Raw genomic sequence first — 72089 nt, forward strand, 5'->3', positions numbered from 1 at the left:
AACTATTTTTCCCTAACCAAAGCAACTCCATTTTCAGCTTCCCTAGGCAGCATTTGCCATAGTCTTTGTGTTCCCACAATGCTGTGAAAAACTCCTATATTCATTTGTTGCCCTTGTGAAACAGAAGGAAACCAGTTCTCTGACTGACCGTGTCACATGGTCATTTTTACTCTAATGCTATTCTCCCATAATGGCATGAGACAACTTGCTAAGAAATCTCTTTCAGATATTTAAGCAGGAAATAAGATATTCATCCCCCCCGCCTTTATCTTCCTCTTCAAAACTCATTGGGTTTCTGTGTTTTTATTCCCTGACATTTTGAACAAGGGTCAGAGAGTATAAAGCTGAAACTAGAACCGTGAAGACTGTATCTTCCGTCTCCTTTCCCATTTGTCTCTTCCCATCTCATGCTGAAAGGGGTTCTCTTTTGTGTCCAAAAGGAACTTCCTCTGCATCTAAACCTCCTTCCTTTCTACCCTTATTCTAGATGGTACCCTTTAACAGAAGCACTTAATGATAATAGACTTAGTGGAGGAAATGAAAACTCAATAGTTTTCAAAAAGCAGAATATCTTGGTATTTCATACGTGTGTGTGTGAGTATGTGTATTTATACATGCATACATACATATATGGAATATATATGAATTTAAATATCTTTATGAAATATAGATATATAGATATATTCTGATAGGTTTCAACTAACTATTCATGGTACTATTTCTCAATTGGCTGTTCTATTTATTATAAGGTAATGTTTATGTATTTTTGGCATAAGTTAAACTTTCTTTACTATACTACATGTATATCAATTCCCAACCCCAACATGTCCCTTTAAATGTGAAAGTATATGGTTCTTCTAAAAATTTACATATTAGTAGAATTCTATATATTTTTCCAGAATTTTTGTGCATATGAATATGTACGTGTGTGTACATCCATTTATTTGAGATTACCTGATATGTCCCATCTTATGAACCTGTAATTTCTCTTTAAAACGTTTTTAGCTTAGAGACACCTGGGTGGCTCAGTCAATTAAAGATCTGACTTGGGCTCAGGTCATGATCTCAGGGTCCTGTGATGGAACCCCACTTTGGGCTCCTTGATCAGCGGGAAGTTTGCTTGGGCCTCTCCCTCTACCCCTCCCCCCACGGGGGCTCTCTCTGTCTCTCTTTCAAATAAATAAAAAATCTTTAAAAAAAAATTTAAGCTCTGGGTGTGGAACTGGCTTTGATTCTTTCTCTCCCTTTCCTGTCTACCCTCCCCCTCCTTCTCTTTTAGTAAAAAGCCCCCCAAAACAAATAAAAAAAATTTAACTTATTTCCATATTACTGTTTTGTTGTAATTTTTTCTGTAATAATAATTACACTGTATTTTAAGTATATTGTAATGTATTCATCCCGTGCATTTTTGTTTTTAGCTTTCACCTTCATCAGCAATGGTATGAGCAAATGAAACACATTTGTAAATTTGCATGAGTACTTGTACAAGTGAATACATATTCATATTCATATTCAATATATAAAAATTTCCTTTATTATTTATTTTGTTACATATTTATTTCATCTGACATCTCATTGTTGCTTTAATTCCCTGATAAATATCTTTTACTGTTACCAGTAGCAGTAATAATTATTGTTCTTATTGTGAAAAAAATACAGTTCATAGCATTCATATAATGATCAGGATTGTCATAACTACTTTAGTATTCATTTGAGGAGCAGATACAGATTTTTCATCCATCTTAATGCTTTAACTAACATATATGCTAATAATTCTTCAATTTCTATCTCTGACAAAATCTTTCTCCTGCCTTCACACCAAGAAATTAAAATGGTTTGATGCCCCAAGATTACCTAAGTCATTATGTCCCAGAATGTCTGACGTTATGTGAAGGAAGGAGCCTCCTTTCTCTATCCTGCAGGTCCAGTATTTGTGGGATGCGGATCAAATATACTACTGGTAATAATAGCAATAGGCAACATTCTTTGAATTTCACTGTGTTATACACTGCTTTTACAAGTTTTGTGTAAATCATCTTATTTAATACTTTCAATAACCTTATAAAATATGCAATATTTCCTGCTCACTATAAAGATAAATATGTGGAAACCCAGAAAGGGTAAATACTCTTTACCAAAGCAAGACATCTGGAATTCAGAACTTGAACTCAGAGCTCAAATGCTCAACTACTAGATCACAATGCTAAACACATATTATTTTCTCTGAATTACAAAGGTAATATAGGAAAATGGAAAGAGAACCTGTTAAGTTGATTTGGAATTCTGTTTTATCCATTCTTTTTTAGGGTGTGGTTTGTGTTTTCCTATTTTTTACTTTTCTTATTTTTCTGTGTCAATATGAAATTGAAGATAGTGATTGAGTTAGTGTGCTTTAAGTCTGTTGTAACTAAACTCAAAATTTACAGAGTCTAAGGTGTCCCTGGTCTGATATTGTCCTGAAGAAAATCAGCAATAGAATAAATGAATAAGTAAATAAGTTTTTAATATGATCTCAAAAAACTATTATTGTCTTCTTGTAATGCTGGCATAATATAAGATGTCTGATATAATTTGAGGTACTCTACAATTGGTGGAGTTACATAGAAAAATGAAAAATTAAATTGTATAGTTGAAATCAGCATAATTTCTTGCTCACAGAAAAGATATGGATAAACTTCTCCTGAATTTGCTTAGTCTTAACTCCGTAAATAATTGGGTTGAGAGTGGGTGGTACCACCACATAAAGATTGGCAAGGAGGATATGTACATGAAGTGGTATATTGTGGCCCCCAAATCGGTAGAGCAAAGAATGAAAAAAAGGCCGGAGTATAGAACAGTAAGATAACACAGACATGGGAGCCACAAGTACCCAGAGCCTTGAGTCGGGCATCTTGGGAAGGAATTCTAAACACAGTACGGAGTATAAGAGCATAGGAAATGATGATAAACACCACATCCAGGCATGTAGAAAATAGCGCTACAATCACACCATAGTATATGTTGACTTTGATGCTATCACAGGCGAGCCTGGCAATGCCCATATGTTCACAGTATGAGTGATGAATAATATTCCTCCCACAATAAGTAAGCCGATAAACCAGAAAAACCAAGGGGAAGCAGATGAAGAAACTCCTAATCACAGATGCAATACCCATTTTTCCAATGACTGAGGGGGTTAGAATAGTAGTATATCTTAGTGGATAACAGATGGCTACATAGCGGTCGAATGCCATGGCCAGCAATATGGCAGACTCTGCCACAAAGATGAAGTGTAGAAAAAACATCTGGGATACACAACAACCAAAAGAAATACCCCCATCTTGGAGCCAGAAGATTGCTAACATCTTTGGCGTGGTGACTGTGGAGAGAAAGATATCTGCCAGGGCCAACATGGACAAGAAAAGGTACATGGGTTCATGAAGACTGCATTCAGTAAATATCAGGAATAATAAGAGGGTGTTGCCTATGACAGCAACTATGTACATGGAACAGATGGGAATGGAAATCCATATGTGTGCATCTTCTAGTCCTGGGAAACCAATCATAGTGTACCAAATATCTCTAAGGTTGCTGTGGTTTGAAGAGATTGCCATATTTTACTCAGTCTGCTGATACTGGACACTAGAAGAAGAGAAAGAAAGAGAGTGAAAATCCAGAGTTATTTTTATCAGGTTTGGGTACGAATCTTGGCATTGGAATAAAGTATTGCTTTAAAAAAGAATCAGTAATCAGTAATGATTCAAGGATGATCATTCAAGGATGATTCAGATCGGCTTCACTGATGTGAAAGTTACCATGACCGTATAGAGCTGATGCTATGGTAATGCTAATGGTTATAACTATAATAATAACAAAAATTATGGGTTTATAATTTGGTCTAGACACTATGGTTGATGCATTATACTTATTGACTTAGCATCATACATGAAGTCTCTTAAATACTCTTGCACATCATGGTTTTCCTTCTCATTTGACTGGTCTTTTCCAATGATAATTCTCAGTTTCTTTCTGGTTATTAATCACACACTCCAGAAATAAAGAGTTCAGAATACTAGTGTGGCATTTGGAGAGTTCAACCACTAAGTCAGTAACAACCATTATTTCTGTAATTCAATATAAAGTCTTTCATCACCAAGTGAAAAAAACTTGGAGAGAAAGAGAAAGATATATCGCAATAGCCCTTGCTTTGCATCCTGCTGTATTAACTTATCATGGTTCATATTGGAATCATATTCTCTCTTTCCGTAGTCCTAGTATGCACATGTTTCAGTTAAAACAATACTGTGCAAAGCAAGAGCTCCTATGACATCATTCTAACTCAGCAGATAGTATCCTTTTACACACATTACATCCTCCCTTCATTCTCTCTTGTCTACACTGCCTTTTTTCCTCCTATTTATTCCTTCCAGCTTGTGTTCAAATATGTGTCATTTCCTTCCCCCCCTTTTTTTCTTTTCTGGTCAAACTTGAATTTTTACCAGAGAAAAGAAAAGGGCAACTCATAGGTAAGGAAATAACAACAACGAAAAATGAGTTGCAAACTCATGCAAGAGTTGTAAGTTAAGGAATATTTCTTTAAGTTCATTCTGTGACTAATACTATGCTAAGGAAGGAATTGAATATAAACTACACATATCCTTTAAAATTTATATGGAATCAGAAGAGGCCCCGAATTGCTAAGGAAATGTTGAAAAAGAAAAACAAAACTGGCGGCATCACATTACCTGATTTCAAGCATTACTACAAAGCTGTGATCACCAAGACAGCATAGTACTGGCATAAAAACAGACACATAGACCAGTGGAACAGAGTAGAGAGCCCAGATATGGACCCTCAAGTCTATGGTCAAATAATCTTTGACAAATCAGGAAAAAATATATAGTGGAAAAAAGACAGTCTCCTCAATAAATCGTGCCGGGAAAATTACACATATCCTTTATTTCAAGGATCTCTTACCCTTGTGAGGATCATGGGACATAGACAAAAGTAACCTCCAAAGCAGATCAGGATAAGAATGATGGGAGACATGAAGTCACATGTATATAACACAGAAGAGACATTACCTTTTACTAGAGGGTGAGGCAAAGATTCACTGAAGTGTTGTCACTAGATCCATTTATCTGAAAACCTTTAGGCTTCCAAGAGACTACCATTAGAAAAAAGAACCAAGACAAATAAAAACCTAAAATGAGGAATGTCTTAAGTCATTGTAAAAATCAAGTCATGTAGTGTATCAAAGGCTTAAACACTTGAGAAATATGACTGGACAAGTAGATTGTGCCTTAAGGATTCATAGTTTTAAAAGTCAAGCTAACAGCTTTGGGTTTGTTTCTCTATACTAAGAATTGATTTCTTATTCAACAATATTTCCTGAATATCTAATATTTTACCATAGTCTTAAGGAGAACATAATGGGATCAAAATTTAAGATTTACCCTTTCAGAGAAGTTTTTGCTGATGGGTAATATGCTTATTTCTTATTCTCTACTTCCCAGTAGCACACCAGTATAATTCCTAGTGGCAAGTTTTGTAGTATTTTTCACCACTCTGTCTCAAGTTCCATGATAGCTATGAGTATATCTCCAAAATCTAATATATTTTTGTTGAGTAAACATGGTTTAAAAAACAAAAAGATGGATTGAAGAGATGAAGGATAACTACCTCAGTTAATGTACGAAGCTTTTGCAACAAATCAAGCAGAACTAAGAATTTGGTTTTAAGAGTAAAAAAGGGGGGATAGAGAAGAAATGTGTTTAAAAAAAATAAAATGGAGAATTCCAAGTGATAGGTTATATGAGGCAAAAATGAAAGGCAGAATAACATTTGAGACCTACTGTCTGGGAAAATGTGATGCTACTAACCAACATAGAGAATAAAGTAGGAGATGCAAGACTCAGAGAAAGTTAAAGCAATTGTTTTGAAGCTATTAACATATGATGTGCCTATGGAACCACTAAGGAAATAAATCTGGCACACTATCAAACCTGCATAGTGCAGTGGAAGAGAACTGGACTAGGCATGAGGCTCTATCTGAGCTGATGCCTCAGTTATCCCATGAACCAACTGGGACCTTGGGGGAGGCATTTCACCCTTCCAAATTCTTTGCCCATATAATTTGGAACAACTAGCTCATAGCTACTTCTAGGTACAAAAGACTAAAATCCAATCATGGAACTGGAGCTTAAAAATACATACATACATATCAGGCCATATGTTTCAGTTTAGTATAACTGTAAATCATTCTATTAGATTCAAAAAAGAAAGACTTAAGAAGAGAAGAGTTATGGTATTAAATCTCTACCCTAGCTGCATGTCCAGTATGTAGTCCATTTGATCACAATGACAGCCTTCAATCACCTGGGCTTTTAACCGAAAAAACATGTTGTACTCCCCATATTATATATACTGTTTAACTAATGTTTGAGTATTTACCATGAGTTATATCCTGTGTTAACTACTTTCTATAATTAAGTGTTCACAAAATGCCATTTAATTATAATAAGAACCCAACAGAATGGTTACTGGAATGGTTTCCACTTCACACTTTAGGAAACTATGACATAACTAGTTTGAATAATTTGTCCAACCTAGTATCTATCCAAGCAAAGTTTCAAACTCAAGTTCTCTTGCTTAAAAAAACCCATGCTTATTTTTTTTTAAAGATTTATTTATTTATCTATTTGACAGAGAGATAGAGATTGCAAGTAGGCAGAGAGGCAGGCAGAGAGAGAGGAAAGCAGGTTCCCTGCCGAACAAAGAGCCCGATGCGGGGCTTGAACCCAGGACCCTGAGATCATGACCTGAGCCAAAGGCAGAGGCTTAACCCACTGAGCCACCCAGGCGCCCCCCTCCATGCTTATTTTAATACACCGTTTCATTTGCCACTAGTGAGCACTCCCTTCTTCAAACTTTCCTCTTCTTCACTTGTCTTGACCCCATCGTATTCTTGTCTGCCTAACAATTTTCACAATTCTGATTTTTTTCCCAATATTATTTTTCTTATTCTTTCCAGTGGTGGTAGTGGTGATGATGATGATGATGATGGTTCATTGTCACTCCCCAATTGTTGTGTTGAGAGTAGGATGTGAAATAAAAATATTAGATATTCACTAGTTTCTAGTGAAAAATATTAGACTTTCATTAGTGGCTAGTACAATTTCAAAGAATTGGTGAAGGTAAAATCTTACAACTGATTGCAAGCTATTGGGTGTGTGAGAGATGAAAACAGCAGTGGTGAACAGCTCTTGAGAAGATTGGCACTGAAGGAAATGAAAACAGTAACTGGAAGGATCAAAAGGTACTGGAAAGTGTTCTTTTGAACAAGAGATGAACATGTCCATTGATGTCAGAGGAGTTTGTGAAGAAGAATTTGAAGCAAGAAAATGAACAAATTCTGGGATCAAGGCCCCCTGATGACAAAAGATAATTCAACCAGGTTATTATATGGGTGTTCTGCTTCTTCCATTGAAGCCAAAAGTGGTCAGAGAAGTATTAAGGGAGATATGAAAGATTTTCACAAGACTCACATTCAATCCAGATATTTATAATAAAATAAAAGATGATGATTATTATAGTTAATGCCAAGCTCATGTGGGGGAAAAAAAGAAATCTGGAAGAGAGGCTATTGAAAGAAGGGGTATAGAGCAGAAAATAATAATGAATAAACAATTGCCCAACAGTAGTGAAGGTTATTAAGGTAAGAAGAAAGAAAGATTTTGTAGGAGAGCTAAGGGTATCCTAGCAGAAAGAGAAATTACACATGGCCAGGGGGGCAACTGACTTCTCACCAGGAAAGTTCAACTTTCCAGGGTCAAGCACAGTCAGACAGAGAGAGGGGATCTAATCACAGGAAGAGAATCAATGTCCAGCATTTGAAGGAAATGTTGGGTGGAAGGACAAATGGCTTATAAAGACTGATGAGATGCCATGGATCCCCAAAAGAAAGATCAGGTTTGATCAGAGAGGGAATTGTTGCCTGCTTCAGCTGATGCTAGTCAATAAGAGATTCTGTTATTGGTCTTTCTAACTTCTTACTTCTTGGAATCCAGGTAGGCAGTGATCTTCTCCATTCATCTTTTTCTCTTGTGTGCACTCTACTCACTTTCCTTTCAGAAGTACTGAGGATACCACATTTTAAATGCACATGTTGTGATGAGCACTGGGAGTTATACACAACTAATGAAAAGTTGAACACTACATCAAAAACTAATGATGTACTATATGTTAGCTAACTGAATATATTAAATGAATATGCACTAATATATTAAAGTAAATCCCACAAAGCCACAGAAATGAGCTGATTTTGAAAACCAGCTTAGATAGCAACTCAACCACAGTTCCTGATAAGATGAGATGGCATAACCCTTATAGTCTGTGGTCAAGGCTCCCTTTCTCACAGTCAGTCATTTAATTCTGTTCTAGGAATCATCCAGAACCCCAGTATATAATTCTAATATAATTCACATATTTTCCCTTTCTCTCTAACACTGCGTACCTCGTTCAAAGCAACATTCTGCTGTAACTGCGGTAACACATGAACAAACTATGGCAGGAGAGGCCACAAACAATGAGCCAACTGATCTGAAAACCTGTTACCCTCTTATCAGAGATAGCCAAAACTTTGTCAGACACTTGCAGTCCAATAGAGCTCATGGATTATTTACTAAGAAGTAAGTTTCACTTAAATGCTCTCCTTTTTCTCCCTCTTTCTTCCCAACCATTTATATCTTTCTCATACCCTTGACCTCTGCATTATGTCCTATTTTATCATTTACATTTTATTTCCCACCGTAATTCTTCCCTGCCCCAAATATATAGATAAGCCTCTCCCCCCAAATAAAAAAAACAGCAAGTAAAAGCTTTCATAAACTGGCCACAACTTCTAGCCTTATGTCCCAACTCCTTTTCTGCTTTGGATGAAATGAGGTGAACCTCTTCTGCACTAAATTGTTCCCAAAGGGTTTTAACCAGCAAGTTGAAAGTAAATAAAGAAAACCAAACAGACAGATGTCTTCTGGAGAAGAACCTAAAATCATCATCATGATCATCATCATCATCTCAGGGATCTTTCTTCTCTTGTAAGAAATCTTATGCGACTGACTGTAGTCAGGCAACAAAGCCCCAGACACTTTTCTTCTGCTAAGCCCATTTTTTAATTAACCCAACTTTCACATTCTGAACTAATTCTTCCTCACAGAGATTGCCTGTGTCAAGAGCCATATACCATCTTTCAATTAACACTTCATTAACTTGAAAGAGTATGGTCTGTCCAGGTAGCCAGATATTCATCTTAATAACAAATATCATTTCACAGGCATTGGACATGCCTCCACCACTCCCATGGATCTGCTTAAGCCATGACCCTGGGAAGGCATATATACATAGGCATATATAGCAGGAAAACAAAACAAAACAAAACAAAAACAAAAAACACCATACAAATTCTTTCCTCTGTACCAGGAGTACGCCTAATCTAAAACCTGAGATTCAGGACACCTTCAGAACATAGCAGTCACTTACTGCCCAGTATGAAATACCAGGGGCTTATTACCTCCTTTGTTTAGCAACTGAACCAAGGCCCTGAAAGATAAGCTGGATGTTCTTGGTTGAGACATTGGCTCTGAGGCTGGTTTTATAGCTTTCTCTATCCCCGGAGACCTAAAACCCGGGAGAAATGGGGAATCTAATGAAGTGTCTATGGTCTTCTGAGCCCTTGATTTTTTAGTAAGGTCAAGAAAGAACCAATGATGGAGTAAGTAGATAGGCTTGTGGGAAGAGGGAATTAATGGCAGCCCTTTCAACAACAATAATCAACACTGAGAGTACTCTGATAGATATGAACAAATCACAGAAATATGGGATGTTGTTGAGGTTTCCACTTATTCAATGTATGAGTTTTTGGGAGAGTGTGATTTCAGAGAAGAGGGTCTATTTTTTAGTGTCAGGGAAATATGAGCCTAGAATCTACTACCTCCTGAAAAATAGCATAACATCCATGGGGAGAGATAGAGAAATTTATCATGAAATATTTTTCCTAAATTTTACTAAATCTGTGTCAAACACAAATATATAAACTAATATAAAACGCTCGAACCCAGCTCACTGACTAGCAGAGAAAGGGAGATATACATGTTGGGGAAAAATGTCCTTTAAGACCAACCACTACTGCCATAAAACTTACGAAGTTTAAAACATATTTTGGATGTAACAATTCTTTTAAAATCACCAAGTTTCCTGGTATTTTACCATTGGCTGGATGAGGATATTGAAGTACAAAAAGTCCAGTCACTTGGTTTACCTGCACATATAGTAAAAAATCAAGCTGAAAATCAAATGCAGGTTCTATTCTGCCAAATATCATGCTCTTCTTAGGCTACCCCTTATTATTAATAAAACTTTAGAGTAATCAAGTAAAAGAAGAAACGCTTCTCCATCAGAATTAAAACCATTCATTAGAAGCTAGGAAGTGTTCAGTGTAATTTACTTTTTGTATGTGAAATATTATGCAATAGTATATGACGGTATGGATTATAATTATACTATAGGGCAAGGATCCAATACCACATTATGGACCCACCTAATGAAGAATTGTAAGATTACAAAGAAGGACCCCATGTTTTAGGATTTTTTAAAAAGATTTTATTTATTTATTTGTTTGAGAGAGAGAGAGAGAAAGCACGAATGGGGGAGAGAAAGAGGGCCAAGCAGACTCCTTGCTGAGTGGCGAGCCTGATGTAGGGCTCAATCCCAAGACAGAAAAACCCCATTTTTAAAGGAGGATAAATCAATGTGACAATTGATCTATCTGTACACCTGTATAGATATATGACACTGTATAGCGTCAATCAGGTGTAATCAGACAAAGATTTTCTCTGCCCTGTACGATAACTCTACCCCATCCTTTCTGATGCCCTCATGCAGTTTGTTCAGGAATCAGTACACTCCAGCAGCACAGTGGATGCTGTACACTTCTTCTGTATAGTAAGGCCAAGTACACTGGTACAATATGCTTAGTTCATGCCCTACAGAAATGAGATAAGGGTGTTGAGAAGCCAGATTAAGGTCTGATTAGGGATAGAGAAAGCTCTGAATCTCTAATGTCTTACATTCTTGACAAATACATGTTTCCCCCTACTTAAAAGTGAAAGCATTCCAATGAAAACTTTTGGAAGCCAAGATGATGTAAAGTGAAAAAGCAATTAATTTTATATGAAAAAAATGTTAGCATTCCCAGATCCACAACATAATGCCTCTTAAGCTTTTCTGATTCCTTAGGACACATCTTGTTAAAGAATGCACAAAATAAATGAAGATAAAGAACAGATGCTCACAGACATGGCTCAGAGCCGTGAGGGCTTGATGTTGAGATGCTGAGTGTGGCTCCTGGAGAAGGATTGTGGTTCCTGGGGAAGAAGCCTGGTGGTGCACCACTCTGGCTGCTCAGGGTCTGAGCGGCCTCTGTAAGGACTTGGCTCCCTGCAGCACAAGCACAGAATGCTAGTTTCGAGTTTTGCCTTTTCAGACAGTGAAAGCTGTCTTAGGATTTCTTTTGTTTAGCAAAAACAGATACTAATAGAGGTCTTTCATAAATGCAAAGTACTGTTTAAACTTTTTAAACATTCATTGCTCTTCACAAGTGTGTCTTAATCCCCAGAAATATGGTGCCATGGTCTTCATAAAACTGCTTTCAGTGTTACAAAATCAGATGACTTGTATTATTTTCTTATTCTGTCCGCCCACCTAATCTCACCATTCTTAAAAATTTTTCTTTCAATGACTATTATTGATCTTTCTTTCTTTTTATTTCATCTAGATTTTCAAATTTATTGTCATTAAGCTATTGCTGATTTTTTTCTCTTCATTATGATTTTCTTTTTTTTTTAAATTCTTTTCAGTGTAACAGTATTCATTGTTTTTGCACACAACCAGTGCTCCATGCAATACGTGCCCTCCCTAATACCCACCACCTGGTTCCCCCAACCTCCCACCCCCCACCTCTTCAAAACCCTCAGGTTCTTTTTCAGAGTCCACAGTCTCTCATGGTTCACCTCCCCTTCCAATTTCCCTCAACTCCCTTCTCCTCTCCATCTCCCCATGTCCTCCATGTTATTTGTTATGCTCCACAAATAAGGGAAACCATATGATAATTGACTCTCTCTGCTTGACTTATTTCACTCAGCATAATCTCTTCCAGTCCCATCCATGTTGATACAAAAGTTGGCTATTCATCCTTTCTGATGGAGGCATAATTCTCCATAGTGTATATGGACCACATCTTCCTTATCCATTCATCTGTTGAAGGTCATCTTGGTTCTTTCCACAGTTTGGCGACTGTGGCCATTGCTGCTATAAACATTGGGGTACAGATGGCCCTTCTTTTCATTACATCTGTATCTTTGGGTTAAATACCCAGTAGTGCAATTGAAGGGTAATAGGGAAGCTCTAGTTTTAATTTCTTGAGGAATCTCCACACTGTTCTCCAAAGCGGCTGCACCAACTTGCATTCCCACCCACAGTGTAAGAGGGTTCCCCTTTCTCCACATCCTCTCAACACATGTTGTTTCCTGTCTTGCTAATTTTGGCCATTCTAAGTGGTGTAAGGTGGTATCTCAATGTAGTTTTAATTTGAATCTCCCTGATGGCTAGTGATGATGAACATTTTTTCATGTGTCTGATAGCCATTTGAATGTCTTCATTGGAGAAGTGTCTGTTCATATCTTCTGCCCATTTTTGATATGATTATCTGTTTTGTGTGTGTTGAGTTTGAGGAGTTCTTTAAAGATCCTGGATATCAACCTTTTGTTTGTACTGTCATTTGCAAATATCTTCTCCCATTCCGTGGGTTGCCTCTTTGTTTTGTTGACTTTTTCCTTTGCTGTGCAGAAGCTTTTGATCTTGATGAAGTCCCAAAAGTTCATTTTAGCTTTTGTTTCCTTTGCCTTTGGAGACATATCTTGAAAGAAGTTGCTGTGGCTGATATCAAAGAGGTTACTGCCTATGTTCTCCTCTAGGATTCTGATAGATTCCTGTCTCACATTGTGGTCTTTTATCCATTTCGAGTTTATCTTTGTGTACGGTGTAAGAGAATGGTCGCGTTTCATTCTTCTACATATAGCTGTCCAGTTTTCCCAGCACCATTTACTGAAGAGACTGTCTTTTTTCCACTGTATATTTTTCCCTATTTTGTCGAAGATTATTTGACCATAGAGTTGAGGTACATATCTGGGCTCTCTAATCTGTTCCACTGGTTTATGTGTCTGTTTTTATGCCAATACCATGCTGTCTTGGTGTTCACAGCTTTGTAGTAAAGCTTGAAATCAGGTAACGTGATGCTGCCAGTTTTATTTTTGTTTTTCAGCATTTCCTTAGCAATTTGGGGTCTCTTCTGATTCCATACAAATTTTAGGATTATTTGCTCCAGCTCTTTGAAGAATACCGGTAGGATTTTGATTGGAATGGCATTAAAAGTAAAGATTGCTCTAGGCAGTATAGACATTTTAACAATGTTTATTCTTCCGATCCAAAGGCATGGAATGGTCTTCCATCTTTTTGTGTCTTCTTCAAATTCTTTCATGAGTGTTCTATAGTTCTTCAAGTATAGATCCTTACCTGTTTGGTTAGGTTTATTCCCAGGTATCTTATGGTTCTTGGTGCTATAGTAAATGGAATCGATTCTCTAATTTCCCTTTCTGTATTTTCATTGTTAGTGTATAAGAAAGCAACTGATTTCTGTACATTGACTTTGTATCCTGCCACATTACTGAATTGCTGTATGAGTTCTAGTAGTTTGGGGGTGGAGTCTTTTGGGTTTTCCATATAAAGAATCATGTCATCTGTGAAGAGAGAGAGTTTGACTTCTTCATTGCCAATTTGGATACCTTTTATTTCTCTTTGTTGTTTGATTGCTGTTGCTAGGCCTTCTAATACTATGTTGAACAAGAGTGGTGAGAGTGGGCATCCTTGTAATGTTCCTGATCTCAACGGGAAGGCTGCAAGCTTTTTCCCATTGAGGATGATATTTGCTATGGGTCTTTCATAGATTTTATGAAGTTCAGGAATGTTCCCTCTATCCCTGTACTTTGAAGGGTTTTAATCAGGAACAGATGCTGAATTTTGTCAAATGCTTTTTCTGCATCAAATGAGAGGACCGTGTGGTTCTTCTCTCTTCTCTTATTGATTTGTTCTATCACATTGACTGATTTGTGAATGTTGAACCATCCTTGTAACCCAGGGATGAATCCCACCTGGTCATGGTGGATAATCTTTTTAATGTGCTGTTGGATCCTGTTTGCTAGGATCTTGTTGAGAATCTTAGCATCCATATTCATTAGTGATATTGGTCTGAAATTCTCCTTTTTGGTAGGGTCTTTGCTTGGTTTGGTTTGGGGATCAGGGTAATGCTGGCTTCGTAGAAAGAGTCTGGAAGTTTTCCTTCTGCTTCAATTTTTTGAAACAACTTCAGGAGAATAGGTGTTATTTCTTCTTTGAAAGTCTGGTAGAATTCCCCAGGGAATCCATCAGGTCCTGGGCTCTTGTTTTTTGGGAGGTTTTTGATCACTGCTTCAATCTCGTTACTAGATATCAGTCTATTCAGGTTGTCAGTTTCTTCCTGGTTAAATTTTGGGAGTTTATAGTTTTCCAGGAATGCATCTATTTCATCTAGGTTGCTTAGCTTATTGGCATATAACTGTTGATAATAACTTCTGATGATTGTTTCTACTTCCTTGGTGTTAGTTATGATCTCTCCCTTTTCATTCATAATTTTATTAATTTGGGCTTTCTCTCTTTTCTTTTGGATTAGTGTGGCCAATGGTTTATTGATCTTAATTGATTCTTTCAAAAAACCAGCTTCTAATTTCATTGATATGTTCTACTGTATCTCTGGTTTCTACCTCATTGATCTCTGCTCTAATCTTGATTATTTCCCTTATGTGTGGAGTTGGTTTGATTTGTTGTTGATTCTCCAGTTCTTTAAGGTGTAGAGACAGTTGGTGTGTTCTGGATTTTTCAATTTTTTTGAGGGAGGCTTGGATGGCTATGTATTTCCCCCTTAGGACCGCCTTTGCCATATCCCATAGGTTTTGGACTGAAGTCTCTTCATTCTCGTTGGTTTCCATGAATTGCTTCAGTTCTTCTTTGATCTCCTGGTTGATCCAAGCATTCTTAAGCAAGGGGTCTTTAGCTTCCAGGTGTTTGAGTTCTTTCCGAACTTTTCCTTGTGATTGATCTCCAGTTTCAAAGCATTGTGATCTGAGAATATGCAGGGAATAATGTCAGTCTTCTGGTATCGGTTGAGTCCTGCTTTGTGACACAGTATGTGGTCTATTCTGGAGAAGGTTCCATGTGCACTTGAGAAGAATGGGTTTTATGTTGTTTGAGGGTGGAATGTTCTGTATATATCTATGAGATCTATCTGGTCCAATGTGTCATTCAATGCTCTTGTTTCTTTATTGATTTTTTGCTTGGATGATCTATTACTGAGAGGCATGTTAAGATCTCCTACTATTAATGTATTCATATCAATATGACTCTTTATCTTGATTAATAGTTTTCTTGTGTAATTGGTTGCTCCCATATTGGGGGCATAGATATTTACAATTGTTAGATCATCTTGGTGGATAGTCCCTTTAAGAATTATGTAGTGTCCTTCTTTATCTCTGACTACAGTCTTTAGTTTAAAATCTAATTTATCTGATATGAGAATCACTATCCCGGCCTTCCTTTGAGGCCCATTAGTATGAAAGATGCTTCTCCATCCCTTCACTTTCAGTCTGGGTGTATCTTTAGGTTCAAAATGGGTCTCTTGTAGACAACATATGGATGGGTCCTGTTGTTTTATCCAATCTGCAACCCTGTGTCATTTTATGGGCACATTTAGGCCATTCACATTGAGAGTGATTATTGATAGATATGTTTTTATTGACATTGTGTTACCTTTGAAGTCTTTCTTTCTGTAGATTGTCTCTATATTTCTGTTCAATGGTATTTTTAGGATTTTTTCCCTTTTATAGAACCCCCCTTAATATTTCCTGCAGTGTCAGCTTGGTGGTTGCATAGTCTTTTAAGCCTTGCCAGTCTTGAAAACTCTTTATCTCTCCATCCATTTTGAATGTCAGTCTTGCTGGATAAAGTATTCTTGGCAGCATGTTCTTCTCATTTAGTGCCCTGAATATATCTTGACAACCCTTTCTGGCTTGCCAGGTCTCTGTGGACAGGTCTGACGTTATTCTGATGGGCTTTCCTCTGTATGTAAGGAGCTTCTTTGTCCTGGCTTCTTTCAAGAGGGTCTGCCTACAATTATAATTCTTCATTCTTACTATTAGGTGTCTCGAGGACTTTTGAGAATCTATAATCTTGGGGGGAAACTGTTCTGCCTCTAGTGCATGAACGCTGGTTCCATTCGTGAGATTGGGAAAATTTTCACAGAGAACTTGTTCCACTGTATCTTCTGGACTTCTTTCTTTCTCCTCCCCTTCAGGGATTCCAATAATTCTGAAATTGGAATGTTTCATGGCATCATTTATTTCCCTGATTCTGTTTTCGTGGCTTCTAAGCTATTTGTTTGAGGCTTCCTCCTGATCCTTTCTCTCTATCTGTTTGTCCTCCAGATCACTAATTCTATCTTCTGTCTCAGTTACCCTAGCTTTGAGAGAATTTAGATTAGATTGGAACTCATTGAGAGCATTTTGAACTTCATCACTGGTGGCTTTCAGTTCCGCCCTAACATTGTGAACATCATCCCTGGTGGCTTCCAGTTCTGCCCTAATCAATTCCGTTTGGTCATCCATGGCTTTCTCCAACCTAGCTATTGCCTGGATAATTGTTAGCCTGAATTCTCTTTCCGACATATTGTCTATGTTGATAGCCATTAGCTCTGTTGCAGAAGGCCCATCCTCTGTATTTTTCTTCTCTTGGGCATTCCTCCTCCTAGTCATTTTGGTGAGAGATGACTGAACGGATGTAGCTGGATGTATCAACCGTGGTGCATTCAAGGTGCACCCTGGAACGCTTCTGAGCAATCAGGATTCCCCACCCAAACGAGAGAAAAAAGAAAAGAAAAAGAAAAAAAGAGAGAGAGAGAGACAGGAAAAAAAGGGAAGATAAAAGAGAAGGCTCAGCCCAAATGGGCCCCAAGGTAAGATTTATGAGGTATACAAACAAAAGCAGACAAACAAAAAGACTGATAAAAGTATATGACAAGAGGAAAAAAAAAAAAAATATATATATATATATATATATATATATATGAAAGCAAAAAAGGAAGAACCTCATCAAAAAGAACCCCAAGTATAAGATTTATATACTATCAGGACAAACAAATACACAGAAACACTGGTGGAAGAAAAAGATGGGAGAGTGGTTATAAATTCTCTGTGTGGGCAAGGAAGGTTATTTTGATTCTTCCTGGGTGTATCTTGATATCTTTGTTAAAGGATTCAACTTTCCTAAGATAAAGGGGGATTAAAAATTGGTTTACCTATAGGGGTAGCATTGATTGGGGAAAGGGGATTACCTTGAAGTTTAACTCTATATGAATATTAGAAAATAAAAATTAAAAAAGAATAAACTAGACTAAACTCAACTAAAATTTTAAAAAAATTAAAAAAATAGAAAAGCAAAAGAAAAACACAGGTGTATGTATCAAAAAGTTCCTGTTAGAAGGTTATTATGGAATTTGATGTACTGGACATCTCACTGTGATGGTAAATAGGTTAAAAAAATTATCTATATATAAAAAAAAAATGAACCAGTATAGTGGGAATGAGTTAAAACTAAAAGTTGTATCTATGTAGTAGTGGTGGTTGTTCTCTTGTAGTCTTTTTTTTTTTTTTTTTTTTTTCTTTCCTGGTTGGTTTTCTGGGGGAGGGGCCTGCCACGTGGGTTTTCAGTCAATGATGTTCCCTGAGTTAAGTCCTCCCACCCCCCTCAAGGGGGTGGGCTCTGAGGAAACCAGTTTTTTCAAGCTTTTGTTCTCTGGACGTTTTTATGTTTGTTCATTTGTTTTCTCTCACCTTGACAGCTTTTGATGGTTTTTGGAGGTTTAGAGGAAAGCAAACTGCACCCCGACCTCCCTCTCAGAGAGAAGTCTCAGTCTGCCCTCCTGTGGGTGCTGCAGAGCACATAAGGTCCCCCTCAGCTTCTGGCAGAGCAGGTTCTGAGTTGCGGTCCCTGGGAACACAGGATCTCCTGAATATACCCAAAACGATGGCAGCGGCGGCTGTTTGGGCAGCTCCAGACCACCACCGAGATTCTAAGCAGTGATCGCACACTGAGATTTTCCCACTGACCCGGGCTGGGAATGCCTGGTCTTTCCAGGTCTGAGAGCACAGGGCTGGACCTGCACGCACCTTTCCCAGGGGAGGGTGTGGGGCACATGCGTCTCAGGCTCTGATAGCATGGTGGGGCATTCTGCCATCTGGCGAGGCTCCCAGCCCCTCACAGGAGCCGGACCCCACGCATTCTCGGGCGCACTGGTGGCTCAGGGACCAAGACCTGATTTTTCCACTGCACTCTCTCTGGCTTAGCGCCAGGGGAGACTGTCCTGGGTTTGGGAACTTATGCCCCTGTCTCTAACTGCCCCAATTCCCACACTTTTCCCCCATGATCCTTTGCTCTTTTTGAGTGCTTTCAACCAGACTCCAAGTTAATGCTGGTCCCCAGACGCAGGGCACTCTAGTATTGGGGTATTACTTTCCAATCGGTTGCCTCTGGTGGCTCCCTCCCCCTTTTATTTATCTTCTGATATCAGTCCGACATTCCCACTCCACTTTACCTGCCCACTGGCGTCTTCTGCCCCTGTAGAGATCCAGATGTGTATAACTCTGATCTCAGGCTGATTTCATGGGTGATCGGAGTTCTTTGGTATGTAATCAGCTAACTTAGGGTGCAGTTTGAAACGGCGCCTCCTCCTACTTCCCTGCCATCTTGTCTCCCCCAGTATTATTGGTCTTTCAACAATATTCTTCCCAATAGTCAGGAATCTTTTCCTTACAATGATTCTTAAGGCATTTTCCTCTTTGCTGTGTTTCTTACATGGAGGGACTTTTGTTCTAAGATCAGTTCCTTCACCCTCTTCACCATACTTAGTCCTTGAAGGATTTTCTTGCCTTCTAATGCAATTTCAACCCTTTATAAGCTATTATTTCTGTGTTAATGGTGGGTAAATTTAATTCCAGTAGTGATATCTCTTATAGGATTAAGTCTTATATGTCTCCCAGTCTATAATAGTCTAGAAGACTCTTAACTCTTGTATGTCACCTCAGCTCAGCATGCTACTCCATCTACTCTGAGTCTGCTCTTCCTTTATGGACTCCTTTACTGTCCTCACACGATGTGTATGTATATGTATACACCTCTGCACACACTCATATTCACTCAAGATAATTCTTACTACTTATTTCTTTGTCTGATACATTATTCTCATTCTGAATGTGTTTAACATCTGATGACCTTTATAGCTATACTCCAACCAACATCTTTCCTAAGCTAAATACAGTTATCAAATATACTTCTCCATTTATCTTCTTATATATACTTCAAACTTTATATTAATTCTGTGTGGATATTTAATTTTTGATACATGCAATAGAGTTATAACAACTGTTGTAATGCCCTTGTCTGCTATTTCAAAAGAATCTATGTCAGTTCTGGATCAATTTCTATTGAATTGATTTTTTTTTTCTCTTTCTTGTGAGTCCTGCTTTTTTGTATGCATGTTTTGATTGAGTGTCAGACATTGTGAATTTTATTTGTTGGGAGTAAGAGCAGGATTTATAATTACTGAAAAAATTATATAAAATTTATGTTCCTAAAAGTTATTTATATACCTATAAATATTCTTAAACTTTGTTCTGATATGATTTTTAAATTACCTGGAAATAGTTTGATCCTTAAATTCTTGTGCTTAAGATTTATGAGGCATGACAAGACAGTATATAACCTAGAATTAATTATTATCTACTCCCCACTAATGGATCATTATTTTTCTAAATGACCTGCCCAGTGCCCTGTGGAATATGAGTCCTTCCAGTGTGTTTGGGGACAGGCACTTATTCAGGCCATGTGTGAGCATTAAACTTATTTCATCTTTCTTTTAGAGGGTTGTTTCTATGGTCTCAGGTAGCTTTTTTACACATATGCATCAATTAGTACTCTGAAAACATATTTGAGGGGACCCTGCAGATCTTCAAGACTCTGTGTAGTTCTCTCTTCTTTTTGGTTACTCTGTCTTATGAACTCTAAAAATTTTGTCTCTTGGATTCTCACCAACAGTTCCCCAACTCAGGAAATTCACAGGCTCCATCTGGTTTTCTTCCTGGAAACTTTCAAATCAGTGAGTTGAGGATTTATTGTATATTTTAGGATTTATTTTGTATGTTTCCCTAACTCTCCAGGATTATAGTCCTTTGTTACCAGAGATTCATTGTCTTAAAAACTATTGCTTCATACCCCTTGCCTAATTATTTTGGTTGTTTGAGATTGGAAGATGATTCAATCCCTCTTACTCCATTCTGACCCAAAATGGAAGCCCTCATCACTAATTATTCTTCATTGATCAAGGATATATTGAATGCCTCTACACACTGGGTACCATTCTAGGCATTGTGAATGAAGTAGGAAATAAAGACTATAACTTTGAAAGGAGAGGAAAATGTTACAACCACAGAAAAGACATAATGAACCTTAAAAAGAGAAAATGACTTACAACTAACAGCCTTACAGGAAGAAAAGGGGGGAAGACCCAAAACTTTTAATAATACTATACTAACTCATACTAACATAAGTGATTAAAACAAAACAAAAACAAAAACAAAAACAAAAAACACTGTAGCATTACAATGCTGAGAAAGAATATAATCATGGACATTTACAATAATGATATTGAAAGAGTGTCCAACCCTCAACTTTCCCCCCCAAAATAGTAAAAAATTATGGTTCAAAATGATTCACTTCAAAAAATGATCCAAACTAAGTCTGGATACAAAAGGTCATCTACCAGGAAAAATTACTTCTTAACAAAAGAGCTTATCACATGTTTGTGGTGAATAGCAGAGATAAAACTGGTTTCATGCTGGGATGTGTGCTTAATTACAAGGACTCTGGAGCATTGAGAAAAGCAAGCATGGTACATCATTGCTTCCAAGTGATTTGTTTTTTGTTACGTTTCATGTGTAGCACATTGAAGTGACTATCTCTTGAGGATATTTTGATTAACTCCCTCTGGCACCTTACATCTCAGATCTTCTACTTGTGGCATTAAATAACTCCAGTATTTGGCAAATACATTTATCAGAGTCTTCTAACACCTTCTGAAGACCCATGCATTCTCTGTGCCAAGGAAGGCAAATCTCAGAGGAGAATTATACTGCTCAGCTCACATTCCCAGTCCATGTGGAGGTGCAGGCTGCATGGTGAGGAGTTTGTACCACACATAAAAAGAACTGTTGAATGTATGTTCTTTAAGAGAAAAGAGATGAGGGACACCTGGCTGGCTCAGTCGAGGAGCATGAGACTCTTGATCTCTGGGTTATGAGTTGGAGCCCTATGTGGCATATAGAGATTATTTAAATAAATAAAACTTTAAAAAGAGAAGAACAAAGATGAGTAACCAGCTTTAGGAGTTGCTTCATCAAAGTTTCACATAGATTTAAAATGAAAGTCATGGAAGTTCAGTGCCTTTAGAAAGGAAATCAGAAGGAAAGGTTGGGAAAAGATGAGAGTAGTCACATAATTGAGGATTGAGGAGCTAAGAAGTGTGTTATGGAGTTCAAGGTTAACAAATGGGGATTCATAGTATATAAGTGAGAGACCAATGTTTGGTTTTGGGCTCTGGGGGGAAGGCCAAAGAAGTGATACATCTTAAAGGAATTTTTAGGAGGTTGAAGGTGGGGCATGTATATAATTGGTAATTAAATGTCTTTTGGCTCTCTAGAAATAGCCTGCAGGATATCTTTCTGGTTAGAATGGGCAATCTACCACAGTTGAATGGAACTCTAGCACAAGGATAACTGGAAATTGAGCAGGTTGATAAATACCAGAGTGAATATTCTCCATCTGATTGTCACCTGTCTTGCTATTTTCAGTTCTAAATGAGACTTTATGAGGAGTATGACCCCCAGAACATTTTGTACATCAGAATTTAAAAGAGAGCATGAATTCCTGGTGAGTTTTTAATCTTCACTAGGAATTAACACATTTATGTTACAGTAAGAATCTTTAAACAAGTAATTTATTTGTTTAAACAAAATTTACTATGATCCTTCTATGTCTAAAGAGTATTGGGCTCTCCTTATTCCTATATGTGAAGGGGGCAGTCCTAACCTTAAAGGTGTTTAAAATCAAATTCTATAAGGAAATTCAGTTGGAAGACAATATGAAATCATACAGTATAAATGCTAGCCACTGGGAGAAAAATACATTCTGTAAGACTATAATGGCTTGAGGAATTCTTGTAATATGAAATAGTCATGAGAAAATTTTATAGGGGCATGTGGGTGGCTCAGTTGGTTAAGCATCTGTTTTTGGCTGAGGTCACAATCTCAGGGTCCTGGGATCCCAGGGTCCCATGCTCAGCAGGGACCCATGCTCAGATCTCCCTCTGCCCCTCCCCCTGGTCATGCTTGTGTACTCTCTTTCTCTTAAATAAATAAATAAATAATAAATAAATAAATAAATCTTTTTTAAAAAGAGAAGAAGATTTTATATATTGTTGGATATAGACTGGCTTTTAATCAACGAATTTAATTACCATCAGTGGAGGTAAAGCAAGATCAGATTTGAGAGCCTATCAGAAAGTGTACAGATATTTTGATATTGAAATGAGTGAGTCATATGTGGTAGAATTAATCCACCAATCTGACTAGAGTGGAGAGTGACTAGAAAAAAAAATTAGTTGAAATAAAAGACATTCTCATAGAACAGGATAGAAATAAGGGCTCTAGAAGTATTAAAACTGAAACAGCTAACAATAGGACTAAGTATATACTTGAGTTTTACACTGGTGGTGCAGTCATGTTGATGGTGGCATGGATACTTGTGCTGGTAATGCTAGAGGCTCAGTGCCAAAATCAGAAGGGGAAATGTGTATAAAGGAGAGGGGAGTGAATTCCAAGATATTCTGCAGCATAAAGCAAACGGAGGAAAGACGGTTAATACATGTGTATATGAACCTGTAGTGTATGTATTTATGTATGTTTAAGTGAGGTCCATTGTGTGTTGTGTTAAGTCAGAACTTTATGTCCCAGGCCTCGGTTTGGTGTGATGCAATGTGTAGAGTTACTGTGAGTGTGTGGTATCTTCAGATGTCCTTTCTATTATGAACTATGAGTTTTCCCCTCCTCTTCCACCTCTTTCTCCTTCTCTTTCTTGACTCATGTCAAAGAAGACTCAGATATTTCATATGTACAGATGAAAGAATATGTATAAAGCTTAGTGTTCTAATCCCCAAAGAAGTCTGTCTCCGTTTTAGGGTCTTTCCCTCTCTCTCTCCCTCTCTCCTCATTCCTTCAGCTAAAAAGACATGCTTTAGGAATGCTTTTTACTAGGCATTCTATGAAAGAATGTAGTAAGGTATAGTAGACATTCACTGCCAAGAATATGAGAATAAGGGATTGAACAAACATAGGTCTATATATCAACACATGGAAATGTATGTATTGTGATTCATCTGAGATCCGCTCTTCAAAAATATGTTTGCTTCTTTAAAAAGATAACTTTGTTTATGTTGCCATGTTTTTTAAACAGCACAACTAATTTTGGCTGAGGGTAAATAAAGCCTGGTCTCTTATCCCAATCCTCCCTGTCTCTAGCTTTCTTCCTGAAAAGGAATCCTTCATTAATCTCCATTTAGTTTCTCTTCTGCTGTTTTAATTTTGGTCATACTTTTAAATAATATGACTTTACAAAATACATTGTTTTGATTTCATGCTCTTTCAGACAGAGTTTATGTTAGTTATATACTTACCCTCTTCTCCAATTTCACTTATCCGAATGCAGTTACATCACTATTTTGTTTCTGTTTGCAATCTTAAACAAAACACTGAAATCTAAGTGTATTCAACCAATCATTTATAATCTCTTCCTGCCCTTCTTTGTAAGATAAAGACATAAGTGTTAAGACCATTTCCTCCAATTATGTTATTTTTGTTTGTTTGAGTATAATTGACACAGTGTTAAGTTTCAGCTATACAACATAGTGATTTGACAATTCTGCTATGCTGTGCTCACCACAAGTGTAGCTGCCATCTGTCACCATATACTATTACGATACCATTGACTATATTCCCTACGACTTTTATTCCCATGACTTACTCATTCCATAACTGGAAACCTGTATCTCCCACTCCCCTTAACCCATTTTTCCCATCCCCCCACTGCCCTCTGCCATTAGTTTGTTCTCTGTATTTATAGTTCTGATTCTGGTTTTTGTTTGCTTATTATTTTTTTGTAAGTTCCACATCAATTATGCTATTTTTAAGATATTTCCTAAAGTATTGGTATCTAGGGGCACCTGAGTGGCTCAGTGGGTATTGGTATCTATTGCCTAATTAATTATGTCTGTGTTTTCAAGTAGACATATTTCAAATTTTATTCAGGAAATTGTTAAAAAAATAAATTATTTGTTAATGTTTGAACTATTCTAGCACTAGCTAAGATGTAATGACAGTATTCACTTTAATGATTTTATCACTCATATTTTGAAGAATCAACATATGATTTTAAAAATCAACATAGAAATTAATTATAAAAATAAATGATGTCACATGAAGTTTTTTTTTTTAGATGATTTGCAGTTTATGTTTCCATGCTTAATTTTTACAGGTAAAACTAACAGGAAAAATGACCAGGTTTCCAGATGCCTGAATATTTATAGGTATGATGTTGATGTGGAGAAAGTGCAGGAGTTTCTTTTGGGGTTCCAGCTTAAGTAATTAAAAAAAAAAAGTAGATGCAAACAACTAAATAAATTTAAAAAATAGACGTCTGAGAATAAAATTTTTCTAAGTATTGAGATAAAAAAGAAAATCATGTACTTAATTTTCATTGTCACTTGATCGATGATTGGAGTGTTCTAGGCCAAAGGAATGCTAGTAGCTCTTCCGTTTTAATACTAGGTATCCATTGTCCCCACTTCAGATAGTTATTCAGATAAACTGGGAAACATTTTAAGGGTTAATTCTTTGATATCTAAGGATGCCTAGGATTAGTGCTGTCCCAGAGAAGTTAGGTGCACTATGTCCTCCTATCCTAAAATCTATGTTTTTCTCCAAATAGAAACACATAGAACCTGATTTGGGCTGGATCCCAAGAAATATCATTATGGAACTTGTAAATGGTAGCTGGTTCCAGCCACCCACTCTCCTTCTAACAGGCATTCCTGGACTGGAGGCTGTGCAAATATGGATCTCTATCCCACTGTGTGTCATGTATCTAACTGCCCTCCTGGGGAACTGCATCATCCTCTTTGTTATCAAAACCACCTCCAGCCTTCATGAGCCTCAATACATCTTCCTATCTATGCTGGCAACCACAGATGTAGGTCTGTCTTTATCAACTCTACCTACAGTACTCAGGGTCTTCCTCCTGAATCGCAGAGAAATTGAGTTCCATTCTTGTCTAACACAGATGTTCTTCATTCATACTTTCTCCTCCATGGAGTCAGCCATCCTGTTGGCCATGGCCTTTGACCGATTTGTAGCTATTTGCAACCCACTGCACAACACTGTGGTCTTAACCTCTCCTCGAATTATTGGGATGGGAATTGCAGCCATGGTTAGGGGTGTGATGTTGATGGTACCCTTGCCAATCCTGCTCAAGAAATTGTCTTTCTGTGAAGATGTTATTCTATCACATTGTTACTGCTACCATCCTGATGTTATGAAGCTGGCCTGTGGCCCCATCAGAATCAACATCATCTACGGGTTGTCCCTTGTCCTCTACTCTTTTAGAGTTGACTCTGTGCTCATTGTCATTTCATACATACTTATTTTGAAAACAGTGCTGGGTATTGCCTCAGAAGATGGTCAGCTCAAGGCACTTAATACTTGTGTGTCCCACATTTTCACTGTCTGTATCTTTTATGTGCCACTCATTGTGCTGGCTCTAATTCACAGATTTGGCACATTCACATCTCCTGTTCTCCATGTCGCCATGGCCAATCTCTTTCTCTTTTTGACCCCTGTCCTTAATCCCTTGGTTTATAGCCTAAAAACCAAACAGATAAGATCTGTAATACACAAGGTATTCAAGGGAAGAGGAAACTTGCTGTAGTCAAGAGTGGCTTAGTGAAAATGATACCCTGACTCTCTCTTCCTTTTTCATCTGTCGGTTTTCCAAGAATGGTTTTGTAAGAGTGGCGGTATTTTCTTCTTGTCTGACAAGAAGATGGTAGTATTGTCTTGAACCAATTTATTATTTACTATTGTTTTGATCTAATTTATCATCCATTATTGTGTTACATGAAAGATCTTCATGAAATTTTATGTCTCTCTGTTATTTAAATGCTTAAGTTTAAATAATTAAGTGATTTACAATTAAATGTAAGATAAAGGCCAAGTTATTACATATTTTAGAAAGTTTTCCATTTTCTTATCCTTACCTTTCTCTCCAACCTCAACTTTGATTACATGATGTTCCCTTTCTTCAAATTGGGTGATTCAATATATTTTTATACATGTATACCAGCCCTCATAAGACTCTAAACATTTACCAATGCTTGGCTTGCAATTTCAACACCAACATGGAACAAAAATTTTTCTGTTATGAGTGTTTCCAACATTTCAGTAAAATTGGCACTTTCCTTTTCCCTCAAATATAACCCATTAATAATTTTATTATAATACAGCACAATTTTACTTCATGTTTATATTCTTCAATTTAGAATTGTTGTGGAAGAGCACTGTGTTGCTTTATACTAAATCTCTGGTATATACCTATATACTGGCACAGTAAATTAAAAGAACTGTGTTCTTTTAATAAATGAAGGAATATTCATGGGCATTGGTAATTGCACTTGGCAACCATGACTCTTTCCTGCTAACATAACTATTGTTTAATGACCCTCCCCCTCTAAACAATCAGGGGCCATGTCTCTTGTCTTTGCCATTGCATCTTCAGTACCTTGTGAAATATCTATACTATAAATTATAATAAATGTATATTGCTGAATAAATTAATAAATATGTCAGAGATATCTTTGGTAATATGTAATACCTGTAAAAGTACTATATTTACACATTAGTGTATATAAATGTATGATATTTACACATTAAAATGTAACTATAAAACAAGTGAGGGAAATCTTTAAAATACTGTATTATGGAAAGAAGAAAGGAAACTGAATTATTGGATGTCTTCCTCAAGCTCCAAACTTTTAATTACATTACCCAAATGAGCCTTATTTAAACCAAAGGAGATGAGTTTTACTAGCTCCATTTTAGTGAAAAGGAGATAGTTAAAAGATAATAAATAATTTGTAAGTATCTGCCTAATAAAAATGATTAGACCTAGGATTAAATGCCACCACATATTATATTAAGAACACATAAAGTTTACTAAATCCAACTTTTTTCTGCCACATATAAGATATAAAGATATGCAGACACATAGGTGTCATTGAACACTATTTATTTAATTGTAGTATTTTAACCTGATTGTATCTGTATTCATGTTCACTTACATTAGATAAGCCATGAGTTCCCTGATTCCAGAAACAGTTGTCTTGCTCACAAATACACTATTTTTCTTATCAAGTTATGTCTGCATGAAATATACAGTGCCAAGAAAGCTGCTCACTGTAAAACTAGGATTTAAACTCACATCTCTCTGTGCTCCTTCAAATGTCTATGTTCTCAACTCCACCACATATTTCATGCCTGAAAAACCTGACCCCTAAGAAGAACATTGCCAAAATGTATAGCTTTACCACACTGAAATGTGACTGTATGTGGAGGTCATTATATGTATATTTTTATTTTGCTTTCACTTTTAAAGAAACACTGGAATATTCAATTTGAAAAACTGAGGTTATCCATATTTCAATCCCTTTTTTATTACATACCTTAGATTTGAAAGAGGTCCGATTCATACTCAAAGAACAAAGTCAACTTCAGGATTCCTTCCTCTCATACATTCTTGAGTTGCTCTGTGTTCCAGAATTTAGAGGCACTCTCATCCTGTCCATGCGATGTGATTTCTCTGACTTATTACACTGATTCTGTATTTACTTATTTGAAACCAGTGGATCTAGCTAAGGTGATATTTCTGCCTTTGGTATTGAAGGCTTAACTTGTCTTATCGTCTGATGAAACTTTTAGCAGTGTAAGTGATAGAAATAGGAATATCTTGAAAAGTGGGGCTGCATTTCCTCTCCCAGAACACCATATCAGTATTTCCTTAGCACAGCTAGGCCAGGTCTTCTCCATTTGACAGTCAGGGTATACATTTTGGAAATATATTTGGGAATACACATGGGAATATACTTCTCCATTTAACAGCCAGGGAATATGGAGAACAGTTTTACTATTTGAAGATGGAGGGCTTATTGTCCAGTGAATGCTCAAGTAGGGAGTCTGAGGACAGGTTCAGAGGAGACATAATAACAGTTGCTCTGAAGAGACAGAGAATGGATAGGTGAAAATAATTAACTGTGTATTTATGTGAAAAAGAAAAAAAAAAAAAAACAGGGGCACCTGCATAACTAAGTGGGTTAAGCCTCTACCTTTGGCCCAGGTCATGATCTCAGGGTCCTGGGATCAAGCCCTGCATCAGGCTTTCTGCTCAGCAGGGAGCTTTCTTCCCTCTCCCCCTCTGACTGCCTCTCTGCCTACTTGTGTTCTCTCTGTGTCAAATAAATAAATAAATAAATATCTTTAAAAAAATAAATAAAAGGAAGATAATCTGGTTGAACCAAGAGTCTCAAAAAGGGGGAGGTTCCTCAAAAAGTTGAAAATAGAGCTGCCCTATGACCCAGAAATCGCACTACTGGTTATCTACCCTAAAGATACAAATGTAGTGATCCAAAGGGACTCATGCACCTGAAAGTTTATAGCTGCAATGTCCACAATAGTCAAACTATGGAAAGAACCTAGATGTCCATCAACAGATGAATGGATAAAGAAGCAGTGGTGTATATATATACAATGGAATACTACGCAGCCAACAAAAGAAATGAAATTTTGCTATTTGCAATGATGCAGATGGAACTAGGGGTATTATGCTGAGTGAAATAAGTCAGTCAGAGAAAGACAATTATCATATGATCTCCCTGATATCAGGAAATTGAGAGGCAAAGTGGGGGGTTCAGGGGTAGGGAAGGAATAAATGAAACAAGATGGGATTGGGAGGGAGACAAACCATATGAGACTCTTAATCTCACAAAACAAACTGAGGGTTGCCAGGAGGAGGGGGGTATGGAGAGGGTATATGCTATAGTGAGTGCTGTGAAGTGTGTAAGCCTGACGATTCACAGACCTGTATCCCTGGGGCAAATAATACATTATATGTTAATTAAAAAAAAATTTTTTTTAAAGGGAGATGTCTTAATTGTTTTCTCATTCCTTCATTCACTGGGTTACCAATTCCATAGTGATGGGTATTTTTCTTTCTTTTATTCATAAATGGATTCCTAGTGTCTGCATATGAGCCCATGGAAATAAATATGTATTGCCTGAATTTAGCTAATTCCTTTATGTCTACCAAAATGTGTATTTAGACTTCATGCCTATACTTTGCTTGTCTCAAATATGTGACAGTGTTTTCACATTATGAATATGATTCAGACTGACATTGTGAAAGAAGGTGCTTGAAAAACAGATTTTTGACTAAAAATAATAAATTCTAATTCTTTGTCCTTATATTCTTCTAATCATTCACACACACACACACATGCACGCGCGTGTGCGCGCGCACACACACACACACACACACACACACACACACACACACACACACACATTAAGCCACAACATTAAATTGTCAACCGAGAAAAGATGTAGAACTTAAATGAAAGGAAAGCATTTATTTGGGGCCTTAGAATTATAATTGTGATTTGGGCAACCCAAACTGTGTCCTCCTGGGAAACAAAAGTCAAAGGTTTTTTAAGACAAAGGGAATGCCTATTATACATTGTTTACAAGGAATTTTGTTTGTTGTTGGAGGCAGAAAACCGATTTCTGGTAAACAATTGTTGTTAAGGTTATCACCAAGCAAAAGTCCATTACAATAGCAAGTTGTAGCACACCTTCCAGCTGAGTCCTTGGGGTATTCTGGTTTGGAACAGTTCAGAAGTTCATGGCCTACCTCCTCAATGAACTCCTGCTTCTATTTTAAACTCCCTGATGTAAATCACAGCATTGTATTTCACCTCTGATAAAATCTTACTATGGATCTAGCTATATCCATGCCCTGTTCACAGTAGGATTTTTTGCTACAAATGACTCTGTACCAGGGCAATTGGAGGGACATTTTGCTGAGCTGGTTATTTTTGCTGTTCACTTCTTAATTCCTGATCTCATTTCCTCAGGGATTCTGTAATCTCCTAAAACATCATAGACCTGGTCAATCCTCAAGGGAGGTGGAAGAGACAGAAGGCCTTTTACTGCCTTTTAGCTGTTCCACCCGGTAGAGCAAATGGGTCCTGTAGATGCCACTGTCTTTCCAAGGTACCTTGGCCCCAAATGTGACAGAGGACTTTCTTGTATGGACAACTGAAAACAGTAAGTTATTACAGCTCAAGATAGGTATAGGCTGGTTAAGGCTATAAATAAAAACCCAGTGGCTGAATTTAAGGTAACCAAACCATTAAGATTGCCAACTCTCTTTTGTTTATCTGTGTTAGCCTTTACCATTCATTCCTTCCCATAGCCTGAAGTAAACACTCCCCATTATCCATTATCTCTGAAACACTTTTTTTTCCCCCTCTGATGGTTAAGTCCCTAACATGGCAAGACCTGAGTTAAATAATTTTCCTAAATTATCTAATTGTTAAATGTCATAGTTTATAATAGCACTATTTTTCCTCTCTTGTGATAATCTACTTTGTTTTGTTAGAATATTTGAAGAGAACATATGGGATGAGACTTACCAGTACCTTTTCCTTATTACTCTTCACATCTGATCGGTGGAGTCGTTTAACAACCAGTAAAACATCTCCCCATCTCAACCCAGGAGTAATTCAGGGAGATCATTGTTCTGTAGCCCTACACCGACTTGCAAAAAAAGTAAGATTCCATACCTGAGCAGCTCCTTCCTTGTCAGGCTTGTTCAGAATGAGCATATGATGCACCATGGAGTTTCTGAAAGCACAGGTATACTTTATTAATTTTTATTTATTTATTTGAGACAGAGAGAGAAGGAGAAAGAATCTCAGGCAGACTCCAAGCTAAGTGCAGAGCATGGTGGCGGGCTTGATCTCAGGACCATGAGATTATGACCTGAGTCAAAATCAAGAGTCGGCTGCTTAACTGACTGAGCTACCCAGACATCCCAGAAAGCATAGGTATGTTGCAGAACCTGGATTGGATCCTGGCAGAAGAATCAAGTGGCACTCGGAGACTTTGGAGGATCGGAGGTTTATTTAACACCGGTGGATTCAGACTAGGTTATTCTCCAAAGGTCTGAGCCCTGAGCACAAGCAGGGAGGGGGATTTATACCAATCTTCCACATGCTTGGTACTTTTGGCATGCACGGGAAATGGGGTAGGAAAGAAGAACCCGAAGGGCTTTGAGACAGGGACTGGAATTCCCTTGCTGGTTTGGTCAGTCATCCTAGAGTACAGTTTTTCCCTATCATTCCCCCCTTTGATGCCCCTTTAAACACTTAGTTTAGAGGGCATAATTTTCATCTATTATGATGGCCCTGCAAGGCTTGTATTTAGGCAATGGCTCACCTGGTAACAGTGTTTTCTATGATCTTAGTAATCCATCTTAAGGTTCCTAAGGCTGCCCAATAAGCAATAACAATAAAAAGTTTCTGGGAGAAAGTCCAGTCAGAAGGGGGAGCAATATAAAGTCCAACTCCTGAGGTGAGGGTGTCAGTGTCATGTTGATAATAGCCAGGGACCACGGTGAACAGATGTCCATCAGTCAGTGGGGTCTCATTGAAGGTGGAGCCAGAGCAGGTCTGTAGGATCTGGTTGGGCTTTCCACTGGTGTGATTCATCCAACTGGTGAGATCCTTCTTTACTCGAGAGCAGTGGACCCATTTGGTGACACCTAAGACCCTGAGGGCAGTAGGGGTGGTTAGAACAACAGTGTGGGGCCCTGTTCAGCATGGTTTGAGGGGGTCCTTTCTAAAGGTTCTCGGGAGATGTGCCTTAAAGATTTTCCCAGGGCTTGGAGGTGTTGGGACACTTCTAAGTTTCCAATCTGTTTGAGGTCTTCTCTAAGCCTACTTACCATGGTGAGGGTGGCCTGCCATAGAACCTTTGAGGTGAATTATAGCTGCGGCAATCTTTTAAATCCAGTTGACTAGAATAAACAATATCAATGACCTCCAACAGTTATGCTCTGTACGACATTCAGGTCCAGACATAAGGGTAGCTAGATTTAAAGTCTGACAGGTTTTGGGTATTATTTCAGGTATATCTATCAATGTAGCCTGGTATTTAATAAGTTGGCATCCATCATCCATTGGCAGCCTTTGGTTTCTAAGACACTCTGGACCTGATGTGAAGTCATTACAGTCAGAGGCTGTCCCATAGCAAGCTTTGAGGCTCTTTTTACCAGGAGCACTGTTGTATGCTTAGAAAGCCATTGTTTACAATTGTACCTCAATAGAGGTGGCTTCTAGGATAAATATAACTGAAAAATACCATTAAGCTCTTTGTTTGAGGTATTAACATTCTAATTACAAAGGATCACTGGCAAGTAGGAGAAAACTTGTCTCAGGAGATAAGACTATCCCCAAGTGCATTACCCAACCAATCATAAAGAAAGTGGTATTATCTATTATCTCCACAAGTCCATAGTTAACCCTATGAAGTGGGGTATGCTCTGGCTTTTAGAGAATGATTTCATTATCCCAGGCACACAGAACTGGTCAAGGTGATAAGTTACACAACTGTTGGGGAATCAGTCCCATTTTCCAGCTGTTTAATCATGTGCCATGGGGTCCTGTTATTATTATCCCCAGAGAATATTAAGCAAGAAGATAATCTAAATGAGCTATTGTGTAACTTCTCTGAAGTTTACCTCAAGTTGTCTAGGTTAGGTAATCAACATTAAAAGACAATCAAATCAAGAATCCACAAGGTGTGTTACTAAAACAATTTTTCTCTCTGAAATAACCCTCATTTCCAGAGATGGTCAAATCAGGACTAATTTATCTGAAAAACAAGTCCAGTTTTAACAAACTTGGCCTATTATTTACATAAGCTCAGCAAGAACAGTGAGTGATCATATAGATCTTTTAGAATCTGCTTTGCTGGAACTTCTTATAAGGAATCTCTAGGTTGAACTTTTAGTAGCCTCTCCAGGCCAGAAGCTAAGCCACGTACTTGCCATTAGACATGCCTGTAATACCTCTCGATTTGGGTGAATTTCTCTTCCTGAGGTCCCCAAAGTATCCTGAGGTTCCTGCACCTGCTAGGAAGTGACATTCTTTACTCACTTGGTGAGGCTGCTGGGAACTCTGTAAGCAAGGCCAACAGTTCCAAAGGGCTTTATGGCTCCAAGTTTCATAAAGTCAACTTTAGTTCCTTTAAGCTGCCTGGTCATATCTGAGTCTATGCATGTCTTTCTCAAATATGACATTCCAGTCAAAGCCTTGATAAAATAACCCATGTTTCCAATGGTGTCCTGTTACAAGGAGAACAGATTCATATTGAATTTATGCAAATGACTGATTGCCATGAAGGAAAGAATACTTACTGAGACCTTTTGAGTTTTAGAGGGTTCAGATAGAGAGAAAAGTTGAATGCTTTGATTTGTTTACAAATGAATATTTTTACATTTCTGTAAGTCACAGATAACTTAAGTAAAATTTTCCTTACTGTGGAAGAGCAAACATTAGAGAACCAGCAATGTTTCAAACAAGAGTCACAACACTATAATCTTTTAGTTCATTTAATATGCAGCTTTACTTAGTTCTGGAAATTCTTTCCCATTTTGGTTTTAGGATTTTCAAGATATTGAATACCTGTATCTGTCCTGTCTGGAAAGTCCTTTGTATGAATCTCCTTTAAGGTGAAACTCATTTTACAAGAGAATTAATACAATTATAAATGACAAAAACTCAGAATAGATATGGTAAAAGAGCTGAAGAAATGAGAGTTTACAATTTAGCTGGCAAGGAAATCAGGTTATTTCTGTGACACATAACACTTTAATAATTAAATATCAAGTGATGACATTATCAAAACATTAAAACTTTAGGAAATGTATAGAACCTCTAGAATCTTTATAGCATTTACTCAAATGTAACCCAAGGTTTATCATTTGTTTAGCAGTACTTCCTGAGTAACTTAACATACCAAGGAAAAGCCTAATGAGTTAAAGAGATTTCATTTACAATTTAAATCTTGTCAACATTTGCTAAAATCTTAGAAAGTTTTAAAGCACATGTCTAAATATAATTAGGGATATAAAGACCTCATATAGGCAAAATGTGGAAAATGGTTTTTCCGGACAGGCAAAGAGGAAACAACTGTTTACATTTTCTTCTTAATAGCAGATCAATTAACCTAATAAAACTTTGTCCTTTTGAATGGAGAGAAAACCAGCTTCCTATACCAGTGTCTTTTAAAAACTCATTTCAATCTTAGTCCATCATGACCACTCTTAAAATTATTTTTCTGAAGATTTTCCTTCACAAACCTTCTACAACTTTCCTTTGCATTTAGGTTTTGTCCCAAGCCATTTCCTTCCAAACAACCATCTCATTTTGGACAAAATTACCTTCTTTTCCTTCAAGAAAATGCATTCCCATTCCTTATATCTTTCTTGCATATCTCCTACTTTTCCACATACAGAGTTGTTTCCTTTATTTCCATCAGTCATAGTTACAGTTAACAGAATTTTGTACTCTTAGAAACACTTTAATATCTAGTGATGGCTAAGTATTAACCATTTGTGAACTGTTACAACAGAATTCTTTAGATGGCAAATTTATGAATCAGTTAAGCACAAGGCATGTTTACCAATAGATTTAAATATTCTTAGTTTCTTTGCAGTAAGAAGTCAAAAGCACAAACCTACATCCAGTACTCAATGCTTTAGCACTTTATCTTATTTGGAAAAGAACTAGATGTCCAACAAATTTAATTCCATTTGTCATCCAAGGAAAATTTTAAACTTTCAGGTTACCAAAGACTGAAAGCTATCTCAACAATTACCCATGAAAATTTTGAGACAGACAAATAACCATCAGTTTAGTCATTTCTTTGCTAACAAATTTCAACAAGTAACAAAAGCTTATTTGACCTTCAGTCAACCTTGATAGAAGTTTCACATTTACTGCTGATAAGTTAAAAGACATGTTTATCTTAATTAAGTCAACAAACATAACTTAGTTTAAATACTGATTTACATTCCACCTGGGCCCATCCCACTTTCAATGTTTACCTTAGACACAGGTAGGGAGATCTGGAGTGGGAGGTGTTAGGTCCAGGGGGTGCTCTTCTTGCTTCTTGACAGTGAAGAGAGGAGGAGCCATGGTGCAGGAGGCACCTAGGATGGTCTAGAGGCCAGTTATGTAGGCCATATCCAAATTGGTCCAGAAACAGAAGAAGGGGAGACAGAAGAAACAAAGTGCTGCCGAAAGGCAGAGAAAGGGTTCCCGGCTTTTAGAGCTTGTCAGCTCCAACAGAGGAGCAGACGCCATGCTTTCCCACCAACAAGGGAAAGGGGTTAGGCAGTCTACATGGGGCCAGAGAAGACCGGGAACTTCCCTGAAACAAAGGGATCTTTGGCAGCTGCTTGGGAATATTTCTTAAAGTCCCCATCCTGAAGGACACCTGGGTGCCTCTTAGCCTTAGTGACTCCATATAAACCCCAGACTGGCACTCCAAAGGGGCTTAGACCCTATGGCACTCCAAAGCTCTTAGACCCTATGAGGTCACCATAGAAGTGGGTTAAGGCCACTCAGACTCTGGAGGCTTCTGAGGACCCTAAGGTTGCCAGCCCATGGAGCCACAGACTCAGGCCACCTGACAAGTCAATCATGTCAAACTGCACATTCACTCACACATTCACACTGAAGTTATTATAGTGCCCCCTCCCCGAGGCCCTGACCTGTGGAATTCCTTTAGGAAACTCCTTCCTGTCCCCCCTTATGGTGGGGGAAGAGGGGTCCTGACCTGAAGGAACTCCCCCTTGGGAGTGAAGCGAATAGAGATCCCCAGGCCCCAGCCCTCCTGTCCACTGCTCTCCATCGCCCCTGTTGAGGCAGAAAAAGACCAAATGGCCATCCCACCCAGCCAAGAAAAGAAAACAAGTTCCCTGGGATGACCCAGCACTCTCCTGAGATGCCTCCGCACAGATCACACTTCACATAAAGGAGGCCAATCGGCCCTGAGAGACTGCGAAAAACATCCCACTACCATCCCCCATCACCTGCGACCACAAAAACTCACCCCAACCCTGCCAGGTGCCCAGCCTGCCAGGGAAAACAAAGCTGTGCTCTCTCAGATTTCCATGTGACACTTGAGTTTCCTCAGTCACTTCAGACTTTCCCCACAGACTTTCCCTCACAGGCCCTACCTGTGAGACCTCTAAGAGGTCTCTGGGAGGTGATCAGCCTCCCCTTCCACCCTCAAGGGTGGGCCTGACTGGGTCCTGGGGCCCCAGGCCTTACTGGAATCCAGTGTAAGAAAATAATAAATATATTATTTTTATTAAAGAATATCAATACATAGAAATAATAAAAGGTACATTATAAATTTGGATACAAAATAAGTAGGTCAAAGTGTTACTTAAAAAAATGTATATGTTATTTTTAAAAGTATATCAATGGAAAAAAAAACATGTTTGTTAACTTTTAATGCCATTATACGTATTGTAAGAATTAAAAACTTTTACATCTTCTTGTTTAAATTCTTAAATAACTACAGAATGGCTAAATATGTTCAGGATCCTTTGTGCATAAAAATCAACTATTTATAGAGTTACCTAGCAAGTCAAATACATTTGACCTTTGAACAAAACAGGTTTAAATTACGCAGGTCCTCTTACATGCAGATTTTTTTTTGCAGTATGGTACTGTGAGTGTATTTTCTTTTCATTATGATTTTAATAAAATTTTCTTTGCTCTAGATTACTTTATTGTTAGAATACAGTATATAATGCATATAATACAGAAAATGTGTTCATCAACTCTTTTTATTATGGGTAAGGCTTCCATTCCATAGTAGGCTCTTAGTAGTTTTGAGGGAGTCAAAAGTTATACATGGATTTTTGACTATGTGGAGGATTAATGCCCTCAACCCCTATATTGTTCAAGGATCAACTAGAATTTATTGTGCTGTATTTCTGTTGTTTTATAATGTACTGTGGTCTCACTTATAAAGGTGTTAATTTATTAACTCACTGAGAAATACCTTGGGGGGAAAAACATATTAACATGTTCAATAATATCTCAGCTTTCTATTATTTGGCTTGTCATTGTACACAAAAGTCTGGGTTACAACACTTGCTTCTTTAGTTCTCCTTTATAAATTTCCTTTTATTTTTTTTTTACTCTATTATACATGAATTTACTATCATTGTTTCTTTTGTTTACATGTTTTATTTCTATTTTTTTTAACAGGAAGCATGATTAATAAAATGTATATTGATATAGGAAATAGGTGGAAAATGGTTCTTAGCATATATCAATTGATTCTTAAATAAGTCACTTCTACTTACTGTGTCTCCATCACTTCCTAAAATGACAGGGAACTCTGTTCTGCTGATCTTCTAGGGTCCTGGAGATAAATTCTTGTTTGGGACTTAAAAAAAGCCAGGAGCTATAGCCATTAAAACTATAGATTTATGTTAGATAATCTTACACAACAACTCATGAACAGCAAATGTAGGTTTATACTAACACACTGTTTTCCAAAGTGCTGTGAAAGGATTCTCATGGCTGTGCTGACAACGGAAATGTGTTAAGATAGCTTCCTGTTCTGGGTGCCAAGTTTTTTGTTATTTATTTAAGCCTACTGTGTCCTCTGTTGATTATGGCCTGCCCCAAGCAATTGTAATTCATTTATTTGGTTCTCATTTTGTTTATAGATATATTTTATATCACTATTATAGCATCACATATATATTTTCTTATTTGTTCTTATTTATCACACCCACCAAACATTGACTTATTGGTGAGTAGAAATCTATCTTAATAAACTTTGTATCCCCAAATGTTGTAATGTATATTTATTGCATTATTTGAAAATATTTAATTTGAGTACCAAAAAACAAAAAACAAACAAACAAACAAAACCCCCAAGAAAACAAATGGAGCAGATGAAAGTCATGTGATGCAATAAACATAGATAGGGAATAAACTGAGAAGTAGCTTATAAGATATAGGCATATTTCACCAATTATGGTAAATACAGATAATAAGTTGTAGGAGATGTTAAAGAACATATTAAGGAGGTCATGTGTTGTGATGAGCACTGGGTCTTATGCACAACTAATGAATCATTGAACACTACATTAAAAACTAGTGATGGCTAACTGAACATAATAAAAAATTTTTAAAAAGAACATATAAAAGATCAAATATATGGAATATGTGATAGAATAAGCAAAAATGTTACTTATGGATAAGAAAGAAAAAAAGCCCTAAAACATAATATGTCATGTCCAATATGGTGGCTGGGTAGTACCTAAATCACCACTCTTTAATGACATCCCTTGTGGTTTCATTCTGGTCACACTTATTCTTAGAACAAGAAATACAGGTAAAATTCATAGATGCTTAGCATCCTTATTGACAATTTAGAGCTGTGGCCGTGCATACATGATGCTGTATGCCTGATAAAGTGTGAGTTGGCCCCAGGTACCTTTCATCTGTGGGGTTCTCTTGCTCAATCTTCAACTCTGGTCTTCCTAATGCCATCAGCAGAGGGACAGAACAGAGTAGTATTGCATAATCCAGCATTCAGATACTGCAGGGCCTTCTCCCCACTTGTACACTATTGTAAGTGTGTTAACCAAAGCCCTCTCTGTTCTCCCACTTCTCACCATGTATTTTAAATTGACTAAGTTAACCTTGTGATTTGTGACTCTTAATTTGTTCTGTGAATGTTTCTGTTCAAAACTTGCTTAGTTTTTCTGGTAGTGTATTTGGACACTGTCAATACGTCGACAAAATTGCCCACAAGATAGAAGTTATAAATCACTTAAAAATTACTGACATAAGCTTTTTCTTTGTTTGTTTGTTTCTTTCCAAAGATTTTATTTATTTGACAGAGAGAGACACAGCGAGAGAGGGAACACAAGCAGGGGGAGTAGGAGAAAGAGAAGCAGGCTTCCAACTGAGCAGGGAGCCCAATGCAGGACTTGATGATCCCAGGACCCTGGGATCATGACCTGAGCAGAAGGCAGATGTTTAATGACTGAGCCACCGAGGCGCCCCTGACATAGGCTTTTTGAATTAAACCAAATTCTACCCTATTCAATTTGCTTTGCATGCAACAGATACTTAGCTTGCTTCTGCCTCTAGACTCTCACTTGAAACATTGAATGAACTCGAATTAATTTACCACTTGATTTTCCTACACCTGTTCTTTTTTTTAGATTTCAGATCATGTCTACTTTCAATGGCACCTACTACCAGCCACCCTTCTTCCTTCTTTCAGAAATTCCAGGGCTAGAGGAGTCTCACATCTGGATCTTCATCCTCCTGGGCATCATGTATATAATTGTCATCCTGGGGAACAGCATCATTATTCATATAATAAACAAGAATCCCAGCCTTCCCGAGTCCCAATATCTGTTATTGTCCCTGTTGGCAGCCACTGACATAGACATGTCAGCATCTCCATTGCCTACTGTACTTAATGTCTTTCTTCTCAACCACAGAAGGATTAAGTTCCATGGTTGTCTGGCTCAGATGTTCTTCATCCACACTTTCTCTTCCATGGAGTCAGCCATCCTGCTGGCCATGGCTTTTGACCACTTTGTTGTCTTACACAACCCACTGTGCTACACTGCTATCTTGACTCATTCCTGCATTACTCAGATGGGATTGGCTGCTGTGGTTCGAGGAGTGGCACTGATGGCTCCCTTGCCCATCCTGCTCAAATGGCTTTCCTTCTATAGGAACATCATCTTATCCCACTCATTCTGCTTCTGCCCTGACATGATGAAGCTAGCTTGTGAATCCATTTGTGTGAATATCATTTATGGGCTGGCATTGGTTCTCTGCTCCTTTGATATTTTTTTTTCTTTATTTCTTTATTGTTCTGTCTTATACTTTGATCTTAAAGATAGTTCTGGACATTGCTTCCAGGGAAGGATAACTTAAGACATTCATGAGTCTCCCATATTGTCACTGTCCTCATTTTCTATGTCCTATTTATTGCTTTAGCCCTCATCCACAGGGCTAAAGCAATAATTTTTTTTTTAAACCAAGTAATCGACTCTTTTTTTTTTTAGATTTTTTATTTATTTATTTGACAGATAGAAATCAGAAGTAGGCAGAGAGGCAGGCAGAGAGAGAGGAGGAAGCAGACTCCCCGCTGAGCAGAGAGTCTGATGCGGGGCTCGATCCCAGGACTCTGGGATCATGACCTGAGCCGAAGGCAGAGGCTTTAACCCACTGAGCCACCCAGGTAAATACCACAGGATAGGTAAATAATACTCCCCTCTCCCCCATGTCACGATGTCCAACATTTTCCTTTTCCTCACACCTGTCCTCAACCCTCTGGTTTACAGTGTGAAAACAAAACAGATTAGAAGAACGCTATGTAGACTGTACTTAAGGTAGGATGATGCAATAGGGTGGGGTCACTTTGAGGGCCTGATTGGAAGGTACCCGGGATATTGAAAAAAAAAATGACCATGTGGGCTGAGGCACTTTCTTTGGTACATCTCTATATGGTTTTACCATAATATTTCTAGAAATATAATAATATTCCCTTCTAGTTTGAAATATTAGATCAAGAAAGATTCCTAAAGCTCCTTTCACCTTCACTTATATTTCTCATTTCTGGTATTTACACCACTTACCTATGAGCCCATTTCTATCCGAACAACCCTACAGATACTTTTTTTTTTTTAAGATTATATTTATTTATTTGACAGACAGAGATCACAAGTAGGCGAGAGGCAGACAGAGAGAGAGGAAGAAGCAGACTCCCTGCCGAGCAGAGAGCCCAATGCGGGGCTCCATCCCAGGACCCTGGGATCACGACCTGAGCCAAAGGCAGAGGCTTTAACCCACTGAGCCACCCAGGCGCCCCCCTATAGATACTTCTATTTGAGACTCCCTCTTACATAGGTATATGGCTAAAATCTGATCTAAAATAAAATATTTATATTGTTATACAGACATTTATTATCTTTGGGGTGTTTGAGATTTTACAGAGGGAAATATTCCAAATGAGAGAAAGGAAGGTTTAGTTTCATAATTTTTATTTAAATCTGTTCATATTTTATGATTCTTTGAAACCATGCCAATATAAGCTCCATATAACACAAAAATTCAGTGAAAGATTAAGGCAAAAATAGAGCAAAGCAGGTACATAAAATCTACCATTTATGTAATGTATACTTGATTTTCCTAGGTTGTATGAATTTAGATTTCATATTTAGTTGAATATATAAGTATAGAGTGCTTAAGCTAAAATCAAGACTCTGTAACTTATCTGTTATGTATCCAGGGATCATAGTGACCCGGATTTTTATACCTCAGTGTTGCCATCAGTGAAAACAAGTTAATACTGTTATCTACTTTGTAAGGACATTATAAGAAGAAATGTGATAATTTATTTAATGTGTTTATAACAATATCAGACATATTGCAAATGTTCAATAAATATTAACCACTTTATTATGGTCAAAAATATGGTAGAAGACAAAGATCAAGCCAGGATTTAAACAAAAATCCAAAAGAATAAATGCTTTTATGATTCAGATGGTGATATCATCAGATATCATCAGATGGTGACCAGAAAACGAAGGGGGGGAATCGGAGAGGGAGATGAACCATGAGAGCCTGTGGACTCCGAGAAACAAATTGAGAGTTTTAGAGGGGAAAAACAAACCGAGAAACCAACTGAAGTTTTATTCCTTCAGCAGTCAGAATGTAACCTTATTTATTCTCAGTATGAAATGGGAAATAAGATCTAAATAAAGTAAGAATTCTGAATGAGTAAGCAAGAGGAGTAACAATAACCATTTCTCAGATCTTTATATATTATTCTTTGCAGACAGCTCCTTTATCTTTTATTAAAAGTCAGAATGTTCAGACATTAGACAGTATCTGCTACAAGTAGAAGACAGATAATAAGCATATATAGTTATAAATTTATTATCAATTTTGAATTTTCACACTCCAATTTAAACAACATTGGCAGTCAAGAATCAGGTGACATCCTGTTTTCCGCTATAAAATTAATCCCTCATTGATCTTTTATAATCCAGAGTTAGACTCCTCAATTTAGCACATGGGGCAATGTGATTTTCATCTGACTTGTACACCAAATACATTGAGCTTGGGTTCCTGTTGCCATTTCTCCATACCACTACCAAACAATCACATTCATGACCACAGTTATGATCATTTATTCAAGCATTCTGCTCACTCTCCCTCCTTAGTTAGGCTGGGTATTTCTTGAGGGGAAAACCAAATTTTTTTTTTTATTTTTTAATTTATGGTACCTTGCATACTACTTGGCACACACTAGTTCTTGAATAGCATTTTTTAATTGGTCGCCCTTTCTGATAATAGAGAAAAATCATTCCCCAGCAATAAAACGTTGCACCCAAAATCTCTTGCGTAAGGCAGCCTGGATCTGCTGGGATTTGAGACTATATACAAGAGGGTTGAGCAGTGGTGTCATGAGGAGGTAGGCACTACTCATGGTGGTATATAGAATAGGAGAAGCGCCCCGGGTATAGTGATGCAGCACTGCTAAGCTGATGAGGGGCAGGTAAAACACAAGCACCGTGCATATGTGGCAGGCACAGGTGTGCAGCGATCTCCAGTTTCTGTCTTGAGTCTTTAGCTTCATAATAGTGCCCAATATCTTCATGTATGAAGTTATGATGAAGACCACATCCACTGCAAACGTGCAGAGTACAAAAACCAATCCATAGGTACTACTGAAAGAGACATCCCCACAGGCCAGGTTCAGCACATCTGGATAGTAGCAATAAGAGTGTGAGAGGATATTAGCCCCACAGAAAGGAAAGGTCCTAAGGAAAAAAGGCAGAGGAGCCAGCAGAGTGGCACCTCGTATGAGGGCAGCCCCGCTAAGGCAGGCAACGGTAGAGTGGGTAAGGATCCTGGTGTAGTTTAGTGGAGCACAGATAGCTACCAAACGGTCAAAAGCCATGGCCACCAGGACACCTGATTCTACTGAGGAGAGGGTGTGGATGAAGAACATTTGAGTTAGGCAGGCATCCAGGCCGACATGGCGGGCATCAAACCAGAAGACAGCCAAGACACTAGGCATTGTGGACAATGAAAGGCCTAGGTCAGTAAGGGCAAGCACAGCCAAAAAATAGAACTGAGGTTCATGAAGATTCTTCTCTGCTGTTACTAGGATAAGAAGAAGAGCATTACCCACAAGGGCTATGAGGTAGAGGACACAGAAGGGGATGGAGATCCATATATGTGCAGCCTCCAGACCAGGAATACCAATGAAGGAGAAAGTGGGCCAATTAGAGGCAGTACTGTTAAAAGCCAACATGATACAATGTATGTAGGATGGTAGTCCAAGATGCTTGCAAACCTGTAAAGGAGAAACAATGTGTCAGGAAATTTGAAAGCCAAATTTAAAGTAATTAATACACAGAATGATCAAGTTAAGATATGGAGAACTCAAAATTGAGTTTATATTTTTAGCTTCATAATTATTTCTTTTGATGTGTGGTTGGCAACTAAGCACATGGAAAGATGTTCACCATGATTATTTAATAGGTAGATGTAATTTCTCATTCAAATCAATAAGATACAATTAATAGAATGTCTAGAATTAAAAAGATCAAAAATGCTATATGTTGATGATGAACAACTGGAACTCTCATACATGGAATGTAAATAGTATAGCCTCTTCGGAACACATTTCGGCAGTTTTCTTATAAAGTTACACACGTACTTCTTGTACAGTTAGCATCATCCAGAAATTTCCCTTCTACAAGTTTTCCAAGAGAAATAAAAACTCATATTCACACAAAGGCTTGTATACATTTCTTCATAGCAGCTTTATTCATAATAGCAAAAATAAAACAAAACAGAAAGAAACCAAATATACAACCACTACTGATTGGACAAACAAACTGTGGCCAATCCATATACTTTAAATCAAAAAGGAAGAAATTACTGATAGATCCAACAACATGAATGGATCATTTATGCCATGTGAAAGAAACAAACATAAAAGATCAAATGCTGTATGACCTCATTTATATGAAATTCTAGAAGAGACAACATTATAGTGATAGTTGATCAAAGGTTTCAGAGGTGAAACCAGAGTGTGAAGAGATTGGTTGTAAACAGGCAGACCTATCTTTTTGGGAGATGAAAATGTCCCATTCCATGACTGATTACATGACTTTCTATGCTTTTAAAAATTCATCAAATTCTACTATTAAAATTGGTCATTTTATTTTAAGTGAGTTCCACCTCAATAATGTTAACGAAAAATACAAGATTTTTTAATGAAGGATAACTTTATAATTATTTTAAATCTACAGTTCATCAAAAAGTATCTCTTTAGGATGTCTTCTCCAAATCTTTCCTTTCAACTCATTCATAAAGGAACTGTCACTGTCGTTTGTGAAATAACTTGACCCTGTTACCAGAAATATATCATATCTGAGATGAGTGCCAGGCTATGTTTTTCACACATTCACCTGACTCTGGTCTAAATGGTCCACATCCCATACTGAAAAAAATAAAAACCTCTATGTCCTCTTTAACATTTCTGTCGACAGGGTCTTTAAAGAGCTGTAACACCCTACATGCATCCTATCCCTTAGAAATCTAAACCTGCCTTTGGACAAAAAACATAGCTTCTCTAGTTCAAATTGGTTTACATATCTGCTCCTCTTCTTTTCTGAGTCATATAAAATTTCTGAGTTTTAAACTGAAACTGAAGGTTTCAGTTAATTCCCAAATTTTCATACTCAACCCAGATCTGTTTTCTGAATATATATTCAGGTGACCCATAGATATCTCTACCCATGTTTCAAAGGAAATTCAAGTATATACCCTAAGCATAAGGGCTAATTTAACCCTTATTGATGCTTACCACTTTTTCCTGTGCTTTCTTCAGAAATATCCCTCTCTATTACATGCCTTGTGAATTTCTCTTCAGTCTTAAAAATTAATCTTAAATTTAATTCATCTAGAAAGTATTACCTAATCCCTTCAAAAAGAATTAAACAAACTTTCTTCCCTGGTACTTTTTAATGTTTCTATCATTACACCCACAAAATTTTGAATTTGTGATTATTTTTCTGTCCTGTGGAGTAGTCTTCAAGTACTTGAGATTAGAAGCTTCTTTATTTCTCACAATGAGATTTTTTTTCCTGAAAAACCTTACGTATTATGATAAACAATTTATATAAGTAAATGATTGACTTCTTTAAGAACAACTGAGGTAAGTTGCTTGATCTCACTAAATCTCAGGTTTTTTACCCCAGTAAATTTGTAATAATGTTACTATATTAAATGGTGCTGTGAGGATTAATTGTGTGAGGTAGAGAAAAAAGCATGCGACATACTCACTGCCTAAAACTTACCAATCAGCTTTTGTTTTTTGGCTTTCATAATACTTAACTCAATACAAATATATGTGTAAGTGAATTGTAAACATTAGAAAAATCCTATATTAACTTCATTAGAAGACACAGTGATCAATATGAAATATTAAAATATTTCTGCAAAATAATAAAATCTCACATTATTTTATAGTTTAAAATTTCATATTAAAATCATGTATCAATTTTATTAAACATTATAGTATTTCAGAGAAGTTATATGTATATATAAACTAAATTATACACACATATATGTAGCTATCAAATCTTTTCTGTGTGTTGTTCATATTTGTGAAAGAACAGTAAAAAACACAATAAGGTCGTAGTTGATCACACCAATATTCCAGGTCAATAATAGAAGCTTGATTGTATGTTGGATAAAGAAAAGAGGCAGCACAAACAGAGATAGAGAGGCAGAATAAGACAGGGATACAGAGGGAAAGAATGGAAGAAAACAAGAAAAAAAGAGGTAGGGAAAGAAGAAAGGAAAAAGGGAAATTTTAGAAAAAAATAATTAAAGTACAGTTAAATTAATTAACATACAGCTGATTTAATTAATTTAAAATTAATTAAAGTACAGCTGATACCTGGCCCATTTTCATATACTAGCAGAGAAGTCAATACATATTTCCTAGATCCCAGTACTTGGATTTCTATAAGAAAACAAACTAAATAATCAATATAAATATTATATGTAAAATAATGTACATCTAAATAATATATGAATATTGAGTGCATTATATGTGTGTGTATATGTGTATGTATTTTTCCCTGCAAAGTCCAACCAGAAGCTATGTTCATACACAAATTTTTAAAAAGGTTTCACTTTGATTTTTTAAAGGCTCTATCTTAAACATGTACGAATGAGAAATGCCCCTAGTAGTAGTAGGTATTGAGGAGGGCACGTATTGCATGGAGCACTGGGTGTGGTGAATAAACAATGAATCTCGGAACACTAAAAAATAAAATAAAATTTAAAAAGAAAAAAGAACACATAAAACATCTAGTTAAGGGGCGCCTGGGTGGCTCAGTGGGTTAAAGCCTCTGCCTTCGGCTCGGGTCATGATCTCAGGGTCCTGGGATCGAGCCCCACATCGGGCTCTCTGCTCAGCGGGGAGCCTGCTTCCCTCTCTCTCTGCCTGCCCCTCTGCCTACTTGTGATCTCTCTCTCTCTGTCAAATAAATAAAATCTTAAAAAAAAAAAATCTAGTTAAAAAATATCTTGCACTTACACATAAACCCCTACATAAGGATTGCAGAAACTCAGAAAAGTAAGCCAATTTAAAAGATAACGATGTATGCACCACCTACATTTAGCAGATTTAACATTTTGCCATTTTGTTTCAGATAACATTTTGTAAAGGAATAAAATGTTACAATACAAAAAAAAAAACAAAAAACAACCAAACCCACACTCATTCACATTTATCTTTTATGCATGTATCTTAGTTATTAGCATAAAAGCTTCTTGCTTTACCACAACTCAAGCTTCAAACAAGTTGAAAATAATTCATTTGATTCCAGCTCTTTAATCCTGCTTTCATTATTATATATTATTTTATACATAAATATAATATATATGATAAATATTACTTATAAATAAATATATACAATATTATTTATAAATGTTCTATGATTATATATAAATAAATTATTATTCAAAAAAATATAAATATAACATATTTATCATACAATAATTATAAATGACATTAGTTATGTATAAATAAAATAAATCCATTATTTTGGTCAAGGAAAAGACCTAGCTTTAAAACCATTTTCTATCAGCTGCTGAAAGTTTTCTTTTACTTCTTTCCCCTTTGAAGTTACATTATGTTATATTATGTTATGTTGTTCTGTTATACTACCTTTTGTCAATTAGGGACTTTTTAAAGAGAAACTCGTTTGTGTCACGTACCATCCAAGTTGCAGAATCAGATAAAACAGCACTGTGAAAGAAACTAAATTATTATGGTTTAAAAATTGGCTTTGTCATTCACCCTTATGTACCCCAGAAGGTCATTTAGTCTTTCTGAGAACTAATATTCCTATTGTCAAGATATGGGTAATCATTTTAGAAAGATTAAATGTAAAGCAGAAGAAGAGCTTATTGTAATGCTGACAGAATTGAAAGCAACATTTATAAAAGTTACTGTGGACTAATGTGTTGAGGTCTGCTTCAGAGGTATATACCTAATTCACGTTCATAACTGAATCATTTCCATATATGTTAACTTGGGAATACTGGCGAAGGCTTCACTGATGAGCTGGAATTTAAGGAGAATTCTAAGGAAACATCAGTTTGGGAAAAGCAAATATGCTTCCCGTGTAAAGGAACAATATCCCTTGTGTAATTCTGCAAAATTAATGTGACATTACAGAGAACTTAGATTAGGAATATTATGGCATCTGGTATTACTAACACAGAGTTGAAGCTACAGATCAGCAAGTCTCTAAATACTAGAACAGTTCTTCACCCAGGTGTATATGTATATATATGTATATACATATATACCTGGGTGAAGAACTGTTCTTCAGTTCTTCTTATATATATATATTTTTTTATCAAAATACGCAAGTTTGGTTTTGAATGGTCATTTTCCCAAAACACAAATACTCATTTGAATACTTTGAAGCTTGTAAAGAAGATGACAGTTATCACCAGTAGGCATGAACTCAACATTTAGATTGGGTAAAGTTCTTTTGCTTAATAAGGTGGGAAAGGAAGCTTCAAAATTTGCAAAATCATTTGATATTCTCCGTGGTTTTGCATCTAAAGACAGAGTATGCCAACTTAGTCAAATCTAATGCATGTTTGCAAAATTTCATGAGACATGAGTTTTAGGATTCCAGGGAACACTTTCACATTAAGAAACACAGTCCATGAAATCTGAGAATCTACTACTAGCTGTGTAACCACAGTATGCACATATACCATTAACAAATACTCTTTAAATTGATCATGATTACAACAATTATTACTTAGAAGAAAACACAGATAAAGTCAAATCAATCATTTAACTTTAAAATGTACTATTTATCAAACACAGAATTCGCCAGTTTAATCCTCATATCTCACATACCCTAACTCAACAACACTCAGCATTCCTGTAGATCTCTTTACTCTGGAAAACCGGTTATTGTTATACCAGTTTACTTGTAAGGACATTTACAATGGTCGTTGCGAAAGACTCACACAGTGAATGACCTTTTCACTTGCAGATGTGTCTGTTGGCAGGATCCTCCCTCCCAAAAGGAGACACAGAACTCCACAGCTCAGTGTGCAGAAACAGTTTTACTTCAAGGGCTTGGTGGTTTAATGGTGATTTACAAACCAACAAGAGAGGGTCTCCCAGGTGCCTGAAAAGTTCTGCTGAGATGTAAAAATCCCTGTGGGTTCCCAACTCACAGCCAAGAAGCGTAAATTTATTTTCACCCCAAAGAATCTGAGAAAGAAGGGAGCATGATAGAGCATCTTTTTGTATTGGAGAAACCAAAAGCTTCCTTTTTTGTTTTGTTTTGAACACAGTGGTCTGAGCAATTTCTTTATCATATGAAAAGCAGGCTGGAGTGAAGACATGTAAATCAGAACTATGTTTAAATAACATCAACTGTTTAAGAAATGTTAAGCTTCTTAGCAAATAAAATAGTAACTACTTAAAAATATTTAGTACAAATAAGTACCTGCATGCTGTCAAAGCTTAAAATATGCATAATTGTTTCATTTAATTTTTACAAAGATAATAAGTATTTTCCCAGAGGTAACAAAGCAAAACCATGTCTAAATTTATCTTTCTGTAAAGAAAATAAAATATATTAAAATAATTTAGTATATGACATCAGACTGTATCCTTCTATACCTTGTGTTTTTCTCCCAAGGATTTATCAAAGGCATATTTCCATGACAGTACCAAAAAATGTCTCTCTGACTTTTAAAAGACAGTTAATATTGCATAATAAGAATATAATATAATGCTATAACTACCTTCCTGATTTTTCAGATTATGTTTCACAAATATGGATAATTATGCCATCTTAGTTCTTATCATTTTGTGCACTCATATGTGTATTTCTATAGGAGACAAGCTAAAGTGAAATTGCTGGACCAAAGTATATCTACTTTGCATATTTAATTCCTGTTTAACTTCCTTTCAAAAATGCACAGAAGTGTAAAGATTTGTCAAAAGATGTGAAAGACAAAATTTTCTATTCATAAGGCAAATTTGTACCAATGTAAGGCTTTCTAATCATAGCAAATATGAAAGGATTGCATAAAAGCAGGTGTTCCTTATTCATGATAAAACATAATTGCAGTATTTTGAAACTCAATGTAAAGAAATTGGAGACCAGGCCCAACATGAGATTAACCTCATGTTGCATCTTGGAGCTCTCCAAGCAGGAGAATCATGAGTTATGGGTCTTGAGCCATGCTGGAATGGCAAGTATAAATTAGATTCATAATTTATTAATTAAACTAAAGAGAATCCTACTTTGACATAATCCTAATAGTATTTTATTTTTTTAAGATTTTATTTATTTATTTTAGAGAAAGAGAGAGCACAAGCAGGGGAAGTGGCAGGCAGAGAGAGAAGGAGAAGCAGGCTCTCCACGGAGCAGAGAGTCCAACTCTGTGTGTGATCCCAGGACCCTGGGATTATGATCTGAGCCAAGGGCAGATGCTTAACCAACTGAGCCACCCAGGCACCCCCACAGTAGTTTTAGAAGAAGATGGTCAGGTTGGGATCTTTATAGGGTTTTGGGATCTGGACCAAAGATCTGAGATATTTTTTGGAAGGTGGGAATTGAAAGGCAATGTATGAATTTTATAGCTAATAATTTAGGGTGGAGATAATGTGGTATGGGAAGTGAAAGCAGTCTTGACAAATAAACTGTCATTTGATAAGTGACTTAAGCTGTTTTTCTATGTGTGTAATCTATCTCTCTCAAATAATTTCCACTTGTCCAGAGGAACATATAGATTGTTTGAATAAATTTATTTTCAGGAACTTAATAAAACCAAGGATGAAGTTATGTGTTTTATCTACATGGATCCAAGTGTTCTAGCTCTGTTTGCCATTTCACTGATGGGAACATTAGGAAATTTTACATTTAGTAAAGGTGGAGTTAGATGGTGTATGTTATCTAGTTCTCTGAGATTCTATGTATTTTAGTTCTTCCCAAAGCTTCCTGAGAGGTTAAATTGATTGATAAATTCCATAATGCCATTTTATATAGTAACTATTCACAGCTCTATCTCAAGAATACAGATATAGTCATTAATACATTAATACACAAAGTTAGGGCATGTGGGTGGCTCAGTTGTTTAAGTGTCTGACTCTTGATTTTGGCTCAGGTCATGGTTCAGAGTCATGAGATCGAGCCCTGTGCCAGGCTCTGTGCTGGGTATGGAGCCTGCTTAAGATTCTCTCTCTCTTTCTGCTCCTCCTTCTCTAAAAATAATAATAGTAAAAACTACACAAAGTTGTTCAATAAATATTTTTAATAAATAATACATTGCTGGATTTATTAATAGAGATGTAACATGAATTTAATGTCCTCTCTTGCTGGGCCTGGGTATATCTGATAAATCAATAGAAGGATAAAAAATAAAAAATACTCCTTTTCCTGAAAGTGGTTGAACTTTATAAATTTGAACACCTCATCTAAGAGTCTGTCCTCACATTTTAGGAATCACTTATACAAAAAACATCTTCCTCTGGCCCCCATTCCTTCGTTTCACTTTTCTCAGATGTCATGAGTCTTCACAACTTTGAGAAGAAAGGAAATTGCTTATTTTATTTTCATCTAAGTCACACAAAAAATTAATGTGTTAAAGGATTATTAATTATAATCTATATTTCCATATTGCTATTTTTTTTTAATTTTATTTATTTGACAGACAGGGATCACAAGCAGACAGAGAGACAGGCAGAGAGAGGAAGTGAAGCAGACTCCCTGCTGAGCAGATAGCCCCATGCAAGGCTCAATCCCAGGACCCTGAGATCATGACCTGAGCCTAAGGCAGAGGCTTTAACCCACTGAGCCACCCAGGCGTCCCTCCGTACTGCTATCTTTAAAAAAGCAAAAAACAATAAGAAGAAGACTCAGGAAAATGCAAGCTTCTTTAGATAATATATCTTTCTTGGTGGTATTTTATTCTACATACATTAGTGGTTTCAATTCACAGTCTTATTATGGATATGTAAAGATTCAGGATGAGAAGAATCAGTGGAGACAGCTGATCAACCAATATTCACACTAAAGTAATTTCCATTGTGATTGCTTTTCCTCCATATAAGGGAAAATAAATACTTTGCATCAGAGAGGAGATATTTTTCCAATAAAAGTTAGGCTTATAGAAATTATAACTTTGATGTTATTTTGAGGTTTATTTTGATAAAGGGAAAATATGCTTTATCAAATGACCTTTGAACCCTAGATTGCCTACATGTTAATTATCTGACATAGGGGCCAATAAATTAGTTTATTTGAATTTGAGCTTCTTCAAAAATAACATGATTTGCAAATTGAAGTGAGAATATGTAACTTCATGTGGAAAAAAGTAAACAACAAAAGACACATAAAAAAAGTGTTTCCTTTAAATTCATAGGCATGACTCATCATAAGGAGGGTCTACTGCTATTCCCACAATATTTACTAGCTGAATTTGTGGATATTTGACCACTCCTGTGAATGCCATTGAATCTGTGGATTCTACTAGGCTGAAATGCTGTATTTTTATTTGAAACTACATGACAAAAAAGGCCCTTGACATACACTTATGTATATGTGTTTGTGTAAGGTGCATGGGGTGTATAGTGTGCATGGGTGTATAGTGTGGGATGATGGGAAATGTTATCTAATTTATCATTTCAGAATTCCAAGGTAATTTCTACATACATTTAATATGGTTTCACATCTGAAACATACAGCATAAATTGGACAACAGTAGAGTTCAAACAGATGCCTGTGATGCAATTAACTTTTGAGAAATCTCCAAATATATTGTAGAAGATATGAACAATCCTCAAATTTGGATATTACATATAAAAAATTAACTTCAGGGTGAAATGATACCAAGACTTCATGAGTGATCTCCAATTCACCTGATGCCAAAAAGTATCCAATACTTGGGCTATTTGTGAAGCATTCTTAATAAGTAATGAGAGAGGGACAGTAATGAGAGAGGGACTTTAAATCACAAAGAAAATGGGACTTCCCAGGAGATTATATCCTCAGGAGATAGCTGCATGAATAATAAAGGAGGTCAAATCAGGTCACAAGGATTCTTGACTTTGGACATGGGAGAGAAAGCTGCCCATGCAGAGAAATTCTCTGCCTTTCAGATGAGAAGTTACCTGAGTTTGGAAAATAACTAAAAACAAAGATTTTGGATTAACTAGTGCATAGAGAAAGTCTGGCTCATAATACAAGGAATTATAGGAATGGAGAGGTGTTTCTTTCTGTGAAAATATCCCTAATTTGTTTCCTTCAAGAACCTATAAATAGTTGGACACTGGTATCGAACCAGACAAGTCAGTGGGTTCAGTGTATTCCTGAACTAAAGGAGTGTAGAACTATCCATGCCTGAGTTTACACTGACCATGAGGTTCAGAGATGACCAACAAGTATAGATTCTGAAAAATCTTCAAAACAAAACAAAACACCATGCAGAAGAAAAAGCATTGAGAATAAACATGGCACCAGCCCTTAATTTTGAAAGGTACAATGATTGGGCCAAGCAAAACGAGCTTTATCCAAAAAAGAGTGAGTTTCCTAGCCATGTTACCCCCACCTTCTCTATCCTTTACAACAAAATTTTAAAAATGGTAAAAGATGGTAATAGCACTTCTGAAGCTAATCCCAATTTTCTTAACATTTTAAGATAATGCAAAGAAATTTAGTTAATCCCCTGTTAGTATTTCTAGAAGTTTCATCCAAATTGACTTGGATTGAGACTTTGAAAAATTGACTAGCCTGTCATATGGGCACAGGGACAAGTAGGCAGGATCTTCAAGCTTCTAATTCACAATATAATTTTAGATAGTCAGACTTTATAGAAACACTTGAAAAATTATTATTTTCTCTGAGAATCTTAATCTGATCGAAGATTAGATTTAAGGGGGAATTCAAATAGGAACAGCTCGGAAATTCTTAGGCCACCACAGCTAGGACCCATAAACCCCAGACAGGTAATGAAGATTTGGCAGTGCAGATCTCTACAAAGGCCCCCAAACAATACCAATGATGGCATTAGTGAGTGAGGGTAGATGAAGGATTGAAACAAGGAGTACATGCAAATATTTGTAAAGATTATTGTTTGTAAGATGACTGCTATATGAAGAGTATAAGGATATATATGCAATGTCTATTTAGTTTCATAAAAACAGAATCTGATGAGGGATAAACTCAGAAAAGAAATGTGTACTTTGCTATCTATGAGAAGGAGATCCAGTGTATCCACAACTGGTTTTATCTAGATAAATAAATTTTGGAAACATAGACCATGAAAATGGTCTCATATCTGACATATTGTACATTATAGTTGAATATTAAACAAGCTTATCATTCCTTCAAAGAAGAGCTAGTTATACTTTCTTAGATCTTGGATATAATCTTAAAGCTTAGAGCCAAGCATATCAAGAAAAATAATATTTATTGAGTATTTGGGTGAATAACCATACCTTTATGGAACTACATCAACAAAATATGCATTTTATAAATTTTGTTTTTATTGTTATTAAAAATGAACAATTTGCTTACACAAATATGTAAAAAACTATGTAAAATAACCTTAGATCTTAAGTAAAACTCAAAATATTTAACCCTATAATAAAAAAGATAAGCCATGAACATGATTTAACAAATATTAAACAATCTAAGATTTTAGTATTTTTAATATATAGAACTAAATTATTTTTATTTTTCTTCATGTTCAATAAAAAAAAAATGACATCTACATTCAACAATGAATTAACATGAAACAGTGCTTCATAACCTGTGGAGTGAAGGTACACTTAAAATTCTTCAATCAATCACAAAACATTTTCATAAATATAACTAATATTATGCTTAAGAAAAATGAAATGGAAATACATGCAAAATCCAGTAATAACATTATTATTGTATACTAGTAACAATTAGTATTATTAAACTAAAGAAGTAGAGATATATAATGTCAATTAATGCAAAAGTTTCTAATGCTTATTTTAAATTTCTACACTCATTTCATTGCAGAAAAAATAGGATATAAAAATGTGTCCATGGAGAGAAATGTGTCCATGAACTACAGTTTAAGTAACACTAGTCTAATAAGGATCAAGGTAGACCAAGGCAGTAAGATATACCTTTGCATGATATACCACTGTAATTACAATAACAGGTATGAATATGTATGGATTTTGGAATTTTAAAAGAAATTTATTTGAAGTGCATTATGTATTTTGGATCTTTTTTTAAAGATTTTATTTATTTATTTGACAGAGAGAGAGATCACAAGTAGGCAGAGAAGCAGGCAGAGAGAGAGAGGGAAGCAGGCTCCCTGCTGAGCAGAGAGCCCGATGTGGGGCTCGATCCCAGGACTCTGGGATCATGACCTGAGCCGAAGGCAGAGGCTTTAACCCACTGAGCCACCCAGGCGCCCCATATTTTGGATTTTTTATTTTAAAAAAATCATCGTGCAAACTAAAGGACTTAAACTAAATATCAAGTGTACATTTCTCCCTCATTTTTCCTCTAAAAAGCCACAATATCTGAAGAATTTGATAAAGAAAAAAGGTCTTGTTTTTTAATCGAGAGGCTCAGATGCTCTGTATTGGGAAACAGCATTTAAACTCATACTAGATACAAATCAGGGCTGGTCATTTTAAAATAAAAGGTATTATGAGTTGTCAAATGCTCAAGTCAAATTACAATACCTGGAATGAGACAATAAATGTCATTCTAGGAAAGGCATGCGGCGCTGGCAGCGTGTTGCCCACCAACAGCACCAAAGCCATATTCTCCACCTTCCTGGTGACAGGCATACCTAGTCTGGAGACTGTGCACATCTGGATCTCCATACTTCTGTACCATATTCTTCATTACCTTGGTGGGGAATGTGACCAACTTGGCAGTTATCCACAGAGAACAGACCCTCCATGTGCCTATGCTCCTCCTCCTGGCCATACTAGCTGCCTCTGATCTGGGTCTGTCCCTCTTCACTTTCCCCAAAATGCTGAGGATCTTCTTGCTGGGTGCTTGAGAGCTCAGCTTCTCTGCTTGCTTCACCCAAATGTTTTTATTCACACTTTCCAGGATTTTGAGTTGGCTATCATACTGGCAATGGCCTTCAACCACTATGTGGCCATTTCTCACCCATTGCATTATTCTTCCATTCTCACCGACAGTGTAATAGGTTTGGCCATTGTAGTGTGAACCTTGACTGTACAGGTACCTCCGCCTATCCTCTTGAGAAGGCTGTGCTTCTGTCATTCCAATGTACTATCTCATTCCCACTGCCTGCATCCTGACATTATAAAGCTCTCTTGTTCCAGCACCAGGATCAATAGCATCTTTGGATGTGGTATTGTCCACTATGGGACTTGATTTTCTTTTCATTCTCTTTTCAGATGCCCTGATACTAAAAACTGTACTGAGCATTGCATCCTATGGTGGCCGCGTCAAGGCTCCGAACACCTGCATTTCCCACATCTGTGCTGTGCTTCTCTTTTTCACACCCATGATCTTCCTGTCTGTACTGCACTGCTTTGGCCCAAAACTTCCCTCACATATCTACATGACCATGGCTAACATGCATTTCCTCATTCCTCCTGTGATGAACCCCATTGTGTATATGGTGAAAACCAAAGAGATAGGAGATAAAATTCTGAAACCCTTCATCAAAAAAGGCCAGAATCCCAAGTCACATTTATAACATGAATGAGCTCTAGCCTTACAGAGAAAGAACGTTTCATGAAACAAAAACCTTGCTGATATTCCAAATGCCCACAAAGATTCTGTTTGATTGACTCTTTTGAATTACACGAAATATTGGGCTGGGAATCCTGTAAAATGATTTCTATTCTCTGATTTGAAATGTGCATTGAACAATAAAAATTATTTAGGAAATTGAAAGTCCGAAATAATGGACTTTTGTCATTATTTTTTAGTCCCAATGGTTCACATGTTTTAGTCAGAGAAGTTTGTAGTCTCATAGCTCATCATGGACAGAGTGAATAAAGTACTTTTTGTTATCATCTGTATATATATCACCCTTGATGTAATGAGAACTTTTTAGTGAATACCAACTCTGTCCTTGACTCTTTGAGGAACTGGAGATATATTACGGAATTAAACAAAGTTCTTGCTTTCATAGTGCTTTGTTTTCTTGATGATATTATTTTCGAAGTAAGGAGTAATAGGAAAGAAACAAACAAGTGGAAATCTAATACTGTTATTGAAAAAAAAAAAAAAACCTAAAAACCATGAAATTTCCAGGAGGAACAATCTCTACCTAAATTGGATTTGCCGACATTTCTCTTGCCAGGCTCCAAAAATCATCATTTGGGAAAAATATAATGTTTAATTCCAGTATGTCAACCTGTAGTATCACATTCTGTATTTCAAGCATGTTCACTCCTTGGCTTCTCAGCGTCCAGACTTTGGCCTTGACGTCTTTAGTCCCAAATCCCTCAAACCCTCACCTTCTCTCCTTCCACGACAACCATCGATTTATCATCTTTCATATTCACTATGGATCACCCACATTCCAATACTCCAGGAAAAGCTCCATCAGTATTCATTCCTCCTTGGTTTTTATACATTGTAGTTGTAAACTTTGGAATCAACTTAAATATCTTGTATTTTCTACTCTAACTTACACCTGTGCTTTTGAGTTCTCCCTAAGAATAACATGAGATTCTTCATATTGAAAGGACTACAAATTAATGATCTTCAATTCATTTGGTTTTTCAGTGTCTGAATATATATTTTTTAAACATTTGGTGGTGTTTTTCATGATCCACAGTTACAGTTTTAAATGTTTGCAGCTTTCTCCCAGCCACTCACACTTCACACCAGACCCTTTCTTCACTTTCACATACATAAAGAATCTATGTCTACATAAGCCATCAAATTTTTCCTTCCAGTATTAGAGAAAGAATGCAATCTTTTTTCAAAGAGGGTCAAACGATCTCATCTCTGAAATGCATTTCTTTTAATATTACCTGAGATACTCAGTTTTGCCCTCCACCCCAGTCTCTTTTTCCCATCTTGTTTACATTGTTACTATTATTGTTATGAAATATTTCAAGCATAAAAAGATGCAAAGAATAATACAACAAACGGAGATGTTTAATACAACAAACAGAGATGTTTGTTGTATTTTCTACTGAATTATAATATTTTACCTTAATTTGGTCAGAATTTTTTTAAAGACTTTATTTATTTGAGAAAGAGTGCAAGAGAGCATTAGCAGGAGGAGCAGCAGGCAGAGGAAGAGGCAGGGAGCAGGGAGCCTGATGTGGGGCTCAATCCCAGAACCCTATGATCATGACACAAGCCAAAGACAGATGCTTAGCTGACTGAGCTACCCGGGTGTCTCTGAGTCAGAATTAAAAAAACAAAAACAAAAACAAGTTAAATAAGCAAAATATATAGTAAAATAGATACACAGATTATATATAATAAAGAGAACATTTACAAAACTAGTAACTATTCCTGTAACCTGGGATCTTAAGCCCATACTGGGCCACCCAGGTGTCTCTCAACATTTTTAACCTTACTTTTAGACCTTTTTTCCTTCTGTGGTAAGCTGAATGTTGGCCCACCAAATATCTTGACATCTTATCTTGTGAATGAATATGTTACTTTACATGACAAAAGGAATGTTACAGATATGTTTAAGTTAAGGATCTTTAAAATGAGAAGATTATTCTGAATTTTCTGAGTGGGCTTGATGTTGTCACATAGTTCCTATAAGAGGGAGGCAGGAGATCAGAAAAGAGAGAAGATGGAATATTGGTGGTTTTAAAGATAGAGGATTGAGTCCATGGGCCAAAGAATGCATATCTGGGGCACCTGGGTGGCTCAGTGGTTTAAAGCCTCTGCCTTCGGCTCGGGTCATGATCCCAGGGTCCTGGGATGGAGCCCCGAATCAGGCTCTCTGCTCAGCAGGGAGCCTGCTTCCCCCTCTCTCTCTGCCTGCCTCTCTGCCTACTTGTGGTCTCTGTCAAATAAATAAATAAAATCTTTAAAAAATGCAGATACCTCCCAGCAACTAGCAACTACAAACTAGAAAAGGCAAGACAACGGATTGTTCTTCATAGTCTCCAGAAAGAATTTGACCTGCAGATACATTGATTTTATCCCTGAAAAATCATTTTATAGGTTTAACCTCCAGAACTTTAAAACAACAATATTGTATTGTTTTATACCATTGGGTTTGTGTTAATTTGTTATAGTAGCAATAGGAAATTAATACACCTGCCTTACCAAGCATAAATTTATTATGTTACCTTAATTAGAATCCTTAGAAATAATTTTATCTAATAATTCCTTTTCCACTAGCTGCTTTGCAACAGTTTAAAAAATTATTTAAGACTCTCTCTTCATAAATTAATTCTTACCTAACATATGGCCATCCCTATGTACTTGATCTGTTTTCCCCCTTTGGCTCATAAACTACTTGAAAAAATATGCATTAATTGTCTTAATTTTCTCCCTCTTGTCAATTTAAAAATATGTGTATTATGGTGGAGTATAAAGCTGCATGGAAATAAATGAGTAATTTAACAAAAATTTTTATAAAATGAACATCCATGTAAATATCATCTAAGGAAAGAAATAATAAATTATCAAGACCCAGATTTTCTCTGCAGCCTTTCCTGAACATAATTTCATCATTGTAATCACATTAAAAGCCAGTATGCTGACTTTTATACTACTTATTTCATTGATTTTTTTTATATTGTGACTACTTAAGTATGCATCACCAAACAACATATTTTGCCTATAATTTAACTGAAGTAAAAATAGTTTCCTCTTCAACTCCATTATAATCAAAATTTGCCCCTACTATTTCATTGCAATTTCTAGGCCAAAAGATCACCAATGAATCAAAAAACCAAATCAAATAACCTATTCCAAATTCCATCTCCTCATCACTGGATCTTTCATCAATATTTGGCACTGTTGACCACTCACTTATTTTTCAATATCTGTACTTTTTGGCTCCTCTAATGCTTCTTGATTCTGATTATTCTCTGATCTCTTTGAATAATTTGACTCATTGCATTTTCTGGCTCCACTTCTTTTGCTAATTCCCTGGCTATGAATGTTGCCATATCAATCTCAAACTCATCCTCTCTCCTGAATTCCAGAGAGGTTCGCACATCACTCCTGGAGAATTCCCTTTCTATGCTATATGGAAATCCTAAACTCAACAAAGCCAAAATAGAACTTACTGATCCTTCTCCACCCTCAACTGCAAATTCTTCCTGCTTCCACATTTGTGTTCTCCTTTTATGTACATGGCATCTCCATTCACTCCCTCACTTCAGCCAGAAACAGAAACCAAATGCCACATGTGGTCCTCACTTTCCCTCACTTGTAATTTATAATCCCTTGTCAATATCGTAGATTCTATTTACTTGATATTTTTTTACTACTTTTACATTTCCACTCCTCCTGCCTCAATTTAGACCTTAATAATTAAGTAGACCATTTAACCATTCAGTTGGTTGGTTTCCCTGCCTTCATTCTCAAATGACTCCAAACAGAACTGAAAATAGCTTTCAAAATCTAAAGAAGATTGTGTTGTAACACTTGTTTAATTAAGCTTTTCCATTACTTCTCTTCACTTTCAGTTTAGTCGTTGCTCACAACTACCACTATTAATCTTTGATAATTTTCTAGCTCAAAATGTTTGTTTCTGATTATATGCTAAATTTCCTGAAATAAATGAGCTCCTTTTTTAACCACCTGCTGTATCTCTAACAAATTACTACAATTTTTCCAGTTATATTCTCTTCCTTAAATACTCTTCTTATTAAATATCCATAGTACAGTCCATCTAGTTTTGAATTAATATTTCTAGTCATCTTTGTGTTATGCCATCAAGGATTAGAATTATGTTTAGGTCACATTAAAAGCTACTCATATTTCAAACATGCTGAATGAAAACATTTCCAACACATGTTCATTGGGTTCAAGGTCATGGCATACTCCTGAAAATGCACAAATCCCTACAAGGAAAGAGGTAATGCAACCGATTACTGTTTCACTAGTTCTTGCTCATTTCTGTAGCCATGTTGACAGATGGCCCTTGACCAAACTCTAAGAATAATCCCCTAGAATGTTCATATAGTTTCTCAGTAAAAATGTTATTATATATGTCCAAGCAGTAGTTCAATATGAACCAGGTTGGTAACATATGTTAGATAAACATAGAATTTGTTATGTGTACCTGTTGCCTGATTTAGAATCTACATATACCAGTCATGTGACAGATGTGTACCCACGTTACTAGCCTGCTTTAAGAACTCTGGACTCCATAACTCAAACAGGCTTCCCTGGAAAGAGATATCTCTCATGTGTTCCTGAAGTTTGTGGCTACAGCAACCCTTGTAAAAAGAGAGGAAACATTTGGAAGCCTATACGTGGCCTCTCTTGCCTTTACTCTGTATGCCTTTGTGCTGTTCCTGCACAGTGCCCTTTGCTATACTAAATTTTAGCCATGAGTATAAACTTGTGTTGACTTATATAAATGCCTCAGTGAATCACTAAGTGGTTTTGGCATTCCTATATGATTCCTCTATGTCATACCCAATTTGGTCCCTACTTCAATTTCCCAGGCCTTTCCTGGCCAGATCCATGCTGCCTCTGACCATAGTTTGCATCTTATAGCACTCTCTTTCTATCCTCAGAACAAAATCCAGGACCTTGTCATATGTTCTGGTGAATCCTTTTTAATTTCCTTCATCCATTCCTCAGTAAATTTGAAAATCTCACTTTGAGGAGGTAGGGAGTATGAAAAGTGACAGCATGAGAGAAAAGTCAGTTGTGTGCTATTGTAACAAAGATCTATCAAAGCAAAATGAATTTGTCTTGGAAGAAATCTATTAATACTATCATTCATGAAAATAGTGCTGTAGATATTCCACTCTCACCACCCAAGATATGAATAATTTAAAGAAAAAAACAAAAAACAAAAAACCTACTGAACTGGGAGTGGGGGTTAGGGAGGAAAAGGATTCTATGTCCTAGAGATCTGAATATGATACAAGATATTTCTGGGGCCAAAATATTGGGGTCTATGTGATGACTTTTATCTTTAAGGGACTACAAAGTCTTAGACTGGTAACAGAAGAAAGGAAGCTTGAAGTAGAACCGGCTATGTGTTCTAAGTTAATATAGTATATCATCTGGAAACATGGCAAACACTCACAAAGATTAGCAAGACTTCTTTGTCTGGCACATGCACATTTGATGCTTCTCTGAGATCCTATACCACAAGGATTGGGTGTGAGTCTCACTGGAATTCGTTGTGAGTCTCCAGAACCTGCTTTATAAACCTGCTCACTTGGCACTATGCTCAAGGCAGGGAGCCTCATGAGGTCCCAGCTGCATAACAGTTCACAGAGCTCATGTCCCTGCCCTGGTGAGTGATAGAAGCACCTCAAACGAGGTTACCTCAACTCCTGTTGTATGCATATTTTGGATGGAAGAAATCCATGGACTAGAGAAATAATGGACTATCTTAGATACAGTTACAAACTATGTATGAGGATCTCTGAGATGGGAAGGACATTTCCTGGAGGTTTATAGCACCTCTATTCCTCTTATACAACATATTTTATAGTTTTCAGGAAAAAATTCCTGGCCCCTTTTTCCTTACCCAACAATCACCCAATTATTTCCCTTAGAGTTTAAGATCAACTATCAGGTCAAACATCATTTATAAAGACATGTATTGGGTAATCCATAAATAATTGATGTACGAAAAACAAGAGAGAAGAAGATAACAAAGGAGGAAAGAAAGAAGGGAGGAAAGAAGGGAAGGAGGGAAACTGGAAATCTGAGATATGATTTATAATTCCCACATCACATTGTAATAGAGACAAACCCAAATATTTACTAATGACTTTCCCAGGATGAAGAGTTATGTGGAGTTCTTGTCTTAAATGAGATAGTTTAAAGGACTGATAATATTGAATCTAGGCTACAGGATTTTTGAAAAGCAGAATAGTTCTGCATTCACACTTTTTAAAAAGTTTTTATTAAAATTCCAGTTAGTTAGCATACAGTGTAGTATTACTTTCAGGTGGGCTATATGGTGATACAACACTTCTATACAACATCCAGTGCTCATCACAACAAGTGCCCTCCTTAATCCCCATCACCTGTTCCACTCATCCCCACCCACCTTCCCTCTGGTGACCATCAGTTTATTCTCTCTTATTACAGTCTGTTTCTTGAAGACTGAAGAACTGATGTGACTTAGTTCATGTAGTGTTTCTCAGGGCAGTGCAAACAGCTCCAGGACTCCATTTTTGTGGCTATTGTGCTTTGAAGCAGTATTTACAAGTTTAAAGATCTGCATAGCCAAAGAGCCCCCTGGCATTGCATCAAAGAACATGGTAGTGTTTCTTCGCAAATTGTATATTTTGGGGGGCACCTGGGTGGCTCAGTTGTTAAGTGTTTGCCTTCAACTCAGGTCATGATCCCAGGGTCCTGGGATCTAGTCCCATATCGGGCTCCCTGCATGGCAGGAAGCCTGCTTCTCCCTCTTGCAGTCTTCCCTGCTTGTGTTCCCTCTCTGGCTGTCTCTTTCTCTGTCAAGCAAAAAAAAAAAAAAAGAAAAAAAAATTAAATTAAGTTAAAAAAATTGTATATTTTTTAAAAGATTTCTGGAATTCAAACTTCCACTACCTTCTACAAATATTAGGCACTGTTCAACAGAATGTCATCTGCACTCAGTTTATAATGATGAGACAACTAAAGAAGAAACTAGAGAGAATTGTGTTATCTGCAACTAATGAATCACTGAACATTACAGCAGAAATTAGGGATGTATTATATGTTGGTTAATTGAACTTTAAGAAGAAAAAGAGAGACAGAGAAGAAGAACATTGGCCCTAGCCTTTATCTAGAGGTGTCCTGCCTTCCACTCCCTGTTAATGCCTGTCATTTTAGCATTTTTTATGATCAAATCCAGGCAGTTTGTAATGTGCACCCCTTCTCCATGGGTAGACGAATGCCCACATTATATAGCAACTGCTTACTAAATATTAAACATACAAAAATTCTTTAGGACTATGGGAATAAAGGAAATACCCACTGGCTCATTTCATCAGATGAGAACGCAGGCTGGAATGCTTGAACGCAGGTAAAATCTGAACTATGAATCACGTAAGGGCTTAGAATACTTCTCCAAAAAAAAAAAAAAAAAAAAGAATACTTCTCCAGCTTGCACAAAAAGCAGTGCAGAAACATACATTTCCTTAATTTCTTAAATATCACAGTAGAATAGCTTACTTTCTGAGACAGAGAGTTTCACATTCATTTTAGAGGTGCTGCAGACTCAGTTTAGTGGGAATTGGACAAGATGACCTTGAAAAATCTTAAAAGTTTGCTTCTTTTTGTTTTTGTTTTCTGGCAAAGCTCAAATAAAGAGAATACCATTTTTACTACTCACTTTGTGACCATAAACATCCTGCCAGATGTTCATGTGGGAGGGATATTTTGCCCATCCGCTCACACTCAGCAGAGGACGGCATGAGGAAAAACAGGCAGAGAAATGCATGCTTCCCACCTCTGCTGGACTAAACTCTAAGCACCATGACTAGTCTGTTAGGATGCTTCTCTCTCTTCTCATACTTACTGCCACAGTTATCTCAAATGAAATTATGCTCTTTGGATAATTATTCTCTATCAGAATTTGGCTTTATAAACTCCATTATCTCTCTGCAAATTCCAGTAATATGCCTGACACATAACAGACTTTGAATTATATTGAAAAAATATAGTTCATGCTATCGACAAAATGTAGTATCTGCTACTGTCTTCATTTTCTGCTTCCCTGTCTCAGGCAATTCCCCAAATCCCTAGAGTCTGTGATTCTTCCCACCATGCCTTATGTTTTGTGAGCATCCGCTGTCTTTGGAGGATGGAAGTTTGCCTTCCTGAGGTTCCTACACAGCTCAATACCGAACTCTAGACAGAATCAGACACATAGGTGGAATCCATCCCTATGCTTGAAAGTCTGATCGTAGCAGCCTTTCATTTCTGACATCCTTAGAAGTTAGAGTCAAGGCAAAGACTTCCAACAGCCCCAGAGACTTCCCATCTGTGAATTGATCACCAGCTTATCGCATATCATCACATGTCTCCCGAATACAAAATTTTCTTCTTTCCCATTCTTGTCTTGTTTCAGGAATGGATTTTCTATTTTATTCATAATGGTATGTTGAATATTTTCCCAGGAATATTAATGCTGAATCGCAGATATTTTATTTTGATTAATGATGATTACGTCTCTGCATTTATGAGAATTTTAGTGTATTATTACGGGGTGGTGCTTTTCCTTTTTTTTGAAAATATGCTGTGGTTAACAGCCTATAGGTAAAACTTGTTGAGGTAAATTGATGGATACAAAGTGTATGCATTGAGCACCTCACCCTCTATAATCAAAGTTCAGAGAGAGTTTTTATTAGAGCAACAAAGATGATGACTGGTACTCACCCAACCTCACCTCTCCACAGGTATAAGCACAGAAAATTCCAGTCCTCCCCTTCCTACTGCAGATCCTTTCTCAAACCCGACAGGACAGCCTCTGCCTTTTGCCTTTCTTGTAGGTGGTTATCACTTTTTCTTCCTCCACAACCCATCCTATACTAATTGTCAATATTGATTTACTGTTCAATTACCATGTTGCTTTGATTCTGACATGGTTTTCACTTTTCACAGAATTTATTCTCTGGGTTTTTCTTAGACAGATGGTTAGTCTGTTGAAAGGGGAGTGTAGGTATTCTTCATGACTTTAGAGGACAGTATTATAGTTAGTGTACAAAAAGGGAGAACATGTTAAAAACTTCCATTGTTAAGAGAATTTTCCTAAGATGTGGGGCGCCTGGGTGGCTCAGTGGGTTAAAGCCTCTGCTTTCGGCTCAGGTCATGATCCCAGTGTCCTGGGATCGAGCCCTGAATTGGGCTCTCTGCTCAGCGGGGAGCCTGCTTCCTCCTCTCTCTCTGCCTGCCTCTCTGCCTACTTGTGATCTCTGTCAAATTAAAAAAAAAAAAAAAAATTTTCTTTTTTTTTGTTTTAAAAAAAAAATATTTTTTTAAAAAAAAAAAAAAAAAAAAAAAAAAAAAAAAAAAAAAAAGAAGAAGAGAATTTTCCTAAGATGTTAGTTAAGAAAATCGTCATTCAATGTGAGCTTCATGTATGTGCTCAAGTTTCTTTTGAACTCTATGTACTCAGATTTCACACTGTATTCCTTTCTTTAATAATTGACTTTGAAGTTACCCAAGATCATTTTTTAAAACATTTATATATAATGTATTATTTGTTTCAGGGGTACAGGTCTGTGACTCATCAGTCTTACACAATTCACAGCACTCACCATGGCACATACCCTCCGCAATGTCCATCACCCAGCCACCCTATCTCTCCCATCCCCTCCCCTCCAGCAACTCGCAGTTTGTTTCCTGAGATTAAGAGTCTCTTACTGATATGAGGAATTTGAGAAACAAGACAGCAGATCATAGGGTATGGGAGGGAAAAATGAAACAAGATGAAAACAGAGATAGAGATAAAACCAAGATCATTCTTTAGAAAAGTGAGTTGTGGGGACTCAATTAGTTAAGACTCCTGGTTTCAGCTGGGATCACGATCTCAAGGTCCTGGCATCAAGCCCCATGTCAGGCTTCATGCTCAGTTCAGAGTCTGCTTGTCCCTCTCCCTCTGCTCTTCCACCTGCTCACTCTCTCTCTTTCTCTCCCCGGGATAAATAAGTAAAATCTTTAATTTAAAAAAAAAAAAAGTGAGTTGTGGAGAGAAGAATGTTGATCCCAGTTGGGATCTTTTATCTGTCCCATGGTCATCCATGAGTGCCCTCATGGATGTGTTTTGTGTTGGCCAGTGGATTACTAGACCTCCAAAGACGTAAATTACATATTGTTTGTTTTATATTACTTAAATTGAGTGCACAGTAGGAGCTCAGTAAATGTGTAATGCCATTGAGAATATATGTATTTCCAACTGCAAATATTATCTACTCTCCATCTTCTTCCTTTCACACTTCTGTCCTAGCTCTCCAGCACTTTTTCAGAGAGTGATAACAGGGACTAAAAAGGGATTTAATCCATTAGACAAACACATCAAGCCCAGTCCCTCCTGGTGTCTTCTTGTCACAGGTACTACTTTTAAATCTCTTTCAGAGAAAAAGATATATTTGGTGGCATCAGAGTTCAGAGTCAGTATTAACATTCTTGTACTTGATTTTCTAACTTCCAAGGAACCATTAAATATAATTATCTTTATCTAGTTCTCTTTAGAACCCATTTTCTGGTATTAAAACTAATCTAGCTTATGCATCTGTATCCTGTACTCTCACCACAGTTTCCCTTTCCGTTTCTCAAACCTTGAAACATCTTCAAATGAGGAAGGAGTTTTCTCTGTTAAAGGCACAAACAGCCCCCTGAAAACTAGGGCAAGCCTCCGAGAAGAAAGACAGCATTTGTACTCTAGTGGAACCTCTAAAAGAATGAGATTCAGTGGTGGAAGAAGAGGAGGAGAGTGATATTACTCGGCAAGCATGGGCCGTGGGTGCTGTGGGATGAGATGCTAGGAAAATGCAATGAAAGAATAATTTTTTTGCCTTCTTTGTAATTTTTCCAGGGCAAGCTCTTCCCAAAGTTATGGTAGTTCTTAATAACAGTAATGCCAGCAGCTTCATCTTCATACTGATGGATCTCCCAGGATTGGAGGCCGCTCATTGCTGGACAGCTATCCCTGTCTGCTCTGCCTATATTCTCTCTTTGTTGGGCAACATCACCATAATGTACATGGTCAAGTCTGTTCCCAGCCTCCACACACCTATGTAACTCTTCCTATTCATGCTTTCAATGGCTGACCTGGGCCTCTCAGCTTCTACGCTGCCTTCAATGGCAGCTGTCTTTCTCCTAGGCCAGAGAAAGGTAGGAGCTGCAACCTGCTTTCTGCAACTCTTCTTCATCCATACATTCTCAGTTATTGAATCAGCTGTGCTCTTGGCCATGGCCTTTGACTGCTGTGTGGCTATTCAAGAACCCTTACGCTATGCCACCATCCTCACAACCAAGAGCATTGGGGCCATTGGGCTGGCCATTGTGACCCATAGTGCTGCTCTCCATCTGCCCCTGCCTGTGCTCCTTGGCAGACTGCAATTTCGGCCCGTGAATGTTCTGTCTCATTCATACTGTGTTCATCCTGATGTCTTAAGGCTAGCCAGTTCTAGCACTCTTCTAAACAGTGGCTTTGGGCTCTTTGCCATGCTCTCCACACTGGGGTTGGATGCTGTACTCATTCTGCTCTCCTATGTGCTAATCTTGAGGACAATATTGAGCATTGCTTCCAACACTGAGCGACTCAAAGCCTTTAACATCTGCATTTCCCACATCTGTGCTGTATTACTATTTTATACCCCACTGGTCAGCCTGTCGATAATCCACTGTTTTGGGAAAAGGAAGCTACCAGCTCAGGTATACATGTTTCTCTCCTATCTGCACTTTATTGTTCCTCCAGTGCTCAACCCAATTGTCTACAGTGTCAAAACCAAAGATTCAGGTATGCATTCTGAAGATGCTCCATCCAAGAAAACTCTGAGTCACAGAGATGAAATATTGGTTGCTATAGTCCATCTTCCAACTGAAGACATCTCGGAGAGGGGGCAGAGCATATAGCTCCCATCTGATGTATCAATCAATTAATTATTCAAAAACATCAATTGAAATATATTGAAATGTGTTTTAACATATACCTTTTAAAACAACACCTGTTTAATGAGAAAAAACATGTTGCTCATTCTGCAAAAATCAATATCAGTCTGTAAAAGACTCAGATTATTATAGAGGAAACTGACAGGATCTTGAGAGAATATCATTAACATGTAAGAACAAGCAGATTAGAAGAGTGGAATTCAAAGAAATCTAAGACGTCTCCAACTAAAAACCTAGAATTTTATTTATAAATTAAACTCAGGAGGACTTCACTTGGTATACCTTCTGAAAATTTGGCAAATATGTAAAATCAAAATGTTTTTCTTGTGATTTGCATAATAACTGTAGATGTGGGTTACACTAGAAAATCTAAACCAAATGAAATACTTCAAAACTTTTAAATACACTTAAAGAAATAAAGACCTTAATTATCATAATAAAATGTGTCCCAATGTGACTATTAGGCAGTTCAGTATGTTTTTTAATATTCCATGATTCATGAAGGGTGGACACAGCCTCCAATCTTCACCAGCCCTGTGAATGAAGTTGAATTTATTGTCTCATCATTATATCTCTTGTATACATAAATGTAGCTTCAAAATTATTAATCCATACTCCTGCTGGAGACAAATTTACCACCTTGAGTGCAATGTATGTGTGCAGTTCCGTATCATTAAACTTACAAAGCCCAGTCAAAATACCATTTTCTGTGAACCTGGTGGTGGGTATTAAGGAAGGCACATATTGCATGGAGCACTGGGTGTGGTGCATAAACAATGAATCTTGGAACATTGGAAAAAAAAAATAAAAGAAAATTACAAAAAAAAAGAAAACAAAGAAAAATAAAACAAAACTAAAAAACCATTTTCTGAAATTATTGAGATCAGCTCCATTTCCCTTTATGCCCTTCAGTGAGATTGTGTCATATATTTGTAATACAGGTACAATATTTTTTCATAGTCAGCCATCTATCATGGGATCTCCCAACATTTTTTTTTCTTTTTTAAATTTACATGCAGCAAAGTTCACACTTTGTGGTTTATAATTTTGAGTTTTGTTGAAGAATATAGTCATGTTTAAATAAGCTAATGAAAGAAAGCTTTCGTTTCGTACCCCCATGGGGCTGGATTATGTATACACACACACATATACGTATATACACATATGTACATATATATGACTGCTAATGTTCATGTTTCTCTTTACATGTGCAAATGTATTTGTCATAAGTGTTTTAAAGCTCTTTTCCTCTAGTTCCAGAATCTCTGTTCATCCTGAATCTCTTTTTCTTTCTGTTTTACTTTATTCTGATTATCTTCTGCATTTTATTTGTCTTTTTTTTTTTTTTAATGTGGCCATGGGCACTGCAAACGCTATGTTATTGGGAATCTGGGTCATAATATCTTATATAAAGAGAATGTGATTTGACCTGGCAGTCAGTTAAGTTATTGGAGTCTCATATTCATGTTTTTACATCTTGGTTTTTGGCCTTATTAGGGTTGATGCTTATTAGCCCTCTTTCTTAGGTTACAATATTCCTGCCTTCCATTCACCCTGTTGGTGAGAAAGATTTCTACTACACGGTTATAGAAATGGGTGAAAGCATGGCACTTGACACTGGAAAGATAAAACTGATAGCAGTTTATTGGTCATAGATACTCAGAGACTAGAGAAAGAGGAAACTGCATGCCAGGCATGGGGCACACAGGGGTGGCACTTGGAGACAGAGTGAACAAACAAGGGGCCATGGGAGACAGGTTCTGTAGTAACGGCTGGTGGGGTCATCCCTCTCATTCCCACAGGATTTGAGTGGCTTGTTTGAATAATTTCATCGGCTTACAGGAAAGTGAAAGCCATTAGTTGGAGTGCAGCTGGTTTGATTGCTGGGAGGAAGCCCTTGTCTGCTGGATGCGGGGTGTATCTGGAAGAGCAGGGAAGCTCATGGGTAGGCTTTCTGATGCACTCCCAGTTTCAGATGCCAAAGCAGCATATGATATTGAATCAGTTTCATGAAATCAGAAACCACACCACATACTCCCTCTTCTTATGGCGTGGCACTTCTAGGGTTTCAGGTCAATATCCAAGGTGTTCAAAGAGCCTCTCTCCCTTGTTGGAACTCCATTGTGTCCCAGTACTGAATGAACTCCAGAATCTGTAGGCAACTTATAGCCCACTCTTTGCCTCAGAGATGTTCTCTGCCAAACTTTTCAGAATCTTGTCCTGTGAATCTGAAGTTTAGTACTTGGTGAAAACCTCAAGTGGACACCTAAGCAGATTTCTAGGACTTCATGTCTAGTAGGTGCCCCAAATTTTGATCCCTCACGGCCTCTAAAATCACTTCTGTCTTCTTTCCCTCCATTAAGGAGAGAGCTGCTCTCAATTTGCCTTCAACTTCCTTGTCTTAGTTTGTGTGTGTGTGTGTGTGTGTGTGTGTCTTTTTTTTTAATTTTAATTATATTTTTTCAGTGTTCCAAGATTCATTGTTTATGCACCTTTGCTTAGTTTGTAAAGTGCAGTCTGGCAGAAAGCCTAGAAGGTTATGGAATTTACACCTTATTTTCTTTATCACAAGGAATCACACCTCTGTACTGTCTGTTTTTCAGTATCTGATATATTTTATATATATCTTGCCCAGAGTTAGAGTTGTTTTTCTGTTGGAATATGTCAAACATCCATTTCTTCTTTAGGACATGTAACATTCAGGTTGAAAGCTTTTGGGGTCTCACTATTTTCTTGCATTCATACTCAAAGTTTTGACAAATGTGTGTGCTTACAAGAGCTGAGCTTTTTTGTTTTGCACTTATATGGTGAAACAAAGAATTTTACAAAACAGTCTTTTGGGTGGGGAAGTATGAATTATCTGCCTGGGTTGTGGCAGACAACCCAGTTGTTGTGGCTAAATTTTGATTTCTATTCTGTTTATGTCCATTTATTTTCTATTTTTATTTTCCTCTAAGTCATAAAGTTCTTCATTTTATTGAATTTTTATTATTTCTGTTGCAACAATAGAAAGTTTCTTTGTTGCATTTGTACGTGTATCATCATCATCATCTAACTTATTAAGTGCTTAATGTGTGTTTTTTTTAGGAATGATAGTAATTGATTTTCATATATTATATTAAACTCTCACAATGTTATTATAAAATAATAATAAAATAGTAGGTAATTATTCAAGTATTGACAAACATGATTATGTTTTTAATGGAGTTCCTGATTTA

General features: G+C 36.9%; 3 protein-coding genes and 2 pseudogenes across 3 annotated transcripts; 3 read left to right on the top strand and 2 right to left on the bottom strand.

The window, feature by feature from the left end:
- Positions 1 to 2635: 2635 nt before the first annotated feature.
- On the bottom strand, positions 2636 to 3593 carry LOC111159527 (olfactory receptor 52Z1-like). The gene is given in 2 exon segments (XM_022522051.1): positions 2636 to 2800; positions 2802 to 3593. Coding segments are annotated over 2 exon segments (957 nt in total).
- A 21724-nt stretch (positions 3594 to 25317) lies between these two features.
- LOC111159372 (olfactory receptor 51A4-like) lies at positions 25318 to 26268 on the top strand. The gene has a single exon (XM_022521780.1). It carries the CDS (start codon positions 25318 to 25320, stop codon positions 26266 to 26268), a length of 951 nt encoding a protein of 316 aa, XP_022377488.1.
- Positions 26269 to 31497: 5229 nt separating this feature from the next.
- Positions 31498 to 40912, top strand: LOC111159303 (annotated as a pseudogene).
- A 1972-nt stretch (positions 40913 to 42884) lies between these two features.
- On the bottom strand, positions 42885 to 43841 carry LOC111159373 (olfactory receptor 51G2-like). The gene has a single exon (XM_022521781.1). It carries the CDS (start codon positions 43839 to 43841, stop codon positions 42885 to 42887), a length of 957 nt encoding a protein of 318 aa, XP_022377489.1.
- Positions 43842 to 67812: 23971 nt separating this feature from the next.
- Positions 67813 to 68758, top strand: LOC111159304 (annotated as a pseudogene).
- The last annotated feature ends 3331 nt before the right edge of the window (positions 68759 to 72089 follow it).

Source organism: Enhydra lutris, unplaced genomic scaffold, assembly GCF_002288905.1.
Source record: "Enhydra lutris kenyoni isolate GAN:26980312 unplaced genomic scaffold, ASM228890v2 scaffoldscaffold68, whole genome shotgun sequence".
NCBI classification, from domain to species: Eukaryota; Metazoa; Chordata; class Mammalia; order Carnivora; family Mustelidae; genus Enhydra; species Enhydra lutris.

Bases quoted from the DNA above. Each gene is read 5' to 3' on its own strand.
- LOC111159373 (XM_022521781.1), bottom strand. From the start codon at position 43,841: ATGTTGGCTTTTAACAGTACTGCCTCTAATTGGCCCACTTTCTCCTTC.
- LOC111159372 (XM_022521780.1), top strand. From the start codon at position 25,318: ATGGAACTTGTAAATGGTAGCTGGTTCCAGCCACCCACTCTCCTTCTA.